Genomic DNA, 72,089 nt, shown 5'->3' on the forward strand with positions numbered 1-72,089 from the left:
GCTAAATAGCCTTAATTTTTAAACTATATAGCCAAACAACACTCCTTTCAAACTATCCATTGTTTTGGAACTTGAAATTGATGATGTAGAGTTCTAAGCAGAACTCAACATTGCTAATGTTGAGTTCTATGTATATTTTTAAGTGGAACTCGACATTCTTGATGTCGAATTTTGTGCAAAATTTTCAAAAAAATATAACTGGCAAAATACACATAAAACTCAACATCTATAATATCGAGTTCACTTCACCAAAAAAAAATATATATATATATATCGAGTTCCAAAACAGCGTTATTTTGCTACATAGTTTGATTTGGCTTCATAATTTAAAAATTAAAATTATTTAGCTATTTTTACGTAAAATTTGGGGTTTGCTTGGATCCTCAACAAATTAAATTAGATTAGCCACATTAATTATTTTCCTCCCTTCAATCATACATTCTATTATACCAGCCAGATATGCCCAGATAAATATATATAACTATATATATATATATATATATATATAAGAGACAAGGACACGACAACTAATTGCACAGGACTACAGTTGGTGAATCAGATGATCATCCCCTTCTTTGGGTCATCAGATCACATGCACTACATGTGAGTGCGTGGTGACTTCTCAGCTTCAGTGTTTTCTTCATGATATGACATGCCTACCACAGTCTTCATGACCTCTCAGCTGCTCATTTCTTTTACATTTTGTTGTTTATGTTTTTTGTCCTCAAGTTGCCGACTAAAACTGCATGTCAAGACAACACTTCTCCTATCAACATTGATCAAAAGGGCATAAACAGGTACCATGAGGTGATATAAATTACGAAAAAGAAACAACTTTTGGCCACCCTCGTCTCTTCTTTTCATCCTACCGTTATCTTATTCCCTACCACCATGGAGACATATTCTGTCTTCTGTTTTGTTCATATTTACACTTAACCGGGTCAGTTGTAGTTTTTATATATGGCTGATGTTCCTCTTAATTTTGGCTTCTTCTTTTTATTCTTGAATGGTTCGACATCTTTTCTTGTTATTTTGCTTTGTCAAAGTTTTGGTCTTCTCTCTTCATTGCAACGTTGTTCCAGTTACAAGCTGGACCTAGGTCCCATTGATTGGAAATAACATTCAAAAAGCCTTATCATGAGGTACGTGGGTCATTCATCTAAAACATAATGTAAATCCGAAAGTCTCTCTCTCTCTCTCTCTCTCTCTCTCTCTCTCTCTCTCTCTCTCTCTCTCTCTCTCTCTCTCTCTCTCTCTCTCTCTCTCTCTCTCTCTCTCTCTCTCTCTCTATATATATATATATATATATACACACACATATACTAGACTCGTGGAATTGAGCTCTTTTTTATTTTTTATTTTGGATTTAGTGAAATAATGTAAAACCAAAAATCAATCAAAATAGCTCAAAATAGCTCAACATTACAAAACATTGCAAAGAAATCAAATACATACGTCAATAGAAATTAAGACCGGGCTTGTAGTTGATGATCTCTGTCTCTCTCACCAAGCTCTCTATCAACAACAAACACCTTTAAATACATACCTCAATAAAAATTCATATTTCCATAGAAATTAGATATAAGCTTGACATGTCTACAAAAAGTAATTGAAGTTATTTTGATAGTTTGGAAGTAATCACGACTCAAAAGTGCTCAAATCGCTTTGAAAACGATGCTGAAAATGACCTTTACTCACTGTTTTAGCCATAACTTTTGATACACAAATAATTTTTGAGTAAGGTTTCTCTCATTGGAAAGTAGACATCCTAGGCTTTAATTTGAACACAAATTTTGCCAAATTTGGTCTTAAATTGAGTGATTTATGACTGTTTGAAATTGGGCCAATTAGGCAGTTCGATTTTCTAGGTTTTAAAACTTCATTTTAAGGGTATAAAACATAATGTTTTGACGTGGGCCGGCCCATGGACCCTTGAGAACGTCCAAAGATCATTAAAAGGTCTAAAACACTAATTTTAAATTATAAATACTCATCTTATGCCTCCAATCAAAACCCTAACTAGAGAGAGCCATTTTTTAGCTTCCATCCTCTCTAAAACCCTGATTCTCTTCTCTAAAACACACACACAGCACATTTGCACGTTTTTTACAAATTAAAAACCTCTTTTTAATTAGTTCTACGGCAGAAACTATTTTTCCAATTTGATTTCTCAAAACCCTTTTTCAAAACTAATCTTGTTTTTGAGTTGTAATTACCTATAAACTATTGAAATCTTCTTTTACCTTGATATCTCATTGAAGCTTGTCGTGTAGGCACTAAGGGGCTGGTTAAATATCAATCAAGTTTATATTCCATAGCAAGGTAAGTCTCTCTTCATGGCTTTTCCTTGATTTGGTTCTTTTATAATTTGTGTTTTTGTTGTTCTTAGTTAATTTATATATCATTCTTGCTTAGAAATATGTTTTATTTTGTTTTGTCTCATCATGTTTTGATTGGAAAGTTGATATGATTTGATATATTGATGAATATGTTTCGATGTATTAAGTGTTGAATATGATTTTATCGAGGTTAAGACGTACCTAAGACACAACCTTAGGATTGGATAGTCTTAAGTAATTAACACCTTTTCAAGAATGTACCTAAATTTCGAACCCATATCTCTAGTAGTAAGATCAATGATCCTTCCTCGAAAGGACTCTATATTCATGGTTCCTAGGCCATTGCAAAAACTAGGTGGCGACTCCTTTGTTGTGTCCACAGTGGGGCCAGGGGCAATTGCCCTCGCTCAATTCCACTCACTCCACTCATGGTCCCAAGTTCAATGCATTACACTATCAATACATTAGGTTTTCAAGACGTCTCATAGACAATGAATAAAATAGTCTAGCTAACAACTAAGATACCACTTTTTTTTTATATAAAAATTAAAATAATAATAATAATTTGAGAAGTCACATCTTAATACTTAAGTACCAATCTTTGTGGACGAACTATTATGAGGTAATATTTGAAAATTTGGACAAAAAAAATGTACCTACCTCCCAAATTGAAAGCTAGTACCCATAAAACTCAAAAATAATATGGCCACCTATGACCTAATTCGTATTAATGACCAGTGGCTCTCTCCCAAAATAAAAACAAAATTCTACTTTTACTAAAAATAAAAATAAATCTGTTATCAATGAAAAAAAATAACAAATCTCATCTAGGAAAAAATAAAATAAATCTGTTATCAATGAAAAAAAATAACAAATCTCATCTAGGAAAAAATAAAGTAATGAGTTATCACTTGGGTAATCGGTATAATACTTAGATTTTTATTTTTTTTACCCAAGGTAAAAGTTTGGCTATTGGGGATTTGGGTGCTGACATGCTGTATAGCTCACCTAAATGATTATTTGAATATTCTCAAAAATATAAAAACAATTTTTTTTTTTTTTTTTTGGGTTTCGAGTAAGATGACTTTATTATAGACCATCATTAACGATTTGATATATTTTATGATGCAATAAATTCTTAATTGCAAGAAGCATGAATTGGAGGTATATATTCTTAGAGCAAGACTTAGGTACAGTATTTAGGTATTATTCCTAAAGTTTCCTCTTAAAATTCAGCCATGAGAAAAAATATACTTCCATCCCATGAGAAAAAAATCCACATGGCTGAATTTTAAGAGGGGAACCTAAAGAATAGCACCTAAAATATTGTACCTAAATTTTGTCTATATTCTTAACTCAGTTTTGGATCCTTAAGAGAGAAATGAATCTTTTAGAATTGATGATATTTGTTTGTTGGAACCAAGTGTTATCCATAATTATGAGCAAAATGTAGTTCGACATTCTAAATTCAACTTTAAAAGAAAAAAAAAAAATCTGAATTGTAGCAATAACTAGTAAGGATCAAAAAAAATTAATAGTCTACCAACTAATTTATAAAGTGGTTGCATGTATACTCATTGTTACAGTTTCTATGACAAATATGGAACAAGCAACCATAAATATTATCAAAATTAGATTTTGCAATAAAATGGAAAATTATTTATGTAATCTTCAATTCTATATTATAAAAAAAGAAATTGCATTGAATTTTAGTACAAAATCATTCATAGATTTTTGGGATTTAAAAAATAACATCATGTTCCAATTTGATAAGTTGTGATTTAAAATATATTTTTTAATAATAATTATATAGTTGGGGTTGGAGGAATTGAACCTTGGATGTATTTGTTGAAATATTAGGAGATGTCAGTTGAACCACAAGGCTCTTAGTATTATTTGAATTTTAATGATACAAACAATAGGCATTTTTGCACTGATTGAATGAAACAAAACAGCCCAAGGATTGGAAACTAGGGGTTTTTTTTTTCTTCAACAATAATAATAGGCAACATAACTAAGGTTAGCCTTCTCTTTCTCTCTCCGCTCGCACACCAAAACGGGCTAGTTGAACCTAGAACCTACTATTACACCTAACAAATTTAAATCCAAACCTATTAATCCATCTAAACCCAAAATATAAAAATGAACATGAATAAAAGTTTTTTGGGTTAGTAAAAAATGGGTCAGCTTGAACCCAAGAGTTGGGTCGGTATGACCAACTTCTCAAGAAAATTAATTAATTATCTTTTAATGGAAATAAAAAATCTACTTTTCTTATTTGATTTAATGAAGAGAAGTGGTACGTCCACAACATTTTTACAATAAATCATAGATAGTTAATTGTTATTAGTTCAAATTTGAACCTATCACTGAGATTATTTTTTTGCCCCAATAATAATAACCAATAACAACCTGCCATTTAAAATTTGTTATGAAAATATCATTTCTTTTATGAAAGTCTTAGGCCTTGTTTGGATTTTGCAAAACTTGTTTGGATTTTGCAAAACTGAGTTAACAAAACTAAGTTTTGTTAACTCATAACCCAAAATCCGTGGGGCCCACATAAGGAAACATTGTTTGGATGATTTTTTGTTTGTTCACTCAGTTAACAAAATCGAGCTTTTTGAGTCTTGGGTTACCAATTTCGGAAACAGCCCAAGCTTGTTTTCAAGTTATGGGTTTGTTAACTCAGTGGCAATTTTCGTAATTTTTCTTTCCAAATGGGTCCCACAACAGTGTGTAGTTACATCACTGTAGACCCATAGAAGCTCCAACGGATACCCAAGCTCACTTCTTCATCTCACTTTCCCTTTTCCTTCTCCCAAACCCACAGCACACTTCAACAACTGAAGCAAAGCTCTAGTTCCGCCGATCAGCACCTTCAGCTCGAGATATACACACAGCTCCATTCACCGATTTCGTTTTCCGGTGAGACGACATCTACGACATCAAAGACCAAAAAAAAATGAATCAAGAAAAAGACATACCTAGGTGCAAACAAAGCAGATCAGCACCTTCACTCGATGTGCTTAAACCCCTTCTTGAACCACTAATTCTCCATGATTTTCGATATTGTAAACCGGGTTTCAAGGTTTGTATCAAGAAGCCGAGCTAATAGCCAAATCAACTCAGGCGAAAACCACCTCAGACACCGAAACTCACCCTTGTAAATCTTCTTATACATAGACATAATGTTCTGGTCATAATCGGAACTTGAAGTTGGGGAGTGACGAACTAGGTTTTGGTAAAGTTGGGTTTTGGCTTTTGGGGTAAATGGGATAGGGGATGGGTGGAGTTCTGATAGCATAGAGAGCAATGGTACCCAGGTCAGAATGTGGGTCCTACTTTTTGGAGTTTTTGGAGTTGACAACATGTTTGGGTTTAGGTGCCATATGGGTTTAGGTGATATTTGAGAATTTTTGAGTGATAGAAAATGAATTATAGGATGATGAGTGATGAGTAATGATATTTGAGTGATGGATGATGAGTGATCAATTTTTTCAGCCAAACGAGGCCTTAATAATCATTCTCTTTCTCTAAGTCCTATAAAGATTAATCTTCGTCTGCCAACATCACAGCTATATTCATTTCTTGGGTCTCGCACTCCCACTTCATAGTTATCGTCTTATTGATCTCCAATCTCCCCTTACCAAAATCAGCACCCACGAACACCCAGATCTATCACTACATTTAGCCATGGACCTTAATAGTAATTTTCTTTTTCATTCAAAGAAACTTCTAGTGTGAGACTGTTTCTAATTAATCTTTCTTTTTTTTTTTAAGAAGGTGTTTCTATTTAGTCTTATTGTTCTCTTTTCCAAAATTTATTTTTCTAACTTTGCTAACATAATTAAGGAAAATATTTAAGAAAAAACTATATCAAAAAGTTTCGATTACTTATTTATTTTCTTTGTATTTTAAAAAAAATAGGTCATTCCCCAATCCATCAAAGACCGAATATGGGGTCATAGACTTTACAACTTATTTTAGTCTGATCCTATTTTGGCACAAATTTAGTCTAGTCAAATTTGAACCCGTTCAACTGAACTTATTTGTTGGGTCTAAATGTTATATATATATATATATATATATATATTTATATTTATATTTATATAAAAATAAAAGGAAGTGGTGTCTTAAACTTTTACTAGACTATTTCATTTCTTGTCCATGAGACATCCCAAAAACCTCATCAACCTTCGAATTTACATAATAGATAGCACGGTGAATTTGATCATGGAACCTTAGAATTTACATCACAACCTAAAGTAATGAGTTCACAACTTGGACAACCGTGGAGGTTAATTGATGATAGTCATGATACATAGTAATTGAGAAAGAATCTAAATTACCATTTAAAAATCCACCACATAAGACTTTAGTTTATTCTAGGCCCACTTATTTGCGTTGTTGTATTACCCAAAAGAAAAGTCATTATAGGCCCACTTATTTACTATGCCTTCTGCCAAGAACGAAGTTATGATATACCTACTTTTTTAAAATACAGATGTATTATAGTATATGTTCAATAAAAAGCTAAATAAGCTGATGTGAAACACGCACATACTAATTTGCTACTCCATTAGGCAAGGATCCCCTTGCAATGGCATCTTTATATTAATCCTAAAATTCAGGTTCCCCTCAACAATTAAATCTTTAGATGAGCAATAATTTCCTCTACATATAATACACGAAGAGAATGAGTAATCCAGATCAATTTAATCCTGAGGGTCTGTAGCTCATTTGCAGCGCTACAAGTCAGCCCGTAGGAACTGGCATTTCGCCATCATTTACAAAGATTTTGTTTTCAAAAGTGTCAGCCAAGCCATGTTTTTAGTTTTGTATAAGCCCAGGGCATTATTGTGTTAAGGGCCCAAGTCTCTCAACTTTTCACATGCTGTTGGTTATGTACAAGGGCTGAGTTCCGGAGGAAGCCTATTGGGCTTCCAATTTATAGGAAAACAATTGAAAGTAAACCCACTGTGAATGTATCGAAGCATACGTACACTGATACACCATTCCAGCTATAAGCCCACCATGAACTATTTTCTTTATATGAGCTCTACACTGATACACTCTAGCTGCTTGTGTAACGCTCATTGCTTTATTTGGGATTTCTGCAATTCTCCTCTTTTTTTATTATAATATATATACATTTTTAAGAGAAGGAGGGATATTTAAATTGAACATATTCCTTAAAAACACTAAAAAAATACCAGTTGACCTTAATTTGCGAGCAATTGTGTTATAAGAAAAAACTTTTCATGTCACATAGTGGTGCGGTAATCATAATTATCAGTGTTGTACAATATACAATATGTATGTTATCGTGTATAAAAAGTTTTATATTGTAAGTACATATCATAAGTTTATATAAATTGTATGATACAATGGTGCATATCTTATGAATTGTAATATATCCTTTAAATTATTATTATTATTTTTTTTTTTTTGGTAAATTTTTTGCTTTTATTTGAATCCAACAAGTTACTAGACTTGTTTTTAACACAAAAATATTAGGTTACTTAATTTAGCCCAATAAAATTAGTCATTGTTGATGCTCATTTTTGGGAAGTCCAATAGAAAAAAGAAGCCCAGCAACACAGGCAGAAAAGAGTTAGTAAGTGGATAGAAAAACCATTAAACCCAAATGGCAGGAATAATGGATCGCAGGCCCATGAAATAAACAAGTTGACCTTGAGGAAGCAAATGAGCCTAAAAGAGTCCAGAAAGAAAGAAGTAGCAAACCCATGGGTAGTATGTGATGTAGAAAAGTGAGAATGGACCACAGCAAGCCCGAAGTAATGCAAAAAAAGAAAGTAAGAGGTTGATGGTAAGCCCATGAGCCCTAAGGATGAGGGATAAGGTAATTGGGTCGGAGAAACCCAAAGAAGTTAAATAAAAGCCCATGGGAATGCAGAGTTAGGGAAAGGGCTAAGGAAGCCCAAGGAAAGCAAATGGGCCAAGGATGCCCAAGAAGAAACAAATGGAACACAGGAGCTCATAAGTAATGTAATAAAAGGACCAATGACCATACTGAGTCATTGGGAGAATAATAAACAGCAGGCCCAAAGAGGCCCAGTAGAATTGGGTCCAATAACATCACAACAGGAATGGCAGAGTAGTATAGTAGGAAATGATAGCAAGGCTACAGAAAAAGTAAAAGAGTAGGCTGAAGGAAGGAAAGCCCATAATCCGGCAAAGCCCAACCCCCAAAGAAAGCAAGGCATAAAGAATAGGTGATCAGAAAACAGCTCACGCCATAAGAAGCAAAACATGATCGGTAGAATGAGCAGACAAACCTTTAGATCACGACAAGGCCTAGATATCACCAGCCTGTACCCAGCCAATACAGGACATGGTGAGGTCATGGGTCAAAGATAAGAGGACATGGTCTGGTGGTAGGGAGAGAAGAAAACCTATTCTGGGGTTCCTGCTTAGGCTCTTTTGGGGGAAATGACCTGCTGGGATGACATACAGCTCAAAAGAAGTAAGGATGAGTGGGAACCACTAGGTGCATGCCATGAGGGATAGAGAGAGAAAACACCCACACCGTAACAAGTAGGAGGGCCACAGCAGACAAACAAACAAAATAGCCTTCTTTGTCTGATAATGGGAGGTGGCACAACTAGCACAGGTAAGTGGTAATGGCTAAAAGATTGACGAACTAGTAGCAGTTGGCAAGGACACCCATACCAGACAAAGGTAGTTAAAGGCTAAAATAGTAAAAACCAATCACAACAGGAACTATAAAAAGGGCCCTTGCCGTGCATAGAAGGGGGATCATGATCAGGGTAATAGTAATCTCTAGGAGAAAATCATAATACAGGAGTAAACACCAAGAAAAGAAGAGGGAAAAACAAAGGAAAACAGGAAATTTAGAATGGCAAGCATGCACCAATAAGTTGGTCTCCTCTCTCCCTCTAAAGCCTTGCTTTCTATTAAAGAAAAAAGATCCTCATTGAACATATACCATTTAGGCTCATTCCCTCAAAGTAATTAATTTTTTTTTTTCCTGAGAAGATTAATCGCATTGAGGAAGTGGTTTCCCTTCTCAATTTCAGCTCCGTAGCGTTACTTGTCATGGCAGACAGATTTTCCCTTTCTTGATCCAAGAAGCCCGTTATTATTATTTCCCCATTTATTTATGTTACTTTTTTGTGTATGGGGGTACTTCTTGTCGCTCCCTTTTATTTATTCTATCTAGTATTCCTTGTTCTATCTTTATTGTATCTGTCTGCCATAACTTACCTGTAGCAGCTTTGCCTGCCATAGGTATGTGATCAAAGTCTGGCAAGAGGGGCATTGTTTGTGCACAAGCCGGACCAAAATAAGTTGTAGTTGGACCAGTTTCAACTCCCTTACCTAGAACACTTAGGCCTAGTACCACAGGAGGCAACCCAGCTTAACATTGTAAAAAAGGCCCACTACACACATTTTAAGTTTTTTTTTTTTTTTTCTCTCTCTCGTTCTTATACAAAATTTGGACAATACATTTCACTTTCATATTTGCAAATTTGTTTTCTATACTATGAATAAGGTATTAATTGACAATATACTATGAATAAGGTATTTTAGTTTGATCCTTTTTTGACACAAATTTAGTCTAGTCAATTATGAACCCGTTCAACTCAACTTATTTGTTAGGTCTACATATTATGTAACTATATTTATAAGGAAGTGGTGTCTTAGCCTTTTATTGAACTATTTCACTTCTTGTCTATGAGACATCCTAAAAACCTCATCAACCTTCGAATTTACATAATAAATAGCATGGTGGATTTGATCATGGACCCTTAGAATTTACATCACAGCCTAAACTAATGAGTTCACAACTTGGACAACCGTGGAGGTTACTTGACAATACGTAGTAATTGAGAAAGAATCTGAATTACCATTTAGAAATCCACTACATAAGACTTTAGTTTGTATTACCCAAAAAAAAGTCATTATAGGCCCACTTATTTGCTATGCCTTGTGCCAAGAACGAAGTTATTACATACCCACTTTTTTAAAATACAAAAATATTATAGCACTTTTTCAATAAAAAACTAAATAAACTGATGTCAAACGCACGCATACTAATTTGCTACTCATTCAGGCAAGGACCCCCTTGAAATGACATCTTTATGTTAATCCTAAAATTCAGGTTCCCCTCGACAATTAAATATTTAGATGAGCAATAATTTCCTCTACATATAATACACGACAAGAATGAGTAATCCAGATCAATTTAATCCTAAGTGTCTCAAGCTCATTTGCAGAGCTACAAGTCAGCCCGTAGGAACTGGCATTTTGCCATCATTTACAAAGATTTTGGGCTTGTTTGGTACGTGTATTTAAACAATAGTTTTCAGTTTTTTTGAAAATACGTGTGGGTGAAAAAGTAAGTGAAAATACGTGTAATATTATTTAAAAACTGAAAACATGTGTTTAAGTTGATATACCAAACATGCCCTTTGTTATTAAAAGTGTCAGCCAAGCCAAATTTTAGTATTGTATTAGCCCAAGCCATTACTGTGTTAAGGGCCTAAAAGATTAGCTAATAGTTTTGGCCCAAGTCTCACATCTTTTCACATGCTGTTGGTTATGTACAAGGGCTGAGTTCCGGAGGAAGCCCCTTGGGCTTCAAATTTATTGGAAAACAATTGAAAGTTAACCCATTGTGAACGTATAGAAACATACATACACTGATATACCATTCGAGCTAAGCCCATCATGAACTATATATATATATATATATATATTTTTTTTTTTTTTTTTTGAGAATCCCATCATGAACTATATAAGTGTGGTTAATTTAGCTTTTTTTTTTTTTTTTTTATAAATATATATATATATATAGACTCACACATTATTAAGAGAAGGTGGAGATATTCAAATTGAACGTATATGTTAAAAACATTAAAAAAATACAAGTTGACATTAATTTGTCAGCAATTGTGTTATAAGAAAAAACTTTTAGTGTCACATGGTAATGTGGTAATCATAATTGTCAATATCGTATAATATACGATACGTATGGTATCGTGTACAAAAACTTTTGTATCGTAAGCACGTATGGTAAGTACATATAAATCGTATGATACAATGGTATGTATTGTATGAATTGTCAAATTGTATTGTATTGTACGATATATAGACATGTTCTTTAAAATTGGTTTTTTTTTTTTTTTTTTGGTAAAATTTGTGCTTTTATTTGAATCTAACAAGTTTTTAGACTTATTTTAACACAAAAATATTAGGTTACTTAGTTTAGTCCAATCTTTTTTTCTTTCTTTCTTTCTTGTACAAAATTTGGACTATACACTTACACTTCACTTTCATATTTACAAATTTCTTTTACATACTATGAATAAGGTATTAATTGACAATATAATTTTTTTTTTGTCATTATTGTTATAAGTTTAAGAATCTAGAATGCGAAGAAGAAATATTAAAAAAGAAGAAGAAGAGATAGTATATATTGATGATGATAAAGAAAATTTTAATGAAAAAATAAATTTACAAAATGATGAACATGAAGATAATACTAACTTAAATGGAGTCGATCATGCAAGATGATGAATATGATGAAAATAAATTATTATTTTGATTTTTTTTTGATAAGCTGCTATTTATTATTACGATATAGAAAAATAAAAAATCGATTCACAATACGATTCATGTTTTAACAAATATGGCGGTAATCATGTTGCTTAAAATTTTCACATTAATTAAAAATTGGTCTGGATTAAGGTGACCTTAGGGCATTGTTAATGAACCATTTTAATGAAGTTTTGATATCACTTTTATGGGATATGTAAAAATTTGTAAAAAAGAAACCAGTTGCTTTTTTCTTTTCGCATAAATATTTTCTAAACCAATGTTCTTAGAGCATCTAGTACTTTTCCCATTAAAAAAAAAAAAAAAGGTAGACATGAAGAATTTACTATTTTTTCTAAGAGATAATTACAATATTATGCTAACCCCATAACTCGAATCTTTTTCCCCCTAGACCTCCAAGAACTATATGTATCGAGAGGTATCAATTCAATTACAAGGTTCTTGACCACAAAGAACTAACTAAAGTGGCCACCTTAAACACATAATTCAATTACTAATTGCCTATTTATCATATATTGGCAATCAAGAATCTATAGAAAGAACCCAACATCCAAAAGGCAAAGACCTTAAAAACAAGGGACACATTAACCATAGAAATTTAAACTATCTAGGGAAAAATAGGCATTTGCCCCTAATTTACAAACTATAAAGCAAAATGCTCATGTTTTGAAACTATTTAGCAAAATGCCCTTGTTTTTTAAACTCGATTTTAACAAAATTGAGTTATAGGTGTAACTCGACATTAGTAACGTCGAGTTTTATGCATATTTTGCCACTTAAATATTTTTTGAAAATCTAAGTGGAACTCAACATTGCAAGTGTCGAATTCCACTTAAAAATATACCTAAAACTCAATTTTGAGTTTTACATAGAACTCAATTTTATTAAAATCAAGTTTAAAATACATGGGTATTTTGCTAAATAGTTTCAAATAGGGGCATTTTACTGCATAGTTTGTAAATTATGGGCAAATACCCATTTTCCCCAACTATCTAATCATGTAACAAAATTCAAAACAACTAAATAAAAGCACCCAATAAAGCCAGAATCCCTCATCAAACCAATTAGCATATTTATGGATAGGTTTAGTCATGTGACAAATTCAAATTCTAGAATAAGACATGTGAGGAAAGCCTAATTTCAAATTCAATCATTTAATGATTTTATTAACAAAGCTTTTGACAAAATATAAATTGATCATGTTAGAGCTTAATTTCAAATTCATTCATTTATTTCCTCATTTTTGTAAGCCATTTTCTTAAAATTTTATTTTGAGCATGTGACAAAAATTTGATCAGGGCCTAATATCGAACTAATTGTTCACCCAAATTAATTTCGTAAGTGGTGAAAACCAGTCTAGGGGTGTCAATGTTCAACCCAACCCGTGAACACGATACGAACCCGATACGAGTTTTTTCGGGTTAGGGTTGGGACTTAATGGGTTTGAGTCATAAACGAGTCAACCCGAAAGCGATACGATAAGAAACGTGTCATAAGCGGGACAACCCACGTAACCCGCAATAGACACGTTTGACATGCCAATATATGTGTGTCAACCTGAAATGACCCACTTAACATAACCTATTTAACTCATATAACAAATAACTATCTATTTTATTTTAGATTTGTCAAATACCTTTTATATCCAACATATATTAGAAATTTAAAAAGAAAAGTAAGTAATTACAAAAATTTACAAGGGATATAATTAGAAATTGAAACTTTACAGACCCTAGAACTACTAATACTTTTTTTTTTTTTTGGGCATAGAACTTGCACAAATGAAATTAGATGAGATTGTGGAAGCTGTTATGAATTTGAACATCAACAAAGAATCTATGGATGATAATTGTGGTCATAGTCAGGATTAGTCTACTGTTTGCTCAAATTCTTTCAATATTAATACTTACCATTTGGCGAGTTCCAAGGATATTATATTTTTGTTAAACTATGTTATTTTATTTTTGTTAAACTTTGTTATTTTGAATTTAGGTTGAAATGTATGCACTTCTTTTGGAATGTAAAAAACTTATTTTTAGATGAATGTTATATTTTTGTTGAACTATATTATTTTGAATGTGAGTTGAAGACTTGAAGTATATGCACTACTTTTTGGGATATAAAAAAAATTATTTCTAGATGGATGATATATTTAATATTATGCAGGTTGAAATGGGTTGTGTTACATTCGTGTCAACCCAACACGACTCATTTATTAAGCGTGTTAAATGGGTTGGATCAGGTCAATCGGCCTTATTAACAGGTCGGGTTAGGGTTGAAGGATCATGACACGATTATTAAATGGGTTGGGTTAGGGTTGAGCCATTTAGTCGAATACCCCTACCTCGACACGACACAAACCCGACACGTTAACCCAAATTGACACCCCCAAACCAGCCATCAATTCAAAATCGAATTTTAAAGCACATGATGGAAATTTTAAACCATGTAATCATCATAATAACCAAGCCATAAATAGAAGCCAAATTCAAATTATTCCGGATAGTCAATTGTATTACTTGCCTTCAAATTTTGCAAAGTCAAGTGCACTACCTATCTCAACACAATCCATTATTGATGTTTTAGTGTCCGTTTGGTTTGCATTTTGGATTCACGTGTCTGAGTCTCGCTTTTTTCTTTCTTTTTTTTTTTTTTTTTTTTTTTTTTGTTTTTGACCAGCACCTCTTGCACTGTTCATGGGACATGAACAGTGCATTAAGGCAAAACTATAGTAACCTAGCAATGAACAATAACTCAAAAATTATTTTTTTATTGTTTTTAGTTTTCAGCAAAATAAACGATATCCAAGCGCACACTTAGTCCCATGAACAGTGCTTTAAGGCAAAACTATAGTAACCTAGCAATGAACAATAACTCAAAAATTATTTTTTTATTGTTTTAAGTTTTCAGCAAAATAAACGATATCCAAGCGCACACTTAGTGTTAATCTAATAGGCCAAATCAATCAATTTAATGCAGGAGAGCACGACTAATTGCCTCACCTGAACTGGAAAGTCTAACAAAAAAATCAAGGAATTGAAAGCATTGCATATGGATAAGGCCTAGAACTTTCCATTTGAAGTGGCATATGCCCCTTAGCTCAAGGCTACGCCAAATCTATTCAAAAGGAACTCTATGAACATTTTGTAACCAATCTTATTGTTATTAAACACTTTATAACATAATTATTGCTAGATACCTTTTTTTTTTTTTTTTTTGATGAACCATTATTGCTAGATACCTTTCATCTTAGTTTACTTATCAATAACATTAAACACCACGGCAGTATATAATTACTGGTTGATTCATTTAAAATAGTTTCATGCTTGACTTCTTCAATGTCGATGTTATTGTTTCTTTGTTTGTTTTTGTTTTTTGATATGGTCTTTGATAGGTTATAATTGTAAAGATTGTTCCAATTGCCATAGCATCGGATTCTTTTTAAGAACCGCGTCCATGTTGACCCAAAAATGACATTTTATTTTATTTTATTTTTGCTAAACAATTTTCGTGTTAAAATAATAAGCGGGAACTTACACCCAAATTCCCAGACCGTGTTCCCGCGTGGAAACCAAGTTGTCCTTCGTATGACACTGACACGTGAGAAAGTGGGTAGATAGATTTTTATTTTTTTCATAAGAATCGCATTAAAATTGAGTACCATTTAAGTACCCGTTTGGGTACTGATGAAAAGGGACGCGCCTGCATCTGCGTTTCCATTTTTTTTTTTTTTTAAATTTATTTAGCATTTTGTGACTGTAGTGACTTTTCTGGTGGTTCTATTAGAGCACTTGAGCAATGGAGCTAAAAAGCTATAATGCTATTTTAGCTCCACTCATATAGCAAAATAAGCTCACAGTAGTGGAGCCAAAGCCATAAAATTTGGCTGATTTGCTACAGTGCACATCTATCTATAGATGTGCACTGTAGCACTCATCTAAAAAAAAAAAATTTTTTAATGACCTGCAGATTAAAATAATAATAACTCATTTATTTTTTTTATTCTTTTATTCTCTCACCGGTCACTGTGCACACTCAGTTCTCTCCCTCAAGCTCTCATCTCTTTCAAGCTCTCTCTACCTCAAGCTCTCATCTCTTTCAAGCTCTCTCTCCCTCAAGCTCTGATCTGCCAGCCCACTCCACGCCTTCGCCGTCTCAGCCGAGCCACGCCGTCGCCGTCCCGGCCGTCCCAGCCCACACCGTCGCTCCTTACCACCATTCTTCCTTTGTTCAACCTCATGAAATGTCTGTCCTCCTTCACCGGCCTCTCGTTCACGTTCTCGCCTCCGACAAACGACATCGAAGGGCACTGCAGGAACACTACCGGCACCGCAGGAATACTAATCCACTCCCCTACATCGGAATCGCCTCGATGTCTCAGTCGATCCTTGGAGTGGCGGTGGAGAGCGAAACCTTGATTTGGGTTTTTTTTTCTTTTTTTTTGGGTTGAGCCTTGATTTGGGATGATGTCTCAGCCGATCCTTGGAATCGCTTGAGCCTTGATTTGGGTTTTTTTTTTCTCTGCTGTGGACCGATGATGGTGGTGGTGGTGGTGGTGGAGTATGTTTGTGTTGTGCTATGTGGTGGTGGTGGAGGATGAGCCTTGATTTGGGTTTTTTTTTTTTTTTTTTTTTTTTTTTTTTTTTTTTTTTTCTCTTCTGTGGACCGGTGATGGTGGTGGTGGTGGTGGTGGAGTATGTTTGTGTTGTGCTGTGTGGTGGTGGTGGAGGATGAGCCTTGATTTGGGGTTTTTTTTTTTTTTTTTCTCTGCTGTGGACCGGTGATGGTGGTGGTGGTGGTGGAGTATGTTTGTGTTGTGCTGTGTGGTGGTGGTGGAGGATGTTTGTGCTGTGTGGTGGTGGTGGAGGATGTTTGTGGTGGTGGTGAAATATTATTTTATTATAGTAGGAATATTATTATTTTATTGTAGTAGAAATATTATTTTATTATGGTGAATATATTATTTTATTGTGTTGAAAGCTAAAATAGATCCACTGCTGCAGCATGTGTATAGCTAAAATAGATAAAGTAACTTTTGGTGGAGCTAAATTGCTAAAAATTTAGCTCCACTGCTGTGGATGCTCTAAGGGTTATAAATTTCTTTTTTCAACAAAATTTTCATTAAGAATGGATCTTATGATACTATTTATATATTTAAAAATTACTTTACTGTTGTGGTTTCAGTTTTCAACAAAATAAATAGTGTCCAAACACACCTTAAAAATAAGAGTGATTTTAAGATTAATAATACAAACACTACACACTTTTAAACACATTTTACTACATGTGATTGATTGTAACTGTAATTAATTCTCTATTACTATTACATTCACCATTTATTTTTTCATAGCTCATGCTCTGATAGTTATGACAAAATGTGTATACAAAACGCTAATTATTGTTAAAAATAGGTAGCTAGCAATTTGTAGTAAATTTCTTTACAAAAGAGGAACTTTTAGGTCTTTTTATAATGTTTGAAAGTGGAAATTACTGTTGCTATTTAACAGTATTTTAAATGTTTGAAACCGTATGAGCCTAACTTAGGAGATCTAAACCCAATTATCAATATCCAAAGTCCCCTATCCAAGTAACTTCTTAGAAAATGCTAATGAAAAAAGAGAGCAATACTACAATCACTAGCAACTACCCATTCATCACCGCTGAACTTCGTTGAAAGTCAATACAATTCTATAACTATATATTTCTGACCAACCCCAACGCAAACCCACATGTAACTCTATCACAACCCCCAAAAGTGAAAAGCCTCAGCTAGCAACAAAAAAATAAAACAAAAATAGTACAATAGCTTTATAAAAGAAAAAAGACCAAGACCTCAATAATTCCCAAAACATATGCTTCTCTTTCTAGCCTCATCTTCTTCTTCTTCTTCTTCATAACTTTCTTTAAAGCTGAACTAAGCTTAGCTCCTCATCACTTTGTCATAGTAACCCCCCCTCCCCCCCCCCCCAAAGAAAAACCAAACATGTCTGATCAGCCTGGTGGATGCTGCCGATGTTGTTGCAGTTTCATATTCACTCTAGGCCTCACAGCTCTATTCATGTGGCTAAGTCTACGTACAGACAACCCCACCTGTTACATCCAAAATTTTTACCTCCCAGGCCTAAACAAAACCTTAAACAACACAGCAAACAACACCCTAGTTATTGAGCTCAGACTAGAGAATGGCAACAAGGACAAAGGGATTTACTATGACGCCATTAACCTCACTTTCTATGACTTTCCCAATAAGTCACATCTCATGGGGAACTACACCATTCCTGGGTTCTACCAAGGGCACAAGAAAAAAGCCACAAGACAACCGCCTGTGGAGCTCAACAAGACACTGCTTTTGCAGGCTACTTATCCAAATGGGACTGCAAATTTTCATGTGGATTTGGCCACGGCTGTGAGGTTCAAGATCATGGCTTGGAAGACTAAGAGGCACAAGTTGGATGTTGGGTCTGATGTGGAAGTCAATGACCAAGGCATCAAAACCTACAACAAGAAAATCAAGCTCCGGTCAGGCGCATCAGAGCATAAACGCTATTGTGCGCAGATGGGGGCTTTGGTTAGTTTGGTGGTCTTGGTTTTTCTTGACTTTTGATGATGACTTTTTTTCCATAATTTCAAGTTATTTGAATTTTTGGAGGTTGGTTTTGTTGTTTTTAATTGTGTTATTTTAGGGTTTTGGAGAAATGTTGTTGTGAATTTTTCGGAACACTTTTTGCACATGGAATTGTTGAATTCTTTTGGTTGGAAATGAAATTTTGTTACCATTCTTTGGTGATCTTTTAGGGTTAGTCTGAACTTCTGGTACATTGCTTTACTATTTTTGTTTTACTTTTTAATGAATTCAAAATGTAAAATAGGAAATTTGTCCTCGAAAATGTTCTTTGACTGGCGGATAAAGCACTTTGATTTTATTTATTTCTATTTTTATGGCAAGCATGTTTATAGTTATAACTTTATATGAACTTCCAAAAGTGGTGGAGATTATTAATTATACCACTAATCAAAATAATAATAATATATAATCATAATAATGGTGGGGAAAATTCGGAGCGCCTACCTACTCATTTCGTAGTTTTAATTATAAGAATAAGACATATTATCTTTGTTGCAAATTGAACATTTGAGACCGGGAGAGGGAATCTAATGCTGACATGGTCCATAAGATTATTTTGTTCCGTACTTTTTTTTTTTTTCTTTTGTTATGGGGGAACAAACAATATTTCTTTTTCTTTTTGCTGAATATATTCTTGGTCCGTTCATTTAGAACATGAGCAATGTTACATACCTTAAAAAAAAGAATTACAGTATATTTTTCTCTTATAACAAATGTAATTATGCACAGCATCTCCCCTAGACCTTGACCTGAATTGTTTTCGAAGAAAATACAATTTTTTTATTGGAAAAGAAAATATATTTGTTAACATTAGTATCCATTTAAAAATTGTTTATTTCGGTAATTTATTTATATAATATAAGATAAAAAGGTAAAAATTAAATTATTTTAAAAAACTGAATTTAAATCATTTAAAATAAAGCTAGACAAAAAGTTGTGTGAAAACCCACAAACAAGAGATGATCTAAGGTAAAATGCTAGCTTGGAGTAATCGATTAGCAACTAATTAAAAGCTAGATTTTTGTTTAGATTATCTAACTTTTTAAAATTAAGTTAAATTTTAATTTTTATCACATTTTATATAAATAAACTATAAAAAATAAACGATTCTCAAATAAAATGGTAACCTCGAAAGACGCCCTTTTCAAAAAACAAATAATAAAACATTTCTACAACATTTTTATAACAAATTTTAAGTGGCAAGTTGTTACTGGTTGTTTTTGTTGGGGCAAAAAAGTAATCTTAGTGTTAGTTTTAAATTTGAACCAATAACAACTAATCACCCATGATTTGTTGTAAAAATATTGTAAAAATGTTGTAGACGTAGCATCTCTCATAAAAATAAATTAGAAAGACCCTTTGGTGAAAATTTTTTGTTTTTACTTTAAAAACAAAAACAGAGGATATTTTTTTAATCTTATTTTGAAACTAGCTTCATTGATTAGTCCGTGAGGGCCGTGACCCGTGAGGCTTTGATTGGCGCGTGTAGGGAGAAAAATGGGTCCCACATAAGAGCGCGTCTTGGATTTTAAGGAAGCTATACAATTGAGCCTAGCGCGTTTCTACAGTATAAAAGTGACAGCTTTATAATGTACTTGCTAGAGGTTGGTATGAAATATGAATGAAACTCAACCAAACTTCTTTATAAATAGTCGAATCAATTCAGCAAAAAAAATAAATAGTCGAATCAAATTTTCATATTGTAACTAGCATAGGATTCATAGTTGTAGATGACACTCTTTAGACAGGACTGTTATGCTGGCCATCATGAATCTGAATGTGGATTAAGCCATTATCAAAAAAAATTGGATTTAGATTATATTTTTGGATTAATTTACTGTAATTAGTGATTTTTTTTTCCCATGCAACAAGTGGATAGGGGGTGTCAAATTCACCATTGAGAGAGTCTAGATAATTTATATCTATATAATATCTAAAAGTTTAAATGTGGTATTTATTGTTATTATGTTTATGTTGAGCCAAATTACTGTAGCATTTTGGTTAACTTTAATTCATTTTGGTCTACTTCAGTCCATTTGGACTACTTCATTCCAGTAGGTTTATTTGGTCCACCCCGCTTTGTTCAATTCATTTTGATCTCGTCCCATTCAGTCCATTTTGGTCCATTTCAATTTATTTCAGTCCAATCAATCCACATCTGTCCATTTAGTTCCCTTCGGTGATGCTTTGAGAGAAGAGATGTGTGTATAAAGGATTGTTTCATTGACAATTATGTCACACTGTGAGGGTGCCTTTTTCTTCAGCACACTGGCCCAGGGATCCTGGGCCAAATTGTTGTAGTTTGGTGGATTGGGCTTGGTTCACCGCAGCTAAAGGGGCTATTTAAGAACCAAGTGGTGCACAAGGCAAGCTTCCTACAATACACATAAACTAGCAAACGAGAATATTTGTATTGAATAACAATGAAAACAGCAAAGGAGTGCAAAGTAATCAGGAAATACACAAAACAATTGTTTGGGATCCTCAAATTAATAAGAAATACTTCATTAGTTTCTCTTAATTATGGTTACAATGCGCTCACTAAGATGTGATACAAGGTTCAAATAAGCTCAAAAATTACAGATTTAGATGACTATCCAAGCCTCTAAGACTTGCAAAATTTGAATCCTTTTGAATCCAAGTATGTGCTATAGTGACTATTTCTAGGATACCGGGAGATATTTCACTGTTTTCCTTTGAATTTGACAGAGTTCTCTTAATGGTTTTTATTTTTATTTTTTTTATTTTATGAGATTTCTTATTACTCACTCAAAAATTCCTCCCTTTTGCCGGTTGCTTTCCCCCCTTTTTATAGTGTTATGTTAGAGTCTCGGGGAACTATTGATTCCCCTGTTTTGCTCCCTGGGTACCAAAGCCCGTTTTGTGCCCATCACCCAGAAGGTTGAGTCTTTCTCTGTTTCTCATATTTTCCTCCTTTTGGTGTTGTTTCTTCAAAAGCCCATGGCTAACTTTCCATTTCGGAGTGCGCTTGTTCATAATTTCATGTTCCTTATTGTTCAGTTTTTGGCCGTCCTTCCTCTTTGTCATTTTTCCAAAGTGAGCAGAATCCAACTCTGCTGGTTCAAAAGTTTTTTGTTGCTACTTCCTTTTTTATAACTCCTCATTCTGGTTCCCCGAGGTACCGTTCCTTTGCATTGTGAGTGGTTACTCTAGGCTTTCTGCTTTTTCTTGTTGGATCTCTGGTGCCTGAAAAGGACATATATGCCCTTCGTTTCTTGTGTTTTTAGCGTTTCCTTTAAGCTGTCTTAATCCTGTCTGAGCTGTGCTACATGCCTCGAGGATCCCAAGCCTTTGGCAGCCTCTGGGGATCCCGACTTAGCTCTTTACACTGGTCTTTCTTCAATCTTCTGATCTGGGCCTTTTTTCTTTTTCTTTCTTCTTTTCTCGTAGGTTTTAAGGCTTGTTCCTTTATGGCTTTTGGGTTTCAAGTCTTTTGGGCTTACTACCTCTTTTTTAATTCCATTTTCTATGGCCCCTTGTGTTGTTTCTTTGGGCCTAGGTGTTGTGATTTTTTAGACCTCAACACACACTATCATCATAATATTGGTAGGATCTTGATAAAATTACATATTTCTTATGTTATGAAAGTCTTTTTTTTTTCCTATTATAAGTGATGAATTTATTTATATATGCATCATCTTTATGCTATTCAAGACATATATAGGATGAACCGTTTGTAACAAGTACTAGAAACAAATTCCAACCACACCTTACATTATTTACAAAATATTTCACCTTATATAATAATTGAATGTAAAATGCATTATGTTTTCTTGAAAAAAAAACTGAAAAAAATTAAATATTTTCAAATGACAAATATAAATAGCTTAATTTAGAAAATCTAATATATCGTATAGACTATACTTTGTAAGAAAATAATTACATCATTTTAAGAAAAGTTTGAGACTAATACTTATAAGTCTCATTTACTATTTTTCTTTTTCACGTAACAAAAAAATAAATTGTCAAATTTTTCTATGCATCACGTGAATTTGCAACTAGTGTCACTAAATTATAAGACTCTTAACTCAAGTTACTGATAATACACTTCATAAGTCATGCTTCTCGGACAATTGTATTATCCTTGCTAAAGATGTTTCATTACAATTGGATTGTTGGGTCAAATTAAGTGATTTGGTATTTGATTTATCAAGGCTTAGAGGTACAATGCAAAATTCTTGGCTTACTAGTACTTGAGTTGTTCTTGCCCAAGAAGAAAAGTTACTAAAAGTTGATTTAAAAAAAGAAAAAGAAAAAAAAAAGATGGTTTTCTCACTATTCCTATATGAAAGGATATACCTGTAATAATAATTTTAGTATCTGCAACAATAGTTCTTATTATAAAACCTGAACATAATCATATAGTGTGAAATAATGTATAACTAGAATCCTCCACCTCTATTAACAAAATTTAGATGACCAATTTTAGTCTCCTGAGACAGACTAATACATGATATACAATACCTTAATGTCCTGTCACATATCACAGTGGCTCTAGTTTACTGCTTAGAGGAGCTGCCACCTTGTAGTTTTATCAGAGAATAATATTCTCCACCTCGACCCAGAGAAACTAAATCATTATGTGACCCTTGTTCCACAACCTTTCCATTCTTGATCACAGCAATGGAGTCGGCTTTTTGAATTGTTGATAGCCGGTGAGCCACAACTACACATGTCCTGCCAACCATCATCTTCTCAAGTGCTTCTTGAACTAGGTTCTCTGACACACTATCAAGTGCACTGGTAGCCTCATCCAATAGGAGGATTGAAGGGTTTTTTAGTGTGGCACGAGCTAGTGCTATTCTTTGCTTCTGACCTCCTGATAGCTGAGCTCCTCTTTCTCCACAATGTGTTATACCCATCTTTCATTCCACTGCAATAAAATGTGAATATGTTATCAATAAGGAAGCTGCTAGTTTCATTTGCTATAATGTATGACATTTTCTAGTACATTATTCATTTTTCTTTTGGCTAACCAATATTGAGGCTAAAAGATTTGGGAGTGATATTTTTTTTTTTTTTACCTACTTAAATTTCATGAATTGTTCAAGTTTCTTTCTCAAAGGACAGGCTAAGGGGCGCAAAAATGTCTGAAACAGTTAATAACATGTGTTCGGTGTAGTGAAAATGAAATCATGGCTTTCTTGCCAAGAAAATTCAATGATATAGGAAGGATTAGAAAGGGAAAATTTTCTAAATTATGGTATGCAATTCTGTACCTTATAAATTCATGAGCATTGGCATGGACAGCAAAAAGAGTTGGCTCCTGGCTTACTAATGCAATATGTGACCTCAGAATTCTCAAATTATAGTTCTTAATTTCCTGTTCATCTATATAGATTGATCCCTTATCAGGATCATAAAATCTCTCAATAAGCCCAATGATGGTTGACTTGCCAGAACCACTCTGCCCCACAAGTGCCACTGTTTGCCCTGCATCAATCTTAAGAGTTAGGCTCTTAAAGATCATTTGATCAGGTCTTGATGGGTATGCAAAGAAGACATTTTTTAGCTCCACGCGACCCTTTATTCTTCTTTTAATGTCCAGTCCCCATTTGTTATCTGGATCAATCTCACTTTTCCGGTCTAGGATGGCTAGAACTGATTGAATAGCACTGCTTCCTTTAGATAAATCGTTGGTCATGCTCCCAGCTTCAGCAATAATGTATGCAGTAAATAGCAATATTAAAAATGCTTGAAAAAGATGCTTTGGTTCTATTAAATCTTGTTGTAGGAGCCTCCCACCATACCAGAATGCCAAAGCTGACGAAGCTGTGTTAAAAAACTGGGAGCTAAACAACCCAAAACCTGAAATCCAGGATTGTTTAATACTCTCCTTCCTAGGACCTTTTAAGTTTTCACCAAAAAGACACAATATTCTTTTCTGAGAAGAGAAGGCAGTTATAGTTCTGTGATTAATGACAGCTTCACTTGCTAGTTGGCTTCCTTCCTTCTGTGCTTTTCGAGCTTTTTCAGCCATACTCTTCATCAAAACAGTTCTTGCATAAAAGCTCCCAATGACTATTGGCTGCACTGCAATCATCACAAGGGATAGCCTCCATGTGAGCACAAGTCCTAGTGTGTAAGCAAACGAAGCCCCAAAAATTGCTTGAACAAGCAATGACTTCCGGTCCCCAACAAGGGATCGAACCATGTTAACCTCAGTGGCTAACCTTGCACAAACTGCTGCACTTGTGTTGTCATCTTGAATCTTGATCAAACCACCCAATTTCAAAGGTCATCAGTTTTTCCAGTAAATTCTCCCTTACCCATTTTGTCAACCTTTCTCCCATAATTGAATAATTGTAGTGTTGGAGGACATTGGTGATAAAGTTGAAAATACCAATTCCTAAGAATATGACGGACAAGACTCTGGATTTGGACTTGATTTCAGACTCATCCTTGAGGAAATAGACCGATATAAGTGATCCCACGCAGTAGGCATTTATGGGTTGTACTGCTCCAGAACCTAAGGCTCCCAAGCATCCAAGCATAGCTCTTCCCCACTCTGGCGTATTTATTTTTAGTAAACGCCACTGGGAAGCATGAGGATAGGTAGATTTCTTTAAATATATATCATCATCAGGATCATATGGCATTGAGATGGAGTAGGGTGTGCCCATGGAATATGCCTGACTGAAGGGGTTTAACATTGGAGTACTGTGAATGCTTGATCTCGCACTCATTGGACTTGGTGGGATGCTCATTTTGTGGTGGCTTCTTCTCTCTATTGGAGAACTAGGAGTGGTAGAGGCTTCATTTTGCATTGCCGAATCGCAGCCATCTTTGAATATTCCCCACCTTCTCCATCATTCATTGACATCAACTCATTGTGTGAGCCTGACTCAATTACTCTGCCAGCTTGAAGAACCACGATTAGGTTTGCTGTCCTAATTGTGGACAAGAGATGAGCAATGATGATTGTTGTCCTCCCTTTTGATGCCTGATCAATTGCCTCTTGTACTATCCTTTCAGATTGTGCATCCAATGCACTAGTGGCTTCATCGAGCAGCAGGATCTTGGGATCTTTTAGCAGTGCTCTGGCTATGGCAATTCGTTGCTTTTGACCTCCAGACATTTGGAATCCAAATTGGCCAACCTGTGGAAACTGTAGTAGTTGATGTTATACAGTATTCACATAAATAAGCTTGCCACAAGAATTATTTCGAAAATTTTCGAAGTTCATAATTCTTGTCTAAATCAAACACTTCAAAGTCAAATCAAGATAGTAATTCCTGTGGAAGAAAGTACCAACTGCAATTGGGTAAATATTATAAGAAAACTGTTTTGGGGATTAAGCAGCTTACTCAATTTATCACACATGCTTTTGGATATAGTTACAATACAATCTTTGCTGCTATTGCATAGAAAATTTTAGAAGGCCTAAAAAAATACTTAAAATCTCCTTGTTAGTCTTTATTTGTTGGAGTACCTTAAAACTTGACCCAAACATAGCAGACAAGAAACAATTTCTGAGTCTAAAAAGTAGGCTTACTTGAGTTTCATATCCATCTGGTAACATCGTGATGAAGTCATGTGCATTCGCTGCTTTGGCCGCATTTATGACACTGTCGATTGTAGCTCCTTCCTTTCCAAATAGTATATCCTCTTTTATGGTTGTTGCAAATAGAACAGGTTCCTGATTTACTAGACCCAATTGGGATCTCAACCATTTCAGCTGAAGTCTTCTTATCTTATATCCATCCAAGAGTATTTCTCCTTCAATGGGATCGTAAAATCTTTCCAGTAGTGCAATGACTGTGGACTTGCCAGAACCACTGCCCCCAACTAGACCTACTGTCTTACCAGCTCGAACCTTAAGATTGAAGTCTTCTAAGATTGGCGTATCAGGTCTTGATGGGTAACAAAAAATATACATCTTTGAATTCAATATCTCCTCTCACAAACGATAAAGCTTTTCCCTTTCTATCTTCAGAGTCTATAGTAGGAACTCGATCAATCATTTCGAAAATCCGAGAGGCAGCAGTTGTTGCCTCAGTGATGCCTGTTAGATATGGGAGTGCACTCAAAACACTCCTGAAATCACAAAACAAAATTTATTAATTCTAAATTGAAATAAAGAAGTTGAAGCCTAAGCAACAAGTGAGAAATATAAAATTAGTTGTGAGGAAAAGACTCACAATCCTCCCATGAGTACATTAAACCCAGCTATGAATACATGGCCACCCTTTTCATGTTTTTGAGTAACCAAATAAGTACCAACCCAAGCCTGAAAACCCCAACCGATGTATATTATTCCCATGCTCTCCAACAGTATTCCCTTTACAAGTCCTTGTTTGATTCCAAATTCCAAGGTTGTCTGAAGTGCACGGCTAAATCTATCTAGTGTCTCCTCCCCCACATATGAATATACAGTTCTTATCAAAGAAATTGCTTGCTCTGCAATCCCTCCTGCAACCCCATAGGACTCAATCATCTTCATTATTAGGCCTATCATGATCTTCCCAAAGACAAGCCCCGGAACAATGAACATGATTGAGAGTGGTATAGCTGCCAATGTGAGTCTCCATGACAATATGAAGGCAGATATGTGGCAGAAGACAAAAGTTGACGTGTAAGCAAGGCAATCAGGTATCTGCAATTAAAAATGAATCCAATTCAACAAGCAGCATAATGATAAAAATTCTAACTTTTGCGTACTCAGCCTATGCTTTCAAGCAGTGCAGCTTCTTGTCATTGATGATACTAGATTGTCTAATCGCCACCAGATTTACATGGTAGATATTTAGAGCCAAACTTTTCAACCATTGTCTCCTCACTCTTTCTTGATATAACAAACTTATTGCAGGCCAAAACCAGCTTACTCAGAAAATGATATAACATAAATGAAATGTGACTAAGTACTAATATAGAAGTTGTATTTATTTCAAGAAGCCTAGTTATTACCAGTTGTAAAGGGTTATCATCTTTATATGAGTGGATAAATTATTTAGGATACATAATTCTGAAAATGATTCATGATGGGACTTCTTGTGCTGTGCAATTTTAAAATATGATTTTGAGGATTTCCATCTCTGTCTTCCTGGATAGTAAGCCTAATAAGGGAGTCACTGAAATCATACCTTTTCACATAAAGCGACTTGGATTGAATTGGCATCAAAGGAAATGAGCGTCACTACTTGGTTGGTTGTTGAAGTACCAGCAGTTTGAGTGTCAAAGAAACCAACATCTTGTCTAAGGATAGATTTCAGGTATTCCATTCTCATCCGAGAGGTCTGTCTCTCAGCAGTTCTTGTCCAACATTGTCCTTTTGGAAAAGCAAATATTAACCACAACAGAACAAGAAACATAGTTAAGGACTAATATTTATGTGACAATCTTCAATTTTTTTTTTTTTTTTAAGCAAAAGATGATTCCTGAAAGGAATCAAGTTAACAAAAATTGCAACTTACCTATGAAGGCAGAAAGTCCAACTCCAATTGCAGCATAAAGCAATTTGAGCGCATGCTGAAAAAATGGAAACGAATGTAGCAAGTTCACAAATTGCCTGAAGTGTTAAAAATACATGATACAATAAAAAGGGTTCTCATGGTCATTGGAAAATCACATTAATTCCACTAATTTGACTTTGCTCCCCTTATGGATGCAATGTTTTTTCTGACTTAGGTAGCAACATGTATGACGAAGAGGGAAGTGAATTCTCTCCATTCACTTTGAAATTGAGAGATAACCATGAACACCATTTGCTTTTTTAAAAAAAGAAGGTCCATTTCATTCTGAAATTTAATTTTTCTTAAATATTAAGGTGTAAAAAATGCCATTTTTAAAATTTCATTTCCGCAAATTAGGAATGACAGCTTAGTTTAAATGATACCCTAACATTTATACCTTTAATCCAAATAAACTGAAAAATAAAACTAAACCAAACTAAATCTTCACCAGGAAATTATCACTCTCCATATTAAAATGATATGAAATAGAGATGATCCTAATACATGTTGTCTGAGGAAGAATAAAAGAAAAGTTACGATGGGATTATTTCTACAAAAAAATGTTTTTGGAAAATCACTTGTTTTTTGAGAGCATTTTTTAGTTTTTCTGTATTTGGTTGCAACCCTCAAACGAGCAGGAAAATATTTTCCATAGTTTGGCTTGCATAAAAAAATCAATTATATTTCTTGTAATTCCAAATAAATATATGAATAAAATTTTTCATTCACGATAACAAAACCTCAAATAAAAAAAAAATATTTTCTGTTTTTAGGAGATTTGGGAGTCACAAATGAGGAAAAACTCAAATTCGGAATCTATGCAAGAAATTAAATTATGTAAGAAAGCGATTGGTTTGTGCAAAAATGTCATTTGTGAAGAAGTCAACAGTGATCAATAATTGGTCAATTAAGTCAATTATCAGCCAGTGGAGAGAAGGAAGGAAAAAGAGACATAAGTTACTATTGGGAGAGTTTTCGTAGTGTGAAAGTTTATTTGTGATAGTTTTCCAACCCATTATGTAATGTATGGGAAAACATTTCCCCTCTAGGATTTAACTTCTATGAACCACAAAACACGTTTTCCATTAACCACAATAACAACCAAAAAAAAAAAACGTTTTAAATTAACTTGTGTTTTTCACCGTATCAATATCAGAAAATGTAAAATAAAATATACAAAAAAAAAAAAAAATTCATATAAAATGAACGAAACAAGTGAAGTCAGGGGGCAATGCCCCCTTAGCTTTTTAAATTTTCCATTAAGAGCAACTTAAGTAGGTAATAAAACACCCTTATTTCTGACCCACATGTAAAGAGACATAGTTCTATAAGAGATGTCACCCTCTCTCGTTTAACCTTTTTTATTTCTACCAAAAAATAATTATAATTTGACTAAAATTTTAGTTATTGGACAAAGCTCTCACATATATCTTGAGTTGGGCTGTTAGCTTGATTCATCGAATTTGTCTAGACGTGACGTCTTGAACTTAAGGAGGTGTTTGGTAGGGTAGTTTGAGATGGAATTTTTGTAGTTTTTTTTATAGTTTTTTGAAATACATGTGAGTGAAAAAGTGTGTATAAATATGTTTGAAATGTGAAAATTGTTGCTCAAACAAGGATACCAAACAGGCCAATATTTAGTCAAATCAACTTGCCTTTTAAACCCCCTTGTTCCATCTTCTCAATTCTCTCAACAACAAAAAAAATTCTTCTCAATTTCTGAAAGTGGTGCTTCGTGTGTCTCTTTTTCTTGGTCTCAGTGATCATCAAACATAGCCCAAGAATAGGAAGCTTGGCATTGAACTTCTTTGCTCATGAATTATTGGAAGGTCTTGAGGCCTCTCAACTTAGAAAGTGGGTCACTCATTCTTTCCTTGTTGGGCCACGATGTTAGAGATATAGTAGAAGAATGGGTCGTGTTAGAGCACTCACAACAGTGAAGCTAAATAGCTATATAGCTATTTTAGTTTCACCAAAACACAAAATCTCATACTACAGCAGCAGAGCTAAAGGTATACCTTCATTGCTACAGTGCACAGCTATGTATTGTTGTGCACTATAGCTAAGAGCTAAATATATATATATATATATATATTCTCCAGCCTAATTAAAATATTATTTTTTTCCTTTCTTTTTTTTCTTTTTCTTTTCTTCTCAGAATTCTCATAATCTCTCAACTCTCTCTCTTAACTTTCAGACCTCTCACGCTATCGCCCCCCTTACCCACGCCGCCACAGACCTAACTCCGATCACGACAACTCCCACAATCACCACCACCACATCAGTCACAAATCCAACCATACCCACACTCATCAAACCCACCACCACCAATATTAATCACCACCTCCACCACCACGGCAACCCCCACCACTACCAGGAAAAAAAGAAAAAAAAGAAGAAGAAGCAAACATTGGCAAAATCCATGGCCAAAATCCATCATTGAGAGAGTCACAACCCATGAACCATAACTGGACTAAGCGGACTTGAGAGACTCATGAGCAAGAGGAGAGAGCTGGACTTGAGAGACCAACGACAGATCCACCCACGAAGAGAAGACGGAGGTTTGGCTTTGTCAAGTGGGTTGCGGTGGGTTGCGTGGCCTGTGATGGTGGTCCAGCCATGGTGGCTTGGTGATGGTGTTCCACCATGGGTTTTGGGTTTGAAGGGGAAAGAGCAGAACAAAAGAGAGAAGGAAGAGAGAGAGAGAGAGAGATTGAAATGAAATAATGAGAGAGAGAGAGAAAAGAAAAATCAACCAATAATTTGTATATATATTGTAAGGACTCAATTTGTAACGATCCCAAACTGATATTGGATTCATACCTTAAAGGCCCAAACAATAAAATTTGTAAAGAGTGGGCTGAAAGGCTAGGCCTTAGTCATCGGACAGTGGTTAGTCATAGGGTACATGGTGGATGCACAGAGGTGAACCATGTTTGCCCAAGAAGCTTTTCTCTTCAGCACGGCCTGGGAGGCTCTGGTTCTTGGCCTTTTTTCCCAGCCCCTTCTCTGGATTGCTTACTTCTCTTTTTATACTAGCTTTTACCCTCCCTCCAACGTCCACGTGTAGGTTCAGCTTTCTAGGGCTGATACTTGTCCTATCAGCCCATACCCAAAGTGGTTGAGGGTGGTTGTAAAAACTGAAAAGTATTACTCTGTCAAGCGTAGAGTATTTAATTGCAGTAATGGCAGCCTTTCCCTTGTCCTTTGTCGCCATACTGTTCAGGGGTCCTTTCTCCATCAATGCGGAGGTGTTCAACTTTTCCTTAAACTGTTCCTATACAGTGCTTGCCTTTTCTTTCAGGAGCGCTTTGGGATGCCGAGGACAGAATCGTCCTTGGTTATATCTCTAGGCCATTTGGACTTTCATTATATGTCCTCGGCAATGTCCCTCCTCGGTTAGGGCCTTGGGCCCTAACGTAAAGTGGGCTGGGGTCACAAGTTCTCTGGCCCCACAATAGCCCCTCAAAATCCTGCTGTCCGGCCCCTCGGACGGAGAGGAGGGTTTTGGTGATGTCGGGCCTATGTCACAGCTTGCCAAGCCTCGTCCTTCATCAATGTCGGTGCCTCTTCATTTGCTTGGGACGTGGTCCTGGTTATGAGACATTCCCTTAGCTTTACTCAAACCGCGTTCTTGCCGTTTCAGTGCACGAGAAGCATCTTTAATAAGTTCCCTTTACGAGGTGACGCAAATCCAACAGTTGAAGACGGCGTTGGGAGTTGGGTGGGACTTATCTCGTTTATAGCTTTTCTTAGAGATTTGTACAGAGTAAATGCCACCAGGCTCGCCCCCCATATAAGAAGTGCGATGGGAGGTCATTTTCTTTATTCGTAGACCCTTTAAGCCTTCCAAATCCCTAACTTTCCAGTTGTGCCCATAACCCCTGTTACCAGTGTGACTGAGCCCTAGGGAGTGATATGGTCAAGTCTGGGATGAGGGCAGAGGGACCACACCCTCTCTAGAAGCATTGGGTTTCCCCGAGACTCAAGATGGCCAGGTCAGGGCAAGGGAGACAAAGACTCAAGATATTTTTTCCTCTTAACAAGGCAAGAAAGGAGCCTCTTCTTCCTTCAGCCAAAATCCAAAGCAGGTGGAGGTCGCATCAGATTTTTGTTGCGACAGTTTCTCATCGTCGGTACCATTCGCACTTTCTCGAGTGCTGCTAATATGATACCTGCTTGATTGTAGTCAGAGCTGGTACGGGGGTTAGGCTCAACTGCTTCTTCCCCTCTTCTATCACTGGGGCCACTTAGGAGCCTCCGCTTCTTCTTCTCTTCCATCACTGGTGCCACCCAGGTGCCTCTGCTTCTTCTTCTCTTCCATCACTGATGCCATCCTAACGTGCCTGGTTGCTGCTAAGGCAAAATTTTGAAGGATTTATCGTTTCCCTGTATTCTTTTCCTTCTGGCTTTTCTTTTTGGCTTATGTATTTAGCTTCTGGTATAGGCTTGTTTAAGTCCCTTATTGTATGCTGTACTACTTCTTTGTCTAATAAAAGATGACTTTATCTCATTTTGCGTGTTCTTTCATTTCTTCCATAATTATTTTGCCAATGGATGTGTTGGTATCCTTTTCTTTAGAACAATACTTAGGGCCGAAACCCTTGTTAAAAAAGAGTTATCGCTTTAAACTTATTAAAACTGACGGGCACAATAATGTCGACTTGAAGTAGGTTAGCCATATGAGACTGATCGAAATAACCGCTGAATGCTCTGTATTACATATGGGGTGATCACCCGAGGATGGGTAACCTAAAATGAACCATCCGAGAGGGTCGTTGAGCACTAGGATGCCATGCCACGTTCCTGACAATATTCATAGCTCCTATAGGTTTGAGTCCAAGAACCATGCAATACCTTGATTCTGTCCAAAACTTATAATTTTTGCTTAAAGTAGTTGATTTTCCCATAGGTTTGAGTCCAAGGACCATGCAATACCTTGATTCTGTCCAAAACTTATAATTTTTGCTTAAAGTAGTTGATTTTCCCATAGGTTTGAGTCTGAGGACCATGCAATACCTTGATTCTGTCCAAAACTTATAATTTTTGCTTAAAGTAGTTGGTTTCCCCATAAGTTTGAGTCCGAGGACCATGCAATACCTTGGTTCTATCCAAAACTTATAATTTTTGTTTGAAGTAGTTGGTTTCCCCATAGGTTGGAGTCCGAGGACCATGCACTACCTTGATTTTGTCCAAAACTTATTATTTTTACTTAAAGTAGTTGGTTTCCCTATAGGTAAAAGTAGTTGGTTTCCCCATAGGTTTGAGTCCGAAGACCATGCAATACATTGGTTCTGTCCAAAATTTATAGCTTTTACTTAAAGTAGTTGGTTTCCCCATAGGTTTGAGTCCGAGGACCATGCAATGCCTTGATTCTATCCAAAACTTATAATTTTTGCTTAAAGTAGTTGGTTTCCCCATAGGTTTGAGTCCGAGAACCATGCAATACCTTGGTTCTGTCCAAAACTTATAATTTTTGCTTAAAGTAGTTGGTTTCCCCATATGTTTGAGTTCGAGGACCATGCAATACCTTGATTCTGTCCAAAACTTATAGCTTTTGCTTAAAGTAGTTGGTTTCCCCATAGGTTTGAGTTCGAGGACCATGCAATACCTTGGTTCTGTCCAAAACTTATAACTTTTGCTTAAAGTAGTTGGTTTCCCCATATTTTTGAGTTCGAGGACCATGCAATACCTTGGTTCTGTCCAAAACTTATAGCTTTTGCTTAAAGTAGTTGGTTTCCCCATAGGTTTGAGTCTGAGGACCATGCAATACCTTGGTTCTGTCCAAAACTTATAATTTTTGCTTAAAGTAGTTGGTTTCTCTATAGGTTTGAGTCCGAGGACCATGCAATACTTTGGTTTTGTCCAAAACTTATAATTTTTGCTTAAAGTAGTTGGTTTCCCCATAGGTTTGAGTCCGAGGACCATGCAATACCTTAGTTTTGTCCAAAACTTATAGCTTTTGCTTAAAGTAGTTGGTTTCCCCATAGGTTTGAGTCCGAGGACCATGCAATGCCTTGATTCTGTCCAAAACTTATAATTTTTTATTAAAGTAGTTGGTTTCCCCATAGGTTTGAGTCTAAGGACCATGCAATACCTTAGTTCTATCCAAAACTTATAGCTTTTGCTTAAAGTAGTTGGTTTCCCCATAGGTTTGAGTCCGAGGACCATGCAATACCTTGGTTCTGTCCAAAACTTATAATTTTTGCTTAAAGTAGTTAGTTTCCCCATAGGTTTGAGTCCGAGGACCATGCAATACCTTGGTTCTGTCCAAAACTTATAGCTTTTGCTTAAAGTAATTGGTTTCCCCATAGGTTTGAGTTCAAGGACCATGCAATACCTTGGTTCTGTCCAAAACTTATAATTTTTGCTTAAAGTAGTTGGTTTCCTCATAGGTTTGAGTCCGAGGACCATGCAATACCTTAATTCTATCCAAAACTTATAGTTTTTGCTTAAAGTAGTTGGTTTCCCTATAGGTTTGAGTCCGAGGACCATGCAATACTTTGGTACTGTCCAAAATTTATAATTTTTGCTTAAAGTAGTTAGTTTCCCCATAAATTTGAGTCCGAGGACCATGCAATACCTTGGTTCTGTCCAAAACTTATAATTTTTTCTTAAAGTAGTTGGTTTCCCTATAGGTTTGATTCCGAGGACCATGCAATACCTTGGTTCTGTCCAAAACTTATAGCTTTTGCTTAACGTAGTTGGTTTCCCCATAGGTTTGAGTCCGAGGACCATGCAATACCTTGGTTCTGTCCAAAACTTATAGTTTTTGCTTAAAATAGTTGGTTTCCCCATAGGTTTGAGTCCGAGGACCATGCAATACCTTGGTTCTGTCCAAAACTTACAGCTTTTGCTTAAAGTAGTTGGTTTCCCCATAAGTTTGAGTCCGAAGACCATGCAATACCTTAGTTCTGTCCAAAACTTATAATTTTTGCTTAAAGTAGTTGGTTTCCCCATAGGTTTGAGTCCGAGGACCATGCAATACCTTGATTCTGTCGAAAATTTATAATTTTTGCTTAAAGTAGTTGGTTTCCCTATAGGTTTGAGTCCGAGGACCATGCAATAAAGTTTCGAGGATTAACCCTTCGACCAAGGTATGGGGCATTGACATGATGTTTGAAGCCCCTAGAACTGGCCGTGCCACTGGCGCTTCGAAGCGTAGCCCCTAGTGGAACTTTATACTAGGGCAACAACTAGTGTGCTGCTGGAAATGATGGAAGGGTCTTCGCAGACCATTGTTAGACAGGGGCTTGATCCTACCACCGCCTGTGCCAAAGTACAAGCCTTCTCACAGATGGCGCCAATTGTAAGGACTCAATTTGTAGCGATCCCAAACTGATATTGGGTTCCTACGTTAACGGCCCAAACAATAAAATTTGTAGAGAGTGGGCTGAAAGGCTAGGCCTTGGTCACTGGACAGTGGTTAGTCATAGGGTACATGGTGGACGCATAGAGGTGAACCATATTTGTCTAAGAAGCTTTCCTCCTCGGCACAGCCTAGGAGGTTTTGGTTCTTGGCCTTTTTTTCCAGCCTCTTCTCTGGATTGCTTACTTCTCTTTTTATACTAGCCTTTACCCTCCCTCTAACGTCCACGTGTAGGTTCAGTTTTCTAGGGCTGATACTTGTCCTATCAGCCCATACCCCAAGTGGTTGGGGGTGGTTGTAAAAGCTGAAAAGTATTGCTCTGTTAGGCGCAGAGTATTTAATTACAGTAATGGCAGCCTTTCCCTTGTCCTTTGTCGACATACTGTTCAGAGGTCCTTTCTCTATCAATGCGAAAGTGTTCAGCTTTTCCTTAAACTATTCCTATACTGTACTTGTCCTTTCTTTCAGGAGCGCTTTGGGATGCCGAGGACAGAATCGTCCTCGGCTATATCTCTAGGCCATTTGGATTTTCATTATATGTCTTCGGCAATGTCTCTCCTCGGCTAGGGCCTTGGGCCCTAATGTAAAGTGAGCTAGGGTCACAAGTTCTCTGGCCCCACATATATAATTTGGTTTAAAAAAAAATAAATAATATTGTTATACTAGACGATAATAGGCTATCATGACGATTGAGAAATTTTTTTTAGTCAAAAGATAAATTTGTATATATATAATTTAGGGTTAAAACAAAATATTATTGTTATACTAGATGATTATTTGCTATCATGATGATTGATAAATTGTTTTAGTAAAAAAAAAATGTATAAGTATAATTTAGGGTTAAAAAAATCACTTGTTTACACTAGATGATTATTTTCTATCATGTAGCGGTGGCAGTGGAAGAGTCGGTGGTGGCGGTGGAAGAGTCGGTGTTGGCAACGGTAGTGGCAGCGGTAGCAATTGCGGTGGCGGTGGCGATGGAAGAGTTGGTGGCGGCAGCGGTAGTGGCAACGGTAGCAGTTGCGGGTGGTTGTGATTGTGATTATTGTTTATTGTAGTAGATATATTATTTTATTGTGATGTTTATATTATTTTATTGTGTTGAAAACTAAAATAAATCCACTGCTGCAACATGTTTTGTAAAGTGAATAAGTAAAATAGATAAAGTAACTTTTTGTGGTGTCAAATAACTAAATTTTTAGCTCCACTGCTGTGGATGCTCTTAAGTTCTAAAGATTTAATTAAGTGTTTAGAATCATGGTTGTAATGTGTTGGCAAACCGAGAGCAAAACTAGTATAGTCTAAGTGTTTAGAGTGTGCTTAAATAAGTGTGTTTCAAAAAGATTGCAAAGTCCAGCTGATTGCAGAAAACAGAATTCAAGTTCTGTCATTCTCGACGTATCGAGAAATAGACCCGATCAATCGAAAATTGCAAATAGGGATTTTTGTAGAAGGTTATTTCAATCCAATCACAACAAAAACGTTTAGGGTTACACTTAAACTTCTACACATATAAAAATAAAACCCTAGCTACGTTTTGAAGACTTTTTGAAAACTTGTGTGTTAGTCTTTGTGAGATTTGAGAGGTTCTGTACTTTCTAACTACACAAGATTCTACCGGAGCTTAAACTACAATCAAGGATTGGTAGAACTAGTTGCTGCATTCAAGATCAACTACTGACGGTGATCTAAATTCTTTGAGTGGAGTCTCAAAGTCACAAGTAAAGGTGTGCTTGTGTTGCTATTAATCTAAGAAGAGAATGAGTCTATAGATTCAGAGTTTGCACGTAACATGTCAGTAAGTTACTACATGAGATAGCATTAGATTTAGGGTTAAATCTTCTGTAAAAACTTCAATTCTCTTATAGTGGATTTGGTTTACCTTGAGGATAGTTAGATCAAATCCTCCCCAGATTTTTACCTTGAAACAAGTTAGTTTCATTGGTTTTCCTGAGTAATCATATCGTGGTGTTATTTACTTTTCTGTAACTTTGCATGATATGATTTATTTGTTTTAACCTAGATCTGAAAATTAATCTAAGTAATCACTTGGTTAATAAATTAGGTTAAACAATCTGTTTAAGGGGTCTAAACAAACTCTCAATTAGTATCAAAGCGAGTTAGCTCTTATTTTTAGGTATCTTTACCTAGAGTTGATCCTTGACCCCTCCTGTCATAGGTTTCTTATTGTGTTTCTTGAAAGCAACTAGGATGAGAATTGTATCTTTCCACTCTTGTTCTCTATGGCTTTTTAGATGTGCTAAACCTATCATTGAATGTTTATGTATAACTACTTCTCACAATAATTATGTTTGTTATATTGCTTTAACCGCCTTAAAGGCATGTGATACTTGCCTTTGGTATTTGGATAGTGGCTAGTTGTGATTTAAAGTTTGAAAAATAAACTCTTGCTTTAAATAAATACTAATATTAGAACAACAACAACCACCACCAAGAAAGCACAAATACGAGTGGCAACATTAATGGATAAGCAATCCCATAAACAAGACTAATGCTAGTGCCATAACTTGTGCCACAACTTGCTCATGCGACAAGCTAGAATTAGCGGAGTTGTGACACAAGTTATGGCATCAGCATAGCTCCATAAACAATTCTAATATTGTGGGTGTGTTTAAATAAATTATAAATAAATAAATACTACTAACTAGTAGAAGAACTAAAAGTTTAGAACAACAAGAACCTAAAAAACACAAATATGAGTGGCAGAGAAAGTATCTCTTACATCCGTCCTATACAACATCTCGCTCACATACATGAAGGTCCCACATTTCTGTGAGAGAGATATTGTATAAGACAGGCTCATATGAAAATTTTTCTTAGTGAATAAGAGAATCTCTTTCACAAAAATTTCACTTATTAACTTTTTATCATTTTGCCTTTTTCAAAAAAATAAATAAATAAATAAATCATTCAAACTTTTAATTTTTAGTTACAACCCTTCAAAACTATTGCACTGGTGACTGGAATGTGATTCACGTTATTATAGACAGAATAAGGTAATTATATGAGAGAATTGATCAACGTTACACCTACCTTATTTACAACATCGTTTGTCAAAGCTTTGCCACTTCCATAGTCATTGATCACATCGCCTAGAATGAACATCATCAGAGGGTTCTGCAACCCATCTCCAATGCTACCCAAAGTCCCAAACAACATGAACAACATGTCCACCCGATCTGCATATCTGAAAATTCTATCTTTGGCCCCCATTTCCAATGCTCCTTCTAGCTTAAGTGGCCAACTTTTTTGCTATTATTTTCACCCTTATATTCAAATGTATCCAATATTTATATATGCATAGTTAACTCCTCTTAGAATATCGGCAGCCTATTATATTGTAATCTGCAATATTGTCTTTTTCATCTATCGTCAATGCTAATTTGAATGCATCAATGGGTTTTTTAAAATATAGCCGGCATTGGTCGATTATCTTGGTTTATAGGCCAACATTTTTGTTTGTTTCCATAGTTCCAATCAGAAATTTTACCAGGTATATTAATTTGTTATCTAACTTTTCTGTTTATTTGTTTGCATGTAGTTACTTACACTCCATAAGAATTATTTGCTGTGATTGTCGTTGAATATTTCTTTAACCAATTGAATCTAGTTGATGACGATAACTTAAAAATAAATTTGATGATTTTTAGGAATGTAGTAGGTAGTTTTTTATGACTTTGCATTGTTATGTAGGGACAAACAATGTCACATTTCTTGCTATTCGGCAATGGCCATATTTGGTTCCCATGTTATGGTTGGTTTTGTTTTCGAAGTAGTATGCGATTGATTACATATTGCACCCCTCCCAAAGCAAAAAGACACAAAGATCGTAAATTCTCAAATTTACCTGTACTTTCTCCTTAACAAAACCCTTATAACTGAATTGTCACATTTTCATACATAAAATTCTTGAGTTTAAAAGAAAAATGATTTAAGCTACAAGGTTATATAAGACTTATAAATATATATCATGAAATTTGCTTGCAACATGTGTACATTTGAACGATGCTAAATGACCCAAATTAGATAGATGGATCGAATCTCATAAACAAACTCCCAAAGGGATTAAGTACCGCATCAAGCCATTAGGTTGATTAAATCTAGTATCATTTTCCTTTGGTTAAAACATAGCATTGGTCACTAAAATTTGAGTCATATTCTATTTTAGTCTCTAAAATTTTGTTTTTATTTTTTTAAATTCTAATCCTCAAAAAAATGTAAACACATTAAGTTAGTCTTTCTGTAACTTTGTTAAAATGGAAACTCAAGTGGCTTTGTTGAATTTTACTAAATTAAAATAAAAAATAAAAAAAAAATTATCACGGCCATGCTACCAAATAACTAATTTGATACATTTATAATTTTTAAAGAACTAAAATAAAAAACTTCAAATTTTGGAAACTAATTAAATTTTGATTGAAAATTTAAAAGCTAACCATTTTTTTTCTATTTTTGGTTTTCATTTTATTGTTTTATTTATTTTTTCTTTTTTTAACAAAATTAGTATTCAAAAAGTCTAGTCATAACATATTTTATAATATATCTCACAAAAATCACAAGTATAGTCATAACATATTTTATAACAAACTTCACAAAAATCACAACTATTAATTTGATAAATTAGTAATGATAGATAATAAAATAGTATCGACAATAGGTTTAGATGAGAATGAATAATAACATTACCAAAAAAATAATAATAATAATAATCTCTCAATTCCAACAAACATGAAATTTGTTGTGAAATTTTATTTTAGTCTTTTTATGTATTCCGACTATGTTCTGATTTTGTAATTTTTAACCATGGAATAGAAAACAATATAGAACTTGACTTGGACTCAGTGCATCCAGCGTATTAGACCCATTAGGATGATGACATGTAATTAAAAATGGACACATAATTATTGTGATCGGTCTAATGCAACTGAATACTGCACCCAAGATTTGCACAATATAATATTTTTCATACACTCCCATTAATGTTTCTAGGAGATTTGTCTTTCCTGTGAGTCATTGGGGTGTAATGACACGTAAGAAACCTCTAAATCACACCCCTTCAACTCGAAAAAGGTGCAATCTCCATCTGTTGCAATAGGAAAGTGACAATAGCCAGTAAGTCCAAGTTTTTGTTATCTATGATGGATTAATATGCTATGATAAGTTGGTTTCAGTTAACTTAACTAGTAAAGTCTCTGATAGTTGAATAAGAAATTTATGGTTTAATCCTTGCCTACACCAAAAATCGATTGGTGTCTTACCGCCTACACCGAAAACCGATTGATGTCTTGCTGCCTACACCGAAAACCAATTGATATCTTAATCTAATGTTAAAAACTATAATCAGGAGTAGACGCTACTAAACTTTTATTTTGTTCAAAAATACCCTTATTAATGAAGGGTAACTTCATTTAGAAATAAGGTCATAAATATCAAATAACAAATTTCATTTTAAATTCAAAAAGAAAACTCCTAAAATTTAGGATTTTTTTTCTCTTCGCGTTCAAAAACGATATTACCATTACTGCTTATCTCTAAAGTTATTGTAAGGACACAATTTGGTTCTTTAACCCAAAAGGTAAAAGGATCAAGACCCAAAGAGCCCAATATAATAAATTTGTAGAGAGTAGGTTAGAAAACTAGGCTCTAATGAGTTGGGTAACAATTATAATGGATCTAGATGACAACAAAGTAAAGATAAACTGACTTTATCTAAATAAAATCATTCTCGGCACAATCAGATGAGATCAGTTTTTATATATATCACTTGAATTTGATTACAAACACCATTCTTGTTGCTACAGTAATTTTTCTCTTTCTTTTCTGATCCATTTCCCTTAGAGTCTTCTTTCTGTTTTATACTATCTTCCTTCTTTCATCTCTACCCTCCAGGTGTAGATTAGATTGCTGGTGTTAATCCTTGTCTCATTAGCACCTTCCTAAAGTCTTTGGAGAGCAGCTGTGAGACTGAAAATTACTGTTCAGGTATCACTTTCTCATTAATGCTGCCAGAAAGTTAGCTATAAAGCATTCAATGCGGTGGTAGCAACTTTCTCTTAGATGTTATATGGCTTTCCTTTGTCCTGTGCCTCTAGGATGCTTATCCTTATCAACAAAACCTCCTGGAACATTGCCCTAGATGGTAGACCACACCTTCAGACCTGGGTTTTGCTTAGTCGAGAATGCATTCATCCTCGAACCACCTTCTTGGACTCTTATGACAAAACTTCACCTCTTCATTCACTAACACGAACTTCCATGATAGTGTTTTACCTGTCCTTGGACTACTTAGTGTCCTCGGATTGAGCCCTCAGCCCAATATATACATAGATACATACTACTGGGCCTATCACCCCTATAGTTATCATTTTTATTTGTGTGAAAAATAAAAAATATATATTTCTAAATTTAATAGATGCAAATTATTAACCTTTACCCAAAAAAATAAAAGAGCCTCTAAGACTAGTATGTATATATAAAAGGATTCTTCTTGTTCAACTGGACTTTTAGACTTCATTTAGGAGTTCATAGGGGAATGGAATGGAATAATTATAAGGGACTGGAAAGGAAATTAATGGAATGGAATGAAATTAAGTAATCTTGATTAGATGTTTTAAAATAAAGGAATTGAAAGAAATGAAAATAAATGGAATATAAGTAATCTTGTTTGGGAGTAATATGGAGGGAATGGAATGGAATCATTTTATGACAATATTACTATTAGACCCCATTTTTAAAAATAAAATGTTGAATATATAGGGGTATATTGGGAGTTTTAGTAAAAAAAAAATCATTAAATCTAATTTCATTCCCTCCCATTCCTCCCAATTTCTAAGGGAATGAAAATTTGAGGTTTTAAGAGAATAGAGAGGAATAAATATTCTCTTCTACCCATTCCATTCCTTCCCACTTAAACTCCCAAACAAGTTAATGAACTTTCCATTTCCTCTATTAAAACTCTCAAACAAGGGAATGGAGGAATATTCTAAAACTATTATTTTCATTCTTTCTATTTCATTCCATTCCCTCCTCCCAAACGAGACCTTAGGTGGTTCAAAAATACCATCATTAATGAAAGGTAACTTCATTTAAAAATAGGTTCATAAATGTCAAATAACAAATTTCATTTTGAATTCAAAAAGAGAACTTCTAGAATTTAGGATTTTTTTTTCCCTTTACATTCAAAAAAGAAATTACAGTTACCGCTTATCTTTAAAATTTATTATTTTTATTTGTTTGAAAAATAAAAATATATATATATATATATTTAAAAATTATAATAAATGCAAATTATTAACTTTTACTCAACAAAATAAAAGAGCCTCAGAGGCTAGTGTGTGTGTGTTTATAATATATATATATATATATATATATAGAGAGAGAGAGAGAGAGAGAGAACTTTGGCAAAGTTTTGTTGCATTTGTTATATGCTATTAATTAATTTGTTTGTTGAGGTAAAACAATCAAACAGGACTGCCTAGAAATGATCTATGATGCAATAAACATGGCTTTGATCTTCCTAGAAATTTATCGTGTACCTTCGTATTTGCTCAAAGAATGCATCCTTTTTAGCCATTTTTTTCTCATGTTCTTGATGCCATAAATATACCATAAAAACTTGCCTACTAGTAGAGGAGATATAAAAAAAATTTCAAAGGAGGCTGAGTTAAATATATATAACATTAATAAAACTAAAGGCTTTTTAACTCCTAATCATGAGATTCTCAACTAAAAAAAAAAAAAAAAAAAAAAAGAACTCCTAATCTTGAAATTCACATTTATTTTTTCTTCTAAAAGGAAAGAAAAAAAAAATCCATATCTCTAATTTTCTAAATGAAAAATAAAATAAATGAAGAAATTTATTATTATTATTTTTGGAGAAACAAGCACACATGCAAAGAATAGGGAAATGAGAAGGGGTTTTAACACAAACGCATACCACAAACTCTACTTAAAAGCTATTGTAAAAAAGGTTTTTATTAAAAGCATTTAGTCAGTTTCTTTAAAACTCTCCCCTCTCTCCATGTGTGTGTGATTGTGTATGTGTGTATTAAAATACTTAGTATTCTCAAAAAAAAAAAAAAAAAAAAAATCTTATATATTTTTAGGATATGCTATTATGATATAAGAGTAATTAAATGGGGAAAATAGTGCATTAATAATATATAAACTTTTCTATTTTTATGAAATACATTAAATACACTTTGAATTAATGAGTTATGTATGGTATAAAAGTAATTAAAGGAAACAAAATTAGTCGACCAAATAAATGTGCTAAATGTTTTCAGTAAAAATTTAGTGGGCCATTATTTAAATTTACATCTATTTTTTTCTTTTTACCAAATATATAAGAGGAAGGAGGGATTTTTGAAAACACAAAGGGGGCCCTCCCTCCACACCTACTGCCTACTATTAGTATTTTGAATATGGAATTTTTTTTTTCAAAAAATAAAAATTGGTATTAAAATTGTTAACAACTTCATTAAAATAGATTTGATTTTATGAAAAAACATCATCCACTTTGATAGGAAATTGTTCTTTTTAATTTTTTGGATTGTTTAACTATGTTATAACAAACTTGATAACTTTTGTATGCTAAATTGCTAATACATTCATACATACATACATATACACATACAATTGAGATTAAGTTACACCTTATGTAACTTTTAATAATGTTACACGGTTCAATAACTTATTGTTGGATAGAGCAAAACTTAGGTACAGTACTTTGGTATTGTTCCTTATATTTCCCTTTTAAGATTCTGCTATGTGAATTTTTTCTTATGAAATGGAAATATATTTTTTAATTAAGTAGCCACACGGCTGAATCTTAAAAGGAAAATTTAAAGAATAGCACCTAAAGTACTGAACTTAAGTTTTGTCCTGTTGGATACATTATTTAACAAATCCATTTTTGGATTACATTTTCTCCTTATACTCTCCACATTTGCAAAATTTCATGATATTGAAAGATAAATGAATATCTCATTTAGAACATGTTTTAAATTAAATTTTTTAATATTTTAAAATTAAATACAAAACTTGATTTTATTGATCAAATAATAAATAATATTTGACTAACACAAAATTTGTCAAGCTTGTTTAAGAATAATGAGAACATGTAATCAAACAATGAGATTTTTAAAATTTTAATCCAATTGAAAGTTATTGAGTAGTATAATATTAACAAAAAGTTACATAAGCTATAACTTGATTATGTCTTCCACCTCCCACCATATAAATATGTGTGTTATCAAGTGGTCTAATATTACCTTCTCAAAAAAAAGAAAAGAAAAAAAGAAGTGGTCTAATATTAACAAAAAGTTACGTTAGCTATAACTTGATTATGTATGTGAGTTGCTTATTTTGTTATAAAAAAATTAATATTTTTATTTTTTTTCACATACACAGATTTGTGTGTGTTTTGATGTATCCATACCATAATTCAACAAAAAAATGAGTAAGGTTAGGAACATAAATTTTCTAAACTGCTGACATGACAAGTTATATTAGAGTAACATCCATTTCTTATAACCCAACACTTACACAATTCTTATTAGCATGAATGACAACATACCACCTTAGCAATTTTGCTCCCCCCCCCCCCCCCCCCCCCCCCAACTCTCTCGGCGGGCTGCAAAAAAAAACTACATTACTCTTCTTTAAGGTTTTATAAATCTACAATTTTGTTTCATTAAATTTTCTTGAGGTTTGTATAAATGTAATTGTCAAGTTCATGCTCTATTAAATTATTATTTTATAATGGAATATTTCATTTTCAAAAAAGATTTTTACCTAAATTATGGACAAAAGTGACAACTCCTTCCTTTGATACTTGTGGATGAATGACACTGCCCCCTTAATTATGTATAAATTAATAGGATTTTTTTTTTGTTGAAAAAAGTAACATCTCCCTCCTTTGATATTTGTGGATGAATGACACTCCCCCCTTAATTATGTATAAATTAATAAAAATAAAAAATTTGGTGAAATATAAGAATCTGTTAAGAATAGAATATTTATTTAGTGAAAACTAAACTGTTTATATTAATAAAAATTTCACGATGGAAGTAACTTGGGAAGTAATTTGAAAAATCAAAAGAAATATATATGGTGCGTATTTTCATTCTTCAATTGCTCTCTATAAGGACTGCCACTTGAAATGACAGCTTCTCATGATATGAAAAGCCATAATAATCGTGTGACGATAGTGCAATATGCTAAACTCTTTTATTTACTTATTTTTATCCATCATACAGAATAGCTAGCAAATTTCAGAATCCAAAATAAGTGGTTAATGAATAAAACAAATCAATCAGCATAGGTACGGCTCTACACAGACTACACCATCACTGTTAACCTCTATGACTATTTTAAATGTAAATGAAATATTGTAATAAAGTTTCTTTCTTTATTGAATGTTTTTTTTTTTTTTTTTGGGGGGGGGGGGCCCTAAATTATTAAATGTCAATTCTTTATCCATAGAAATGCATTATCTCATTTCGGCTTTACCTAATTATCTGTACAATGCTTACACTAAGATACATTTTGATGATCATCATTCATCACCCAATAGCATCTCTAATATATTAACATGTAATATTTCATTTTCACATATATATATATATATATAGAGAGAGAGAGAGAGAGAGAGAGAGATAGAAATAAGTGTATCCAGAGGTCTGTGAACACCTAACTATTCTCTCCCTCGTATGTGAATTCCCTCGGTTCAAAGACTCAAAGGACAATTCTGTAGATAGCTACAAAAATTGTCATTATCTAAGGAAGATACCTATTTGTCGACAATCTAATTTTAAATCTCACTAACCTCAAACTTCTAAAAGCAAGAAAATCAAAAAAGCAAAAGCAATCGCAATTTTCTCATGCTTTTCTGGGCTAAAACTTCATATACCTATCCTAAACTCCTTTCTTTTTTATCCTTTATTTATTACTCTTTTATAGCTAGAAATTGCTCAGAATAAGAATAAAATTAGTTTCTATCATTCTTAACATGGGTTAATCAAACACTGCAGATAGCACTTTTACTCCCTCCCTGTTTAAACAGACCTTCATCCTTACTGTAATGTAATATTGCTATTAAATGAAACCATGTATATAAAATTGAAAACCTATATGCAATTAGTTGTTATACATTCATTCATTCATTCATTCATTCTTAATATTGGTACAAACACTTGAAAATAGTAGGATCCACAATATGGTATGTCCTGGTTTTTCCTTCTGATACGATGGAAGTAACAAAAGGTAATATATACTTCCCAATATTGTAACACCAATAAAGAAAACCCAAGCCACCTTCAAGGAGTTCATTCCAAAAATCCATAAGAATATCCTTCTTAGTCTTTCAAACTAAAATAGATTATCAGTGTTTTCACGTGCCCCAGAAAAGAGGCATGTTCATTTAAGCAAAACGCTACATGAAAGGAACAAACACATGGAAGAAGCCAATAGTAAAACTTCTCCAGATTTCACAGAATGCAATAAAAGCATACCCAGACAACTATCAGTTCATATGTTCTAAAAGGAAGAGGTAAAGAAGTAAAAGAAGAGAGCAAGAGTGAGAGAGAGAGAGATTTCACTGAGAATCATGATCTAGGGAATCATAATGTTGCCCACTGCAAACCTTGTCATGCTTCTAACAAAACCTCAAGAATGGAAACCAATTTCCTTTTTAATTGTTATGCTCTCTTTCAGAACCCAGGATTCCATTACCTGTATAAGATATAATAAAACATGTCAGACAGTGGTGAAGTAAAAAAATAATATCAAGGGTCAAGCTTTTATATTGATATGAAAATTTTAGAGTTAATAACTTAACCATTCATGGTCTAGTAACAAGGTGATAAAAGTCTCAAACTAATTTAACCTATGTATATATGCAAAAATGATAAATTAATGTACTCTGAGATGAAGCGTATAACTCAGTAAGTAGCAATTGACCATCACCTTACGTGAAAATGTAAGCAATACCATTGTCATAAACATTTCATTTGCAAAATTTAAACAATTTAATGTCTCACATTTTACAATATCAATATTTTGATTTAAAAATAAATGTTAAGAATAGAGTTTGTGAAAGGTTTGTCAACACAGCGTTCGTGAAATTAACATTATTGTTAAATAGCCCTAGGTTCATAAATTGAAAGTCACATGACACATAATGATGTCATGAATTTACAATGATATTGTACAATCCCAAATGACAAAAAATTAGTTATTAGTTTTAAGAAGAGAACACGCATAAGAAGTATATCTATAAAAAAAAATCAACTTTTTTTTTGAACTTATAAGAATCAAGAAAATAATCAACTTCAATTATAAAGGATTAATACAAATACAAAAGATTATGAAAACTTTAAGGGAGCCAATAATAACAAATCCTTTTTTAAAAAAAAAAAAAAAATTAAGTATAGAACAATAATAAATCCTTTTAAATTTGAATGTATACATAATATGAGGGAGGGAGTGCAAAAAGTCAGAGGGGGCCAGGGAATGGCCCCGACCTCCACCACTGGTGTCAGATATTAATGACCACTAAGGGAACCTGAAAATTTCTTGGATCATGCCACTCTACCAAATTACAAAAAAGGTGGCACTATATGTTGAATTACCATCCACTTGATTCAAACTGAAACAGGAATCTGCTTGGAATATGTCAAAATCTTAAACATCTATGTAAAAAAACTGGCAAGTAGGAGATTAAATGCATATATAATCAGTGATATTCTACCATAAGAGGAAATAATAACATGAAACAAGTTTCAGTACTCACATGGGAGGAGGCTTTCTGTATAAGGAAGCACAACAGGAAGATTACTTTCAAAATCATCTTCAAAATCAAGTTCTGTCCAGGTGCCATCGTCCAAATTATAGATCAGATACTGGTCTGAAGTGATGAAAAAAATTTCAGTCTTCCGTGCAGCTACAAAATTAATAGAGTCTACACATGAGAAAGGAACATAATCACTACATTTCTTTTCCCAATTAGACTCATTCGAATCATGTAGAATCCATACATCTACAACTTGATCATCATCATATACAGCAACTAGTGATAAGAAACCTTCCAAATCAACCAAGAATGCATGTGCAGTGACTTCATCCGGAAGACTGATAACTTTAAAATTTTCCTCAATATCAACTGAAAGAATGGAGCCAGGGGTTATAATATCTCCTTCTTCAGGAAGAAACCAGTATATTTTTCCATTAACATATACATGATTTGAACCCAAGGGGCAGTACAGGATACCAATGGGACAGTACTGGACATCACCTATGCCTCTCCAGGATCCAGTAATGGATGAATATACCTCACACTTGATATCATCGGAATCATACTTGGGATGGAAAAACCGAAAAACTTTGTACTCCCAAGGTTTGGGGCCAAAAGCAACTCCAATAGATATTTTCTTCTCAGAAGGACTACCCTTGGGAAGTAAATAGACTTCACGAGTAGCGGGATTGCAGATACGGATATCAAAGTCTATCAAATATACTAATTCCCTGTTTGAGTCTGGAACGAATGGGTAGTTGATGAAACACAGTAGACCATTACAAGAACAAAGCAGACTGAGAGAATAAATATCTTCACAACCAAAAAGACTAATCTTTTCAATGATTTCCCCTTTGCCCTTCATCTTGTACAAATTCACTAACCCATCCATATAGGGATAAATTAAATAATTGGGTCTTTCCAGGGACCAGCGTAACTGCAATTTGATGAAGGTTGAACTCTGTATCAATCTACACCATTGTTTAGAAACAGACTTGAAAGCTAGAAGGGACTTAATGGGAACCCTTGAGAGAATATCAGCAAGGATGTCTTCTGCAGATTCTACTTCATACCAAGCATCACTCCTCTTTCGGATAGGCTTACTGCCAGTTTCAAACATTTTAAATTTCCTTTTTAACCTCTTTCTTCTCAAGAAAAACCTGGTACTCCAATTTGTCATATCGAACAATCAAATCCATCTGCAGTATGAAGAGATCATAATGATTGTTCTAACATGCATAGTTGTTTTTCAGTTCATAAATAAATTTAAAAAATAAAAAAACATGCATAGCGTGCAGTAATCAATGTTAACAACAACACCAAGTCTTCATGACTTTTCTTTATTTATTTCATTGCCACAGAAATTTAAGATTTATGTTTAGATGAAATTCTCTAATCTCCAACTATAAATTCTGGAAACTGTAGCAATATCTAGAGCCAACAAAAAATAAAAATAAGAAACAAACTCGTGTGGATCGTCTATGACTTTTTTTTTATGTAGGTAAACAAATTACTTAAACCCTTCAAACTTAGTAAGGCAAAGACTTCACCTCAAAGCCACAAACAGCAAACCCAATATCACAATAAATATATCAAAGAATTACTGCATAGATAAAGAACACTATCTAACTGTATCAAATAGATTCAAACATACCAAAACCGCATCATGCAAAAAAGTCTCTGAGTTCAAGTTCCTCAGTCATCAAACCTGGTAATTTGGATCACTATTAGGCGCCATTCCAAGTTCAACAAACATGAATTAATATAAAGAACATTATAAATTATAAATTAAACAAATAAACTGAAAAACATTCAAAAGAAAAACTTGTCAAGGGAATAACAAAGAAATTCTTACTGATGCATAAAACATGGACAGCATTAACAATATAAAGCATGAGTTGCAAACAAGAATTGAGGCATTTTCAAATTCAAATATAATGAGAGAGCAAGAATAAAGAGAAGTCAAGGACAATCAACCTTCCTTGTAATGGCTAATCTATTTATGATTCTCTGCTGACCTCCGGGTACCCCAATTTCTATATATAAAGCCTATCCACTACAAATGAAGCTAGGCACTTAGGCACCAAGGCAGCCCTTTCCAAAAAATTATAAAAGCTATGACAAAGTAAAGTATTTCTATTTTTTAGACCTCCACCTTAATACCCATGAATTTCTAAAAAGAATATGAAGAAATTCATACTCCATATCAAAACAGCATGCACTGAGTTTTGCATCTTATTGCATTTCACAATAACACATTATAATGTTTCTAAAAGAAAAAAGTTTAAAAATCTCATGACAGAACAAGTCATATACAAAGTGACTGGAACACAAACAACCATGAAGATGATTAAAGAAAGAGAGTGCATTTAGAGAGTCTCTAGGGAATTATATCAGAATTTTACTTCTTCTTATATATATATATATATATATATATATATATATGAAAAAAGGGTAGGAGGGTCGACTAGAATGACTTCCCTACCAAGGTGTTAAAATAGTAACATCCTACCCGCTAGGTCCAAGCTTGCAAGTAGGTAACTGGTGAGCCATAGTTGTTATCCCAGCACCACAAGGGCACTAATGGGTTTATATACAGAAATCATAATTTTAAATTTTATTGGCATTATGCCTACAAGGATGAAATAGCAAACAGTCAAAAAAAAAGAAAAGAAATGGAGTGTGTATGGTAGCAAAGAATGAAGATTAATAGCAGGGCCCCTCTTCTTCTATCTAATGCTAATACATAAAACAGAAAATCAATCTCCAATCAGATCATTTTTACTGTAGACGAAACAGGCACTCAAATAAACAAACAGTCCAGACAATTGGGATCTAGAGGAGAAAAAGGAATGAATATGTAACCAATGGATTTAAGATACAGCCATGCTCAAAACAAAATTCATATATATATATATAGAGCGAGAGAGAGAGAGAGAGAGGGGGGGGGGGGGGGGGCAGCGGGGGGGAAAGGAAAATATGTAGGGTGGGAAAGGCCATAAATATAATAAATCTCATTGTATGGTGGCAAAAAATCAATGATTTATTGTGGACGGCTATGAAAGGGTTTATAAGGGGAAAAAAAGGCTAAAATTTAGTTCAGTCCCTTGACATTTAATTAACTTGTCAAGTTAGTTCTTAAGATTTGATTTTTGTCAATTTAGCCCCTTCACTTTGTTAAAATGAGTCATTCTGGTCATTCTATCCAAATTTGTTAGCAAATAAAGTCTTTTAAACATTTTTTTAATTATTTAAAAAAACAATTATACTCATCAAACAACAAAATATATTAAATGACACATCTCATTAATGTTTTCAGTTAAAATTTTAATAATAACTATTATTTAAACAGCATTGTTAGCTAACAAATTTGGATAGGAGGACCAAATTGACTCATTTTGATACAATGATGGACTAAATTGACAAAATTCAAACCTTAAGAACTAATTTGACAATTGAAGTAAAAGTCAAGGCATTAAATTGAATTTTTTCCCAAAAAAAAAGCCTAAACTACTATTTGGTCCCCCTTATAACTTGCAAGAGTTGTCAATTTGGTCTCTAGATTTTTAATTTGGTCAACTTGGACTCTCACCTTTTCAAATGTGGGCAATTTAGTTCTTCTATCAACTACCTCACACTTTCACCATTAAGTACACAAAACGATGACATTTTGGACCAAATTTTGAATTTCAGTAATATCGAAATACCATAGTTTAGAAAGATTTACAGCTTAAAAGCAACAACCAAAAAAAAAAAGAGAGAAGATTTTATGTGTGTGCATGTGTAATCATGTATGGCAAGCATCATCTGTATACAAACGCACATGCATGACAAGCATCAGGATGTCGAAATGGTTAAGTAGACTGACACAAAACCTATAGGTCGTTGTGTCCACAACTGTAAATCCTGCTGCCAACATATGAACCCTCCTCACATAGTTGAGATCAAGGCCTTGATAAGAAAAAACATGCACACAGAAAAATTAGCGAATCAATGGATAAAAGCTAAAAACAGCTTTAGAGGAAAAGGGGGGAAGCAGAAGTTAGAGAGTACCAACCAAATAGGTTATTAGAAAGCAATAGAAAGAAAAAGAAAAAGAAAATCAAGAACAAAAATTGAAACACAACAAATCTTTCAAAAGATAATCATACAATCTACTGATCTGAGCCAACTTGTGATCCCACAAAAATTCTGCTACAAGATCATTTTAGGTGAAAAGGTGAATTTGAGATCAATGAAATAAATAACCTCACAATTGTATGAGTTAGAATTACTTGGTTATAAGGAGCCAGATTCCATGTGCCATCACAATACAATCACCAAAACAAATTCTGTCAAACTCCATCATCAAAGGATAAAGACAAGATATGCACAATTTTGGGATTCATTCTGCTCATGAATAAGATAACAAGTTTCAACCTTCAAGGAAAAAGGGGTTTTGGGAGCAAATCAGATAACCTAAGGTTAGTACCCACTTCGAGGTATAAATTGTTTTCAAAACCTTTTCCTAAAGAAGATATGTGATTAATTTTAAAATGAGCTATAATAATGTGAAATACATAATCCCTAGATGGCCAAACAAAGAGTGCAAAAATTACTTATCAAAGAATTTTGATTTTAATTTTCTAACAAAAGGAACTCACCCGAAACAACCAACCCAACTGACCTGTGATCGGGAAAAAGATTGGAGAACAATTAGAAACGATTTCTTGACTGAGTGAGAAAGAGCAATTTATAGGACTCATCAACCATCAAAATTTTCTGCCAACTGGCCATTTAAGCCTTCATGCATTGCAACAAGTGGTCGGTGGTTTTGAAGTTAGGTGAGTGACAATCTCGAGAAAACAAAGGGGAGCGAACGGTTAATTTTCTATACCCCTACCGTGATACACTGGAGGTTTCTAGATGCCTTCTGACTAATTCTAAACTTTAAATTTCTTACCTTTTCTAACAAGCAACAGTTACCATATACAATGGAATTCCCTAATTTTATCTTACAATTTGCTCACACTACCCCCAACCGCCTCCCCCGGTGCCCCAATCCCCCAAAAAAAAATCAAAATAAGGTGCACTTATTTATTTTGTTTCCTTTTGTCAGGTTGTGTTTTATATACAATCACATTTGCATAAAATTAGTTCAATTTCACATATCCATCATAAAGATTAGAGTAATGAATTTTTCCCTTGATTAGTAATGTATACTACCTAGATAACTTAAGCTTTGTTTTAACACACATCACTTATAAATATAAGAAAGTAGTAAATCATCATCTACCTATTTTAAAGCATCAGTTTATAATAATTGTTACCATGCAAAGTTTTCTTTTGAAGCATAAGTTTCTACACATAGTCAAATAGAAGTAATTTGCAGGTAAACATACATGGTGGTGAAATTTGCTGTCCGTGCTGAACTTTATACCAAAATATAGGCTATGTAGCAATTATAGTATACTGCTACACAAAACTATTATTAACTATCATCACACATAAGTCGTATTTCCAATATATAGCCAAGTTGATTCATTGCACAATGAAACTATCTAAGGTTGAACATATCAAGTCTAAGCTTACAATTTGTTGTTATTTTGGCTATTTGAACTATGATTCTCTTTCATTCTAAGGTGATATAACAAAAATGCCATTGACCAAGAGCACACAAGCGAAATAAATTTTAGAATGCATGCCAACCCAAGGGTGCCCTCCCCTTGATATTGGGTCATACAATAGTCCACCCCATTACTAAGCATCGATAGGTTGGCATCATAAACCTCTCTCTCTCTCTCTCTCTCTCTCTCTCTCTGTGCTTTTGTGTGTGTGTGTCTGTCTTGTTTAACATAAGAAACCAACAAGGTTGTCTCTCTAATAGACTATACATATGTAAACAATTGAAAATAAATGTTCAAACCACTATACAATACATCATCATTACTTTATTTGAGAATTAATTACATGACTGCTATTACACTAGTATAGTGATAGGTTCTTGCAATAGTACGCTGTACAAGTCTATATCAAAAAAATTCACAATTATTCCTGCCCATTCATATTGAGGACCTAAATGAACTCAAATGAGAATCCTTTTATAATTTAGTCTTAGATAGTAATGGAATCAACCTTTGGTGGCAAGAAATATTTGATAATGTCATCATCTATGACATATATCCATATATAACTGTTGTTTTCTTTTTTCCCATAATCACTGTTAACCTTTTTTGGCCAATTTGATAGATTCATAGGAGATGGTTTTGTCCATCTTAAGAGTGATTCATTTTGTTTTATAATACTATCACCTATGGTTGAAAGAAAACAATCATTTGTAGGGCACATGAATCCTAAGGCACTACTCCTTTGTTAAATTGATCTGTAATAACCATCCTCACCTTTAAGCATCAAAATGTTGCCTCCCCGGCATACACCTGTGTGGGAGGGTTTGACGGATACCCCAGTTGCAGAAACTCTTTGGTGCCTGAGCATTGGGGTTCAAACCCCACTAACCCCTCTCCCCCTATTTACCTATCAAAAAAAAAAAAAAAAAAAAAAAAACACCTGTGTGTGTGTCTTACAACTAAGACAAATCCAATACTTGTGAGTCATGACAAAGTTTTGTATTGACTGAATTCTCTAGTATGTACCAAAATCATAATAAAAATCAAATTATTATACAATACATCATTTTCTGGAAAGCAGGGAGGGAGAGAAAAGAGCCTACATATGATCATCGCAAAAATCCATTTTTTCCCCTAGGATACACAACAAGCAATAATTTGTTACATATAAAAAATAATGTGTAATTTTGATAATAACCCATTTAGCAGCTCATGATCAAATACAATCTTAGCAAGAACTATTGGACGCCCCATCAGGAACGGACAAAAGTATGACAGAGATAGGAATATAGAAGCTTCAAATTTTGAAGTCACCCATTTAATACGATTAGCATTACCATTGGTATCCTGACAAATGAGATTGTAGTATCAATTCTTTTCTATCTGATTACTATATATTTTATTCTAGATTTTTACTCAATTATATTTCCAACTTGAGCACATCATAATTGCAAGTTTTAATTCTCACAAAATACTTAAAAGTTCTTCATTTCTACTAGATACTAAAGGGTTTATTTGGGTTACATTTTTTCATTAAGAAAATAAAAAATCAAGAGTAAAATGAAAATGGGTTTGCTTCTTTTGACTCACATGAACTAAAGATGGCCAACCAACATGATAAAAATAATAACAAATGGCCTTGTAGTCTAGTGCACATCTCTCCTCTTTTCTGCAGTGGAGCTCTAAGCCTCTAACCGCTAAGGTGAGGTCCAAGCAATTAAAGATGCACGAAATGTGGAGTTAATGATATTAATATTGTTTGCCTAAGGAAAAAAATAATCATAATAATAATAACAAAAAATTACTGGTATGCCCCATTCAAGCCATATGAAAATTTTAGCTACACAATTCCTTATACATTTCAAGTTTCTATTTCTCTTCCTTCCCAAATTGGCACCACCCCACCATAAGTACCATACACATAACACAATAAAAACCCCAAAAAAAAAAAAAAAAAAAAAAAAAATCAACCTAAACCAGAAAGGCAGAAACTACCAAATACTTTGATTTCTTAGTTTTTACAAAAGAAGATAACATTATTCTAGAACAGGAAAGCAATTTAATTCAATCATAAAATACACAAGCAATTGCAAATTAAGGCCAGTAAATGTACCTTTTTGGGTTTTTTGAAACTGGGTGTGCTGGAATTGTACGAAAACTTCCATGCAAGGCAGTGGTGATGATGGTAAATGGGTTTTGAGCATTGAATTATGGTTTTTTCTGGGTACAACAATGAAGGTTTAACTGAAGGAAAGAAAGATTCAGGTTTGGAGGACATTACAGTTACAGAGTAGAGAAAGGAAAGTATGGAGTACACAATGATTGTTATAAATGCTGAGAAACAAACAAGCATGATGGAGATTGATCAGTTGCAGATACGATTACGATGATATATATATATATATATATATATAATGGGTGTGCACTAATTTTAGTCCAAAGACCACTATCAAACACTTTGACTGCACAAACTCACAGACCAAAGTGTGAATACCGTTCGACTCGGGTGAAAAGAAAACTGTAAAGTGGGTTTCTTCCCGGAAATGTTTTAAGATTCTCAAGAATATTTAAAAAAATTTATATTTGGTTGTAAATTACGACCGGCAATCAAATGTTAAGGGAATTTAGATTCTCCTTTAATCTCTTTCGGTAAGAATATAGATTCTCTTTAAAAGAGATAGATATTCTCCAAGTTGAAGGAAATTTTATTTTTTATAAATTAATAATTTAACCATTTTTCTTTATTATTTAAGTAATTAAAATAAAATATAAAACAAATTATTAAAATCTTTTTTTTTGTCTTTATCTTTTCTTTCAGGATAAATAATCCTGTTAATATATTTTTTAACAAAGTTCTATTTAGGTTTCACATGTAGAAAAAAAAAAAGTTTAAAAGGGACCCTTCATTATTGCCAAGTATTCAGCAATAAATTACTAATAGTTTATATTTTGTTTTTCATTATTTATTTAGATGAAGTTTTTTTTTTTAAAGACATGATAGTTCACATTCAAATTTAAAGATAGAATGAGAAAAATAAATAATTCATTTAAGATTCTTGAAAATAAACTAAACATTATCATCTTACATTTCTAGGAATCTTAAGGGCCTGTTTGGGTAAGCATTTTTCGTCACTCAATTTCCGTCACTCAATTTCCATCACTCATCACTCATAACTCATCACTCATCACTCATCACTCAATTTTTCACATCCGTTTGCCTTCATCACTCAGTTTCCATCACTCACAATTTTTCACACTATTTGGAGGGCCCACGCCTATCACAGTGCAGCTTTTTTTTTTTTTTTTCACTAGCAGCTTCTTATTTTTTTTTTTTTTTTGCTCCTGGGTTGGCTGTTCCGTCTGGGTTTTTTTTTTTTTTTTTTTTTACCACTAAGTTTGGTGAGTCTAGGTACTAAAGAAAAAAAAAATAGAACAGAACAGACGAACCAGTAAAAAAAAAAAAAAAGGTACGAACAGCCAACGCCAACCCAGCAGAAAAAAAAAAAAAAAAAAGGAAGAACAGCCAACGCCAACCCAGCAGGAAAAAAAAAACAAAAAAAAAAAAAGTCAAAAGGTGGTCAAAAGTTGCGGCTGTGGGTCCCTCATGTGTGTTTATTTACGGAAATGCCATTGAGTTATGAGTTATGGAAACTGAAAACAGCCTTTTGTTGTTTTCAGTTTCCATAACTCATAACTCAAAAATCAGAGAATTGAGTGATGGAAACAGAGTTATCGTTTGGCCAAACAACCTTTTTGCTATGGGTCCCACCATTTTTGAGTTATGAGTTATGAAAACTGAGAATTGAGTTGTGGAAATTGTTTACCCAAACAGGCTCTAAGAGATTTCCAATGAAACCAAACATAGGAATAGTTACATTCCTAGGCATCCAGATTGCAAGGAATCACATTTCTAAGAATCTGGATGCTAGGAATAATGTAAATTCTCCCGTACCAAACGCCACATAAAACTAAAATGCAAATCACACCATCTAAATTTCAGCAATTTACCTTTATTTTTGTTTAATTGAGTTTTACTAAAGTCTTTCATCCCATTTTATTTATTAAAAAAAAAAACTCACATGAAAAATAATTCTTAAAATTAATAAAATTATTTTATAAGAGATTTTTGTTTCAATTTTTTTCTTTAGTTAATTGCATACTTAACAGTAGTTTTTAATGAGATTGGGCATAATGACTGAATTGAATAAATTTAAAACTTAAAGGACTCTGTTGAATGAAAGTAAAGTTAGAAAATTGAAATAAATTTTAGTCAGACTTAGAGGGAGATATTTGCATTGCCAAATGATTAATGTGGACTGCATACAATTGAGAGTTTAGTGATTCCAAAGGTCTAATAATATTCATGAGATCCTGAGTTCAAAACATCACCTTGAAGAATATAAAATAGTTAAATACTCATAAAAAAGTCTAGATATTCTCATTTATCCCAAAAAAAAAATGATACAATTTTAGTGCATTTTGTGTGCGTGTGTGTGTTTATGTGCATATGGGATGGAGACAACATACACTCAAGAGAATAGTTAAATACTCAAAAATATCGGGATATGCTCGTTTGAATAAAAAAGAAAAAAAAAAAATATATATATATATATATATATATATATTTATACAATTTCAGTGCATTTTAACACACCCGGCTAGAATGCACAGAACAAATTTCCTTGGTAATCTATTAATATTTTACGGTCTTTACCTTTTTTTTTTCTATCAAAAAACATTTAGCTTTTCCCTAAAACTGAGGCTATTTACGTAGTTTACTAATACAATATAAAATCAAATTACCATACCCCTAACATTTTATTCTTTCACACTTTAGGCATGGGTATCATGCAAAGTCGAACATTTCTGAAATTACACCAATCTTCCTCTCTCCACCCCTATCCAATCTTTCCTCTTCAAAAATTTGAAACACAATCCTTATGAGAAAATTACAAGATTTTTTTGATTTTGGGTTTCCTTCTTTTCCATATACTAAGCAACTATATGAGAGTTTATGTTTGTTACATTGGTGTACAATTTTGGTGACTGAAATGTCATCTAAATGTTGTTAAATGATTGGCTTATGAAAATATTATAATATTTTGATGATTCTGTGGATCTCTGTGAACAAGTCCAAGGGAGAGGCTTTTCGGGAGTGTTGCAATTTCCTTTGGAGTAACGGTTGAGTTAAATAATTAATAAAATGTCTTTGTTTTGATGCTGAGTAAGCAAAAAATTGAAGCTACTTTAAGTCTTTCTTTTCTGTTTATATAATTTGAGAGTTTATGTTTGATTGATGAGAAGGATTAGGTTTACAAAAGGCAAAATTGGCTGATTATAAGTAATGTGATTTGGACTTGATCCCTACTATTCTTAATAGGTAGAGAGTATATTAAATTGTATTGTTTTGTTCATTTAAATAATTCCATATTTAGGCATTGGTAGAGAATTTGGAATCATTTGAGGTTTTTTTTTTGGCAATTTTCTTTACTGGGTATGTGTTACAAACTTACAATTCAAAGTTAATGTATAATTCCATTTATCACAGTTTTTACTTTTCACTATTTGAGTTTGCTGTGTACATGCTATAGTTAACTTTCTATGCTGAATTTTCTGTGAAAATAGGTTTCTTTATCGGGTTCTAACCTTGAATTGGCTTAGTTTAGATTCAGATGTTTTTCATTATTTTTAATTATTCAATCTTTGGTCAGTGACTTTAGCTCATCAGGCACCTCCTCCCCCTTACAAGGGCTCGGTGAAGAGTGAGGTCTTGAATTGAAGATCCAATGTGTGCATGTGTGACTTATTCAATCTTTGCTATGAAATATCACAGTTTCATTTCAAGCATTTGCTGTGACTTGACTTGAGCCACATTGTCTAAGGGAATTATACGCTTTACTCTTTAGTGAGTGTTCTGTTTTTTTTTTTTTTTTTATATGTGCCCACAGTTTGTTTAATTCTTTTTTTTTTTTTTTCCTGATAAGTAATTTGTTTAATTCATAGGTTTGTTCATTATTTCTTCCCCTTCATGTGCTATATCATAAAATGTTGTTGGTTGTTTATATAGACTTTTTGGTGAAAATGATCAGTTCTGTTGTTGTAGTTGAATGGATTTATGTTCCTTACATTCTAGGAAAAGTAAGGTATACTTGAATTCACGGTCTATTTTAAAAAGAGTTTCAAATTACTAAAGAAAAGTGCTTCTACTAAAAGGTCAAGTTCCAATAGTTGAGAGTTGAATTTTAGATAGCAATCTCACTTCAATTTTAACCAAACGTTTACTTATAATTTTAGTTTTGAATTTGATGAATTATAACAAGAAGTTTTGAAAATAAAAATTATTGGTGGTTCAATACTTGAGAAATAATGGAGATTACATAACAATAAAACTAAATTAGAATTTGGTAATTGTTTTTTTTTTTTTTTTTTTATAGCATGTACACAGTTTCTACGAGTATTTATATGTGAAGCAAAATTGCCTTATCTGGTTTCTTAACTTTGGTTCCACAGTCCTTCACTTCCTACCTCATCCAATTTCAAACCCTCTTCATCTAAACAACCTTGTCACAAGCCTAAACCCCCAAGCCTCCACAAATTCATCACAGTCAGTACTCATCTATAATATCCCACACAGAAAACACTTCTTCATCAAATGCACTTCTGAGTCTAAATCTACCCCTCTGCCTGAGCCTGACTTCCCATTCCCAACTCCAACTTCTGATACCAACAACAAAGCAGAGACATTCCCTATTGAAAGGAGAAGAAACTCTAAGATAATCCATGACAGGGAGTCTAGAACTGGGCTAGTACAACCCGAGCCACCCAATTTTGAGATTGGTTGGAAGAGAAGCAAAGAGTTCAAATTGGATAAGCCAAAAGGCTATGTCATAGCTGACTTTCTAGAGAAGTTGGAGGATCTAATGGGGAAAGAATTTGGATCCACGGAGCTTTTAGCAAAAGCTGGAGAAATTATGGCTGAAAGAGCTAGAGAGGAAGCACAAGTGTTGAGTGATAAAGGAGAAGTGGAGGAGAGAATGATGACTGAGTTGTTCAGAGTGTTGAGACTAATGGAGATGGATTTGGCTATGGTAAAAGCTGCAGTGAAGGAAGAGACATTGGGTGAAAGGCTTGAGCAGGCCAAGGCACACTGCAGACAAGCTGTACTTGTAGCTCTCTCCTTTTGGAAGGCTCATATATGTAGAGGATTTGAATAATTGATTTATTTCATATTTATTATATATATAGATTATCTGTTCAATTTATAGAAATATCATATAAAGGCTCACATATAGCCACATTCATATGGACTTCTTCATTGGGAGATATAGATTTAAATAAGAACTGAGTTCTTGTGAATTCTAAACTAGACTCAAATGAATTGCTTTAAGCCAATAACTCAAAAATAATGCTTATCATACAAGCTGCATTAGCAACATCAATCCCCTTATGCTTATGATATACTTAAGTTATTCATAAGGAAAGTTATCAAATTTTTTTTGAAGTTTATATTTGTAATTTTGTTCTGCCTGCAGAGAATGAAGTAGCATTGGTTACACAAAAAGTTGAAAATCAACACCACATAGAGAAATTTATCCTAGCAGAACATATTTGAAAGTAAAAGCACTTCCATACCTACTTCCAGCTTTTAAAGTGATATAAATTATAATGACAATGTACCACCACCATAAGCCTTTGTTTGGGAGTTCAAAAGACATGGAAAAGGTGATGATCACTAAAATAGTAAATTGATTTTCTACTTATTTTTGTATACTCAAGCAAACATCATGTCACGAGGAACTTATTTCTGTAGCATCCTTCCTCAATTTAAGAGGGTAATTGGTAAACCTGGTAGTCCATGTAAGAGGCACTTTTCTTGACAAATCTCATGAAACCACCAAAACATATCTTAATTAGTAACAAAAGATATTTAGAAAGGCCATCACCTATATTGGTCCCTCTTACTGTTAACATAGGGCTAGAAATTAATGAATGTAGCAATTTTGGTTTCCATCAAAAGATGACAATTGCAATTTAGTAACAAATTAATTTAATGGTAATTTATTGTTTAACAGTAGAATGGCACAATTCCTTTTTTATTGGCACATCTCAAATACTGATAAACCTCAATTGTTCCTCTCTAGTCTCTACTGCAAGCTGTTTGTATAGCATTAACCATGAAAGTAGTAATGTGTCTAAATAAAAATTTATATGATATCAATGAGAGCATCCAAATAATTGATCTAAAAATTCTTAATTTCAAATCCTCCTTTGGGGGAAAAAAAAAATTACATTAATTCCAAAGAATCCAAATACAACTAAAAGGAATTTCTAACACTAAAAAGGAAAAAAATTGCAAGATAATCATCATTGTTCATCGAGTTTGCAACGGCAATTAGGACAGGTGTTATGCCTCTGGAGCCATGGAAGTAGACAAGATTGGTGATATATATATGAGAGCAGTTCATACGTATGAGCTTATCCCCTGCTTGCGGTTCCTCCAAACACACACTGCAAGTAAAACCCACATCAAATCCTTGCCTATCTTGACTGCTGCTCGCAACAAAGCCACCGTTTTTGACCAACTCGTCAATTGCGCTTGTTGATGCACCTTCCTCAGTTGATTCCGACTCCCAACCGAAACCATTCAACAAGTTCATAAAATCGTTAAGTAAATCATCAATATCGTCACTCGGTGCCACCCCAGCATTCACCATGTCCCTGAATTCGGCACGAAGAATCTCATCATCGTCGTTTGCTTGTTCAACACGGAGGTACTCCAATCCAGCCACAATGAAATAAGACCCAAGAAGGCTATTGTTGGTGGCCAAGTTGAGAGCCAACGATATGATTTGGTGGAGAAACTGAGGAGGCAGGTTGAGGTGTGAGAGTGCAGAAGTAAGGTAAGCGTGGTGAGAAGGTGGGTGTAGGATAAACTGGTGTGGAATCTGCAGGAATAAGAGGGGCAAAGTAGTCACATAATCTTCAAGTGGAACTGGAGAGTCATAACGTAATTTCTGGTATCGCTCGGAATATAGAACTTGAAGAGTGGACGTGGGAAAGACAGGGTATTTATCACCGAGGAGATTCAGGGTAATAGAAGTAGCCATTTGAAAGAAACCAGTGAAAGAGAGATTACTTGGATTGAAAGAAAGAAAGAAAGAGTTGTGATAATCCAACGTTGCCAACTTTCATATTTAATATGAAGTTAAATTCCGAAGCTCACTCGGAAATCAGAAAATCCGAATTCTTCTCGGATTTGGAGTGTTGCATTTAGCAAATTTACACGGTGACAATTATTCTCCCGCAATATTTTTATATTTTTTTAGTAAAATATTATTTTGATTTCTAAAATTATCAAAACTTTATTTTTATTCAAAAAATTTAAAATTTTATTTTTTTCCCAATTCTCTTAAAATATATATATTTTTTAATTCGTTTACTTATTAAACTCCCCAAATAAACACAATATGATAAATATCTTCTCTTTTTTTGGTATTCTAATATTAAAATACCAATTTATATTTATAAGTCACACTTTTGTGTTCAAATTGGTCTTTAATAGTTATATTTAAAACAAAACTTAGGTATAGTATTTAGGTACAGTTCCTTAGGTTCCCTTTTTAAGATTCTGTCATATGGATTTTCTCTTATAGAATGGAAATGTATTTTTTAGTTAAGTAACCACATGACTGAATTTTAAGAGTGGAACTTAAGGAACAACATCTAAGGTATTGTATCTAAGTTTCGTCCTTATATTTATGTAACATGAATGCGTGCATACATAATATGTGTTTATTATTTTTCGTGGGTGACTACAACACAAACCCATTACTATTATTGAAACATTGACCCTTTTACTTAAATTTGGTCATGTTTTCCATTTTAAAACTTAAAAATAAGAACTCATCAAAATAACAGGATGCCTTCTCTCCATCTTCCATGAAAAAATTGGTTTCTTAGAAATTTCGTTCTAATGGATAAGAAAGGAATTTGTTAGCTTTATTAAGGTTTATATATATATACTAGTCAAGGAAGCAAATGCAAGGCACATGTTAGGCATGGAAAAAAAAAAGGTAGTGATTAGGATCAATTTTAGATTTTATTTGTATCACAAAATAAAGATATAAATCATTTTATTTTTAAAATACATAGAGATTTACATTAATCAAAAGAGACATTAATTTTAAGAATTTTGATAATTATGTCATAAAAAGTTAATATCAATTGTATAAGACCGTGACAAATCCCAATCTAATATTTTATTATTTTATTTTGACCTATAACTTACACCTCAATAGTTGTAATATATTATAATAACAACAAAATGTCACAACATTTTTAATTGTGCTAGATCTCGGTATAATATTTTATTATTTTATTTTATCTTGACCCATAAGGAATTGACACATGCGTCACAACATTTTCATAATATCTCTATGTATACATTGTACTTAATTACAATGTAAATTTATATTGTAGACACAAAAAAATTGGCAAATTTTGTACATATTTACAAAATTTGTACAATATTTACCATTTTTTGTGCAAATGTGTATAATATTAACCACTTTTGTGTATTTACAATGTAAACTTGCATTGCAAGTACAAAGTAAACATATAAAGATCTTAAAAAAACAAAAAACAAAAAATAAAAACAAAGCTCAAACCAACTGGCATACTTGAAGAGAAAAAAAAAAAAGAAAAAAAAAAGAAAAGAGAAAGTGCACCTCACTAATTGAATAAACCAAAAAAACACTAATCATGAGCTTTTGGCTCTTTTTATATAGTTAATAGATATGTCAGCTTACATGAATATTAAAAAAAAAAAAAAAAAAAACACAAATCGATAGCTGAAAAAAAAAAAAAAAAAATCCTTTAGGCACTATATAAATTAATGTTAAAACGTTGTGGACTTAGCATTTTTTTATTTGATCTATAAGAAACTGAGATCTCAACAATTGTGAAAATATTGTGATAACAATAAATGTTGTAACATTTTCTCAAAACATTTATTTTTAGTTGTGATTAGTCACAGTTTCATATTTTATTATTTTATTTTGATTGGTAAGAAATTGACACGTCAATAATTGTGAAAATATTGTGAAATTTGTTGTGTCAGTAGAACAATATATATACCAGTTTACATAAATATTTAAAGGAAAAAAAAAAACTTTAGGCACTTTAACTACCGTGCTAGTTGAATAAACCAAAAACACTACACAATAAGTGTTGTAACATTTTCTCAAAACATTTATTTTTAGTTGTGGTTGGTCACAGTCTTATATTTTATTATTTTATTTCGGCTTGTAAGAAATTGACACGTCAATAATTGTGAAAATATTGTGAAATTTGTTGTGTCAGTATAACAATATATATACCAGCTTACATAAATATTTAAAAAAAAAAAAAAAAAACCTTTAGGCACTGTAGCTACCGTGCCAATTAAATAAACCAAAAGCACTGCACAATAAGTGTTGTAATATTTTCTCAAAACATTTATTTTTAGTTGTAGCTGGTCACAGTCTCATATTTTATTATTTTATTTCGACTTGTAAGAAATTGACACATCAATAATTGTGAAAATGTTGTAAAATTTATTGTGTCAATATAACAATATATATACCAACTTACATAAATATTTAAAAGAAAAGAAAAAAAAAAGACAAAGTGGCTCACCAAAATGACACTGTAGATGAACAATGCAAAAACACTGAATGAACATTGCTAAAATACTGTAGCGGCATTGCCGCTTTTTACAAAACATTTATTTTCAGTTGTGGTTGGTCACAGTTTCATATTTTATTATTTTATTTTGACTTATAAGAAATTGACACTTCAATAATTGTGAAAATATTGTGAAATTTTTTGTGTCAGTATAACAATATATATATATATATATATATATATAAAACGGAAGACTGAAATAAATAAATAAATAAAAGTATAGCTACAGTGCCACTTGGTACTGTTGCTACTATTCAAAACTTAAAAATAAAAAAAATAAAAAAAATAAAAAAAAAAGAAAAGAAAAAGAAGACAAGTGCCTCACGAAAATTTCATTGTAGATGAACAGTGAAAACCACTGAATGAATAGTGACAAATCACTGTAGTGGCATTGCCGCTTTTATATATAAGAAAAAAAAAATGGAAGATTGAAAAAAATAAATAAATAAAAGTGTAGCTACAGTGCTGCTTTGTACTGTAGTTACTTTTCAAAACTTTTTTTTTTTTTTTAAAAAGACAAGTGCCTCACGAAAATTTTACTGTAGATGAACAATGAAAATCACTGTAGCAGCATTGCCGCTTTTATATATAAGATATATGTGTGTGTGTGTATATATATATATATATATATATATATATTTGTTTCATTCTTATTGTAGAACAAAATAAATTGAAAATTGAGGTTTAAAAATCATAAATTTTGGCATGTGAATTTTATTAGTTTGTGTTTGGGTTATCATATTAGAGTTGCAAAGGATGTTTTGATCAAATGTTGATGATTTTCATAGTGTACTTTTATATTTTCTTATGATGAACCTTAGTTTTGAATTTAACAAAAATGATACGTTGATGAATTTCACATAATTAAATTTATTCTAAAACTTAGTTTCACTCAAGTGCACGTAGCCATGGACTAAAAAAGTTGACATTAGGAAAGAAAACCAAATTTTGGATTTCTGTTCCATTTAAACTTGGCTAGATACAACAAATTAACTTATTTTGAGAATTTCTATGATGTGATGTAAAAGTAAATCTCACGATTTTTTATGGCTTTTACTCAATTCAAGCTTATTGGGTTTACATTCAAATTGATGCCTTGAAATTGAGTTTTCTTTTATTTATTTCTTTATTTATATTCTGGAGGATTCATTAACTTCTATTTAATTAATCAAATAGAATTAGTTTTAAAAATGAAAATATTGTTAGGCTTAGCGTTGGCTCATTCTATCACATTTGCTTATATAATTTTTTATAAGTTTATTGATGTAATCTATTCATAATAAAAGTGGCTTGTGTCCCGGTATGAAATTGCTCAAAAACAAAAAAATTTTGATATGCTCAAAATGAGCAGTTGAGTTCTTTCACCCATATATTTTGCACTAAAATAGATTTATGAGTAAAACTTATTTCATTGGAAAGTAGACATCTAGAGCTTCAAAACTGACACAAATATGATCCAATTTAGATTTGAGACAAGTGAGTTATGACCAATTGAAGTTGGTATAGAAATGTTGAATATAAGTAGCAGTGGCGGCGCCACTTACAACTCAGGGTGTTCCTAGGAACACCCTGACCTGAAAAAAATCCTGAATTTTTTTTTTTTTATTTCCTCTGTATTAGGAACACCCTCAATCACAAAATTAGGAACACCCTCAATCATAGAATTAGAAACACCCTCAAATTAAAAAAAAAAACATTAAGGGCCAAATGAAATATGGGAAAAACATTAAGGGCAAAGTATTATGGGTGAAATAGTTGATAATACAGTCACAATTCTTTTGAGACATTAGAAAAAACCAAAACCCCCCATTTTATAAATATGGATAATTCCTAATATCTTTGACTAGGAATGAGATATATTGTTCATTGTAATTTCTGGTATCCTCCGGAATATAGAACTTGGAGAGTGGCCATGGGAAAGACAAGGTAATTGTCTCTGATGAGATTTAGGGTATCACCATACTAGAAATAGAGTAAAAGAGAGAGAGAAAATGAAAACTGGATTTACTCTCTAATTGATGAAAATGAAAAAGTGAATACAAAATAATTATCACCTATGTTTTTATACACAGAAACAGAGACTAACAGAGGCTAACAAATTTTCCCTCCAAAACTAACTAACTATTAATTCACCCAATTACTATCTGACATCTGTCACTTCTATTTGCTTCTTCTTGATTCTTTGACACGTGGACTCCCCTTTAATCTTTCCTTCTTTCTTCTTTACTCTGCCCGTTCCACCGTGTTGTTCTTCTTCAAGTTCAATACTCCCCCTCAAGTCCTGAGCTGGAAGATCATGGACTTGAAAATTAGTTTCAATCTGTAACTCCTGTTGCAATTGCTTTGGCATGAAGATGTCTCGTAAACCCAAACTCTGTGTTAATCTTGTGAAGGAATTGAAGCCTAAAGCTTTGGTAAACACATCAGCTACTTGAGCATTTGAATTTACATGAAAAGTTTTAATCATTCCTTCCAGAATTTTGTCTCAAATCAGATGACAATCTACTTCAATATGTTTGGTCCTCTCATGGAAGACTGGATTGGCAGCTATATACAAAGCTGCCTGATTATCACAGAAGAGCATAGTTGGTTTGGGGTGATTCAATTTTCAAGTACCATTTGCAATTAGGGAATGAAGCAAGAAACTAAAGAAAGAGAGAGCGATTACTTGAAAGAAAGATGGAAAAAGAGAGTTGTGATAATCCAACGTTGCCAACGGTATATTAATAATTTGAAAAGTTCTGAAACTCACTCAGATATCTAAAAGTTTGAATTCTTCTCGGATTTTTACTTCTTATTTATTTATTTATTTTGATAAAATATTATTTTAATTTCTAAATTTATCAAAAGTTTATTTTTATTCAAAAACTTTAAAACTTTAATTTTTTTCATCCCTCAACTTTTTGATTGCAATTCTATCACAATATTTTTATTTAATTCGTTTACTTATTAAACTCTCCAAATAAACACAATATGATAAATATCTTCTCTTTTTTGGGTTTTCTCATATTAAAATACCAATTTATATTTATAAGTCACACTTTTGTGTTCAAATTGGTCTTAAGTATTATATTTATGTAATGTGAATGTTTGCATACATAATATGTGTTTATTATTTTTTGTGGGTATCAAATCTTAGTTTTATCACGGACTACAACACAAACCCAATACTAATATTAAAACATTGACACTTTTACTTAAATTTGGTCATGCATTATATTTTAAAAACTAAAAATAACAACTCATCAAAATAACATGATGCTTTCTCTCCATCGCGCTAATGGACAAGAAAGGAATTTGTTAGCTTTATTAAGGTTTATATATATGTATATATATATATATATATATATGGATGTAGTGATATATGGTTGTAAGGACTCAATTTGTAATGACCCCAAAATGGTATTGGGTTCACACGTTAAGGGCCTAAACAATATAATTTGTAGAGCGTGGGCTTGAAAGGCTAGGTCTTGGTCACCGGACGGTGGATAATCATGGTACTCATACAAAGGTGAGCCATGTTTGCTCAAGAAGTCTTTCTCCTTGGCATGGCCTGGGAGGCTCTGGTTCTTGGCCTTTTTTCCCAGCCCCTTTTCTAGATTGCTTACTTCTCTTTTTATATTAGACTTTACTCTTCCTCCAACGTCCACGTGTAGGTTCAGCTTTCTAGGGCTGATACTTGTCCCATCGGCCCATACTCAAAGTGGTTGGGGATGGTTGTAAAAGCTGAAAAGCATTGCTCTGTTTGGCGGAGAGTATTTAATTGCAGTAATGACAGCCTTTCCTTTGTCCTTTGTAGCCATATTGTCCAGGGGTCCTTTCTCCATCAATGTGGAGGTGTTCAACTTTTCTTTAAACTATTCCCATACCATGCTTGCATTTTCTTTCAGGAACGCGTTGGGATGCCGAGGATAGAATCATCCTCGGCCATATCTTTAAGCCATTTGGACCTTCACTGTATGTCTTCGGCAATATCCCTCCTTGGCTCGGGCCTTGGGCCCTAGAGCAAAGTGGGCCGGGGTCACAAATTCTCTGGCCCCACAATGGTAATTTCATCAAATAGATTCAAATTTTTTTTTTGAGAATGAAATAGATTCAAATTTTTGGTTCTTTAAGAATGATTGTATAATTAATATGATTATTTAACATACCAATGTGTTTTTTTTTTTTTCTCAAATAATATAGGATCTTATAATCTACAATCCAATCCTACGATTCACAATCCCACTACCTCACAATCCTTTGTAGGATCCTAATTTTGACAACCTTGGGTGTTGGGAACTTGGGATAGTTGAGATCTCAATACTACTAGGGTATTTACAAGGTGTCAATCTTCTCTTGTAATATTTTTCTAATATTTTACCTCTTTTTTAAAATATTATTTTGGTTTCTAAATTTTATCAAAAGTTTATTTAAAAAAAAAAACTAATTTTTTTTTTAATCTCTAAACTTTTGAAACAGTTTTATTTTTTAATAGTTTAAGATAAAAATAGGGACGAAAAAAGATTTTCTTTCCATAGTTTAGGAATTAAAAAAAAAAAAAAATATATATATATATATATATATATGTAAGGACACGATTTTTAACGACCCAAGAATAATATTGAGTTCGTGTGTAATTGACCCAAACAATATAATTTGTAGAGAATGGGCTTGAAAGGCTTGCCCTTGGTCGCTGGGCAAGGGTCTGGTTTTGATTTAATGGGAGCTTATATAAAGGTAGGTTTGGCCTGAATAGCTGAGCCTTACATCGATGTGGCTTGAAGGGTTTGACTCCCGAGGAACATCACATTCTCACCATTCTTCTTTCTTTTCTAGGATCCCCCCTTCTCTCCTGGCTTTCTTCCCCTTTTATACCAGTGTTTACTTCCCGTCTCTCGTCTACGTGTCAGTTTTTTCCCTTTTTTTTTGGGGTAATGACTAGTCCTATCAATCCATACATTAGAGTGGTTGGGGGTGGTTGGGAAAAGTTAAATAGCAAGGTCTGCAGTATGGGCTTGTCAGACGTAGGGCTCCACATTACGGTGTTGGCAGCTTTCTTCCTTGTAATGCTCTTGTACTGAGTTTGTCCTTTTCTTCAGGCGTCTTGTGAGGTGTTGAGCGGGAGATCGTCCTCGGCCACATCCTTGGGCCTTCAAGGAGCTTTCATTGTGCGTCCTCGGCAGTAGGGCTCCTTGGCCTGGGCTTTGGGCCTTTAGCACAAAGTGGGCTGGGACCTCAGATTTCGGGCCCCACAATATATATATATATATATATTTTTTTTAAGGACAAAAAATAAAACATTTCTAGTAATTTATAGAAAAAAAATTTAGGAATTTAAAACAAACACTTGATAAAATTTAGAGACCAAAATAGTATTTTACCATACTTTTTAAAAAAAAACTATTTTTCAACTCTTTTTATTCAAAGGTTCAGAATCAAAGTTACAAAACCAACTTTCAATCTAAACTCTTTCAAAACTATTGCAACGTGCAAAAGCCGTAGTATTGCATGAGATCTAGATCCCTGATGAATAAACCAAATTTGCAATTCCTTGCATATTTGCATTTTTTATGAGAACAAAATTTATTTGCATTACCTATGATATAGTACATTTCATTCTCCAATAAAATTCAAACACTAGATGCCTTAACTAATAAAACAAAAATAGTACTAGTTCATCAAAAAACAAAAAAAAAAAAAACAAAAATAGTACTTCTTTTTAAGGACAATTACTTCAATGCAAAACTGACTAATGGTGTTTCGTATATAAGCTAGCTCATGTTACTCACTCGGCACTCATAATTCTTCCTATTAAAACAACATTGATTTTAGAAAAAATTGTATCTCTTGACCAAAAATGAAAAAGAAAAAGAAAACCTTAAAATCTAAAGGTCATGTTAATGAGTGTCCTTAGAGTATTGATCAACAATCCATTTTAGGAAAATTTTGACACAACTTTTATGGAAAATGAAAAAACTATCAAAACATTAATTGTTTTTTTTTTTTCTTATCCCATAAAAACTTTCTTTAAATAGATTCCCAAAATCTAAAAGAATGTTACCTTTAATAATTTTAACTTGTAAAGTGTTGGTTATACACGTGTGAATAAAGTCTCACATTAAATAATAATGAGAAGAATGAATGGTTAATACTTAATGTAATATAGTTAAACTCATTCCCGTTAAACTTCAGACTTTTTAGGCTAAATAATATATTTATATCTTATATTAACTACCTTGACATCCACCCCAATACCTTCCAATCGTTCCTTGATTTACTGTGGTATGTGATTATGGTTGATCACTGGGATAGAGACAAATTGGCCTTGGTTGTGACTTGTGACCTAGCATGGGCGATTTGGACAAATAGGAATGAACTTAGGCATTGGGAAACTTGGAAGAGTGGCTCTAAAATTACTCATTTGGCTTCCCTATATCTATTTGAATAACATTATTAATTTCTAAAGTGTTTTTGTAACAAACGTGTGCAAAATATCTTATTAAGGATAAAAATGTTAATTGAGAATAGATTTAAAGGTTAATACAAAATCA

At 33.4% G+C, this 72,089-nt stretch overlaps 3 protein-coding genes and 1 pseudogene across 9 annotated transcripts; 2 read left to right on the top strand and 2 right to left on the bottom strand.

Moving 5' to 3' along the window:
* The first annotated feature begins 17,686 nt into the window (after positions 1 to 17,686).
* LOC126694730 (protein NDR1-like) lies at positions 17,687 to 18,730 on the top strand. Its single transcript, XM_050391218.1, has one exon. The coding sequence runs from the start codon at positions 17,929 to 17,931 to the stop codon at positions 18,547 to 18,549; it is 621 nt and encodes a 206-aa protein (XP_050247175.1). The 5' UTR covers positions 17,687 to 17,928; the 3' UTR covers positions 18,550 to 18,730.
* Positions 18,731 to 22,965: 4,235 nt separating this feature from the next.
* LOC126695915 (putative multidrug resistance protein) lies at positions 22,966 to 38,646 on the bottom strand (annotated as a pseudogene).
* Positions 38,647 to 46,730: 8,084 nt separating this feature from the next.
* On the bottom strand, positions 46,731 to 56,471 carry LOC126694731 (putative F-box protein At5g52610). 7 transcript variants are annotated; one of them, XM_050391222.1, is made up of 6 exons: positions 55,946 to 56,471; positions 54,607 to 54,739; positions 52,095 to 52,177; positions 49,881 to 49,934; positions 48,227 to 49,425; positions 46,731 to 47,166 (listed from the first exon to the last, which is right to left on the bottom strand). In XM_050391222.1, the coding sequence occupies exons 5-6, from the start codon at positions 49,404 to 49,406 to the stop codon at positions 47,126 to 47,128; spliced, it is 1,221 nt and encodes a 406-aa protein (XP_050247179.1). In that variant the 5' UTR covers positions 49,407 to 49,425; positions 49,881 to 49,934; positions 52,095 to 52,177; positions 54,607 to 54,739; positions 55,946 to 56,471; the 3' UTR covers positions 46,731 to 47,125. The 7 variants fall into 7 exon arrangements, with proteins under 7 accessions (XP_050247179.1, XP_050247178.1, XP_050247176.1 ...); XM_050391221.1 differs by having other exon boundaries at positions 52,050 to 52,177; XM_050391219.1 differs by having other exon boundaries at positions 52,102 to 52,177; positions 55,946 to 56,470.
* On the top strand, positions 56,043 to 61,188 carry LOC126695916 (protein CHLORORESPIRATORY REDUCTION 41, chloroplastic-like). The gene is made up of 3 exons (XM_050392710.1): positions 56,043 to 56,097; positions 59,544 to 59,599; positions 60,267 to 61,188. The coding sequence occupies exons 1-3, from the start codon at positions 56,043 to 56,045 to the stop codon at positions 61,044 to 61,046; spliced, it is 891 nt and encodes a 296-aa protein (XP_050248667.1). The 3' UTR covers positions 61,047 to 61,188.
* Positions 61,189 to 72,089: the final 10,901 nt, after the last annotated feature.

Source organism: Quercus robur, chromosome 8 (assembly GCF_932294415.1).
Source record: "Quercus robur chromosome 8, dhQueRobu3.1, whole genome shotgun sequence".
In the NCBI taxonomy this organism is placed as follows: domain Eukaryota; kingdom Viridiplantae; phylum Streptophyta; class Magnoliopsida; order Fagales; family Fagaceae; genus Quercus; species Quercus robur.

Coding starts and splice junctions, on each gene's coding strand:
- LOC126694730 (XM_050391218.1), top strand. CDS start 17,929: ATGTCTGATCAGCCTGGTGGATGCTGCCGATGTTGTTGCAGTTTCATA.
- LOC126694731 (XM_050391225.1), bottom strand. CDS start 49,406: ATGACAAATTGGAGTACCAGGTTTTTCTTGAGAAGAAAGAGGTTAAAA. Junction 47,167..48,226: donor TACAGAAAGCCTCCTCCCAT/GTGAGTACTGAA, acceptor TATCTTATACAG/GTAATGGAATCCTGGGTTCT.
- LOC126695916 (XM_050392710.1), top strand. CDS start 56,043: ATGGTTTTTTCTGGGTACAACAATGAAGGTTTAACTGAAGGAAAGAAA. Junction 56,098..59,543: donor TGAAGGAAAGAAAGATTCAG/GTTTGGAGGACA, acceptor ATCTTTGGTCAG/TGACTTTAGCTCATCAGGCA. Junction 59,600..60,266: donor AGGGCTCGGTGAAGAGTGAG/GTCTTGAATTGA, acceptor TTTTTTTTATAG/CATGTACACAGTTTCTACGA.